This window comes from Coregonus clupeaformis, chromosome 4 (genome assembly GCF_020615455.1).
Source record: "Coregonus clupeaformis isolate EN_2021a chromosome 4, ASM2061545v1, whole genome shotgun sequence".
NCBI lineage: Eukaryota > Metazoa > Chordata > Actinopteri > Salmoniformes > Salmonidae > Coregonus > Coregonus clupeaformis.
Genome location: NC_059195.1, coordinates 13,122,946 through 13,195,034, shown reverse-complemented (window position 1 = coordinate 13,195,034; position 72,089 = coordinate 13,122,946). Strand labels below are relative to the sequence as shown.

General features: G+C 42.5%; 1 protein-coding gene across 1 annotated transcript; it reads left to right on the top strand.

Annotated features, from left to right (window-relative positions):
• Positions 1 to 14,256: 14,256 nt before the first annotated feature.
• On the top strand, positions 14,257 to 71,232 carry LOC121553141 (FERM and PDZ domain-containing protein 4-like). Its single transcript, XM_041866104.2, is given in 18 exon segments — positions 14,257 to 14,555; positions 40,020 to 40,136; positions 51,520 to 51,680; positions 52,008 to 52,110; positions 52,986 to 53,031; positions 55,828 to 55,932; positions 56,454 to 56,561; positions 59,623 to 59,754; positions 62,362 to 62,481; positions 62,761 to 62,897; positions 65,056 to 65,182; positions 65,262 to 65,351; positions 65,493 to 65,675; positions 65,884 to 66,013; positions 66,134 to 67,177; positions 67,562 to 67,765; positions 67,768 to 68,826; positions 69,292 to 71,232. Coding segments are annotated over 18 exon segments (5,331 nt in total). The 5' UTR covers positions 14,257 to 14,475; the 3' UTR covers positions 70,677 to 71,232.
• Positions 71,233 to 72,089: the final 857 nt, after the last annotated feature.

The following is a 72,089-nucleotide window of genomic DNA, read 5'->3' as shown; positions in this document are numbered from 1 at the left end:
TTTTTGCAGAAATGCCTTCTTGAACATGTCAACTTTCATTTGCATTAATAACAAACTCGTATGTAATCTGTAAACATAAATAGAATGTGAAATCACAAAGCTGTTAAAACACAGAGAAAATACAGAATCTTGCCTAGCCATGATTGGTTGAGATAATGAGAGGGCTGGGACATTCACGAGAAAGAGAGTCCATTCTGTCACTTAAGGCTTCTCTGTCAAATGGCACATTCTGCTCTCTGCTACCGCGAATATTTGAAAGAGCCATTGGATTTACTAATATTTTCATCATGGACTACATGCAATGTGTAGCTACAGCTTTCAATAGAAGTGTTGTCCTGAATACAGCTGCTGGTATCAACACAGCTCTGTCTTCTGTGGATAAAGCAGTCTGGACTTGATGAAGCCGAGTGGGACAGATTATTTTGAAAGCGTTTCAGACAAGTCTACCGTGAATCATCATAATCCATACACCGGTAAGGGTCTACAGTTAAAATGTCAAGATAGCTACATGGACATACAGTTGAAGTCGGAAGTTTCCATACACTTAGGTTGGAGACATTAAAATTTGTTTTTCAACCACTCCACACATTTCTTGTTAACAAACTATAGTTTTGGCAAGTCGGATAGGACATCTACTTTGTGCATGACACAAGTACTTTTTCCAACAATTGTTTACAGACAGATTATTTCACTTATAATTCACTGTATCACAATTCCAGTGGCTCAGAAGTTCACATACACTAAGTTGACTGTGCCTTTAAACAGCTTGGAAAATTCCAGAAAATGATGTCATGGCTTTAGAAGATTCTGATAGGCTAATTGACATAATTTGAGTCAATTGGAGGTGTACCTGTGTATGTATTTCAAGGCCTACCTTTAAACTCAGTGCCTCTTTGCTTGACATCATGGGAAAATCAAAAGAAATCAGTCAAGACCTCAGAAAAGAAAATGTAGACCTCTACAAGTCTGGTTCATCCTTGGGAGCAATTACCAAACGCCTGAAGGTACCACATTCATCTGTACAAACAATAGTACACAAGTATAAACACCATGGGACCACGCAGCCATCATACCGCTCAGGAAGGAGACGCGTTCTGTCTCCTAGAGATGAACGTACTTTGGTGTGAAAAGTGCAAATCAATCCCAGAACAACAGCAAAGGACCTTGTGAAGATGCTGGAGGAAACAGGTACAAAAGTATCTATATCCACAGTAAAACGAGTCCTATATCGACATAACCTGAAAGGCCGCTCAGCAAGTAAGAAGCCACTGCTCCAAAACCGCCATAAAAAAGCCAGACTACGGTTTGCAACTGCACATGGGGACAAAGATCATACTTTTTGGAGAAATGTCCTCTGGTCTGATGAAACAAAAATAGAACTGTTTGGCCATAATGACCATCGTTATGTTTGGAGGAAAAAGGGGGTGCTTGCAAGCTGAAGAACACCATCCCAACCTTGAAGCACGGGGGTGGCAGCATCATGCTGTGGGGGTGCTTTGCTGCAGGAGGGACTGGTGCACTTCACAAAATAGATGGCATCATGAGGAAGAACATTATGTGGATATATTGAAGCAATATCTCAAGACATCAGTCAGGAAGTTTAAAGCTTGGTCGCAAATGGGTCTTCCAAATGGACAATGACCCCAAGCAAGTTGTGCCAAAATGGCTTAAGGACAACAAAGTCAAGGTATTGGAGTGGCCATCACAAAGCCCTGACCTCAAACCTATAGAAAATGTGTGAGCAGAACTGATAAAGCGTGTGCGAGCAAGGAGGCCTACAAACCTGACTCAGTTACACCAGCTCTGTCAGGAGGAATGGGCTAAAATTAATCCAATTTATTGTGGGAAGCTTGTGGAAGGCTACCCGAAACATTTGACCCAAGTTAAACAATTTAAAGGCAATGCTACCAAATACTAATTGAGTGTATGTAAACTTCTGACCCACTGGGAATGTGATGAAATAAATAAAAGCTGAAATAAATCATTCTCTCTACTATTATTATGACATTTCACATTCTTAAAATAAAGTGGTGATCCTAACTCACCTAAAAGGTCATTTGTACTAGGATTAAATGTCAGGAATTGTGAAAAACTGAGTTTAAATGTATTTGGCTAAGGTGCATGTAAACTTCCGACTTCAACTGTACGTTGTGTCAACAGTATCAAAAAGTCGTTTTCATTGTTAGCTATATAACTAGCTAGCTAGACAGTTGCGTACAGGTACCGTTATAGCTTGCTTCGTCCCGCAACAAGCCATTGTTTACAGTGGGCTCGTTGCGAGATGAAGCAATGTTAAGATAGCTATCTGAGCTGGCCATTTGCATTCTGCTGTTAATGTGATTGCTGATGTGCTAAGGCATGCATGACATAATGATAATATTTTTCATGTTTGCCAGTTTGTCATGTTTAACTAGCTAGCTGCCGGAAATTGTCACTGTGGTGCGAATGCTAATTGATTAGCAAACAAATAAAACCCCATGTTATGTTATAGGGACACATGCTAAATTGGCAAGCTAGCTAGCCATGGTGAAATTATAGCTAAATAGCTAGCTAGCTATTGGATTATAGATTTCGAGGTTGGTTTTGTTGCATGTTCAACTAGCTGGCTAGTTAGATAAATACTATTTACATCTAGCCAGCTGGTAATTATGAAGCTAAATGTTTGCCAAATCTTGCTAGTTATATTGTGTCTCCATTGCCATTGTTGGTCTGGAAACAGCTGTGTATAGGTCATTTTAATACAGCTGTAGCAGTCAATAACAAGCTATAGGACATGAATTAATTTATGTTTTAACCTATTCTTCTGCAATTTGTCTTTCAGCATAAACCTGCTCTCTGCCACCAGTACAAGGAGATGAGCGAGGGTGAACAAGCAACACTTCAGGTATTTTGTACTTTGAGCTTATTGCTTGGACTTGGGGGTCAATTAATGTTATTGCTGGTATGCAAGGTTTTAATGTCTTGTCTATTTTTGTCTGCTTTCCTCTTTACAGCTTTAATTGTCTGGAGCCTGGTGTTATTGTAGACAAGGAGCTTTCACTCAGATGGAACCAGATTTCAGCTGCTGTGCAATGTTGACGTCATTCCTCCCAGAGATGTAAAAGCATCCCCCGGACTGGACACAACCCGGCAAACATAGATTTTTGAGAAGATCAGAACTTTTGCAATGAAAAGGTAATGGACATTACATGTCCTGCTCCAAAGGCTAGATTCCTTTCTTCATATCATAACATGACCTGAACCAAAGTTACTCAAATGATCTTATGATATACTGTAGGCCCAGGTCTAGATATTGTTTTTACCTTTAGTATACAACAATAGGCAATTTAATGCTGTTAATGGTTTGCCTAATGTAGTAACTTGGTGAGTTAATGTTCAGAGAATCCATTTTGGCAATTTGGTGAAAGTATTATTTTTCTAAATATACTGTATGTTCCCGAAGGATTAATGTAGATCAAGTGTGAAAATCACAGCAAAATGTTCAAATGCCTTTTTCTCCTAAATTGGATATTAGATTTATCAACTGTTAAAGCAGCATTACTTCCCCATGTTTCCTCCAACTACAGTGTATGATATGCCCTTTTGAAGCTCTGAGTCTGTACCTTTATCCAATTAATCAACAAATAAGCTTTGCAAAATACAAAAAAATTATGTGGCAAAAATAACAAAAAAAATACAAACAATAAGAGAAGGCTACATGACAATGCAGTGCCCCCATGTTGAGGCGGATCCGCACCGGGTTGAGACGGCTGGGGAGATGCGTCACACAGAGCGAGGGAAAGTGCTCACTGCTCCACAGAAGTAGGGAGCGAGCCAAGGAAAAGATGGGGTGAGACAGCACCCTCCCTGTCTGTTGATGTATGCCACCTTGTGGGATATAACTTGACCCATGGGGGTCCCCAGCGACAACGGCTGTGGGTCCCTCCACCGAGTTAGAGCCCGTAGAATGACGGGGACAGGTGGCGCGATGTGTCCAAGCGAGTGTCTATCCCCCACTGCCTTTAAAGGTCGCATCAACAACAGCCCGAAGGGATCCACAGCTATCATAAAAGCCATCATCCCAAGTATGCGCAGGCAGCCAAAATTGGGCCAAGCAAAGCCGGAAACCGGCCTCCCTCTGCTGGGACAAGAATGCACAATTCTCGACCGAGTCTAACTCATGACCCAGAAACGGAATGCGCTGAGATGGACTCAAACAACTCTTCTATTGATTCACTATGAAACCCAGAAACTGAACATGGGAAACCAGCATGGATGTGTGTAACACCACCTGCTCCCTAGACTCTGCTACCACCAGCCAATTGTACAGGTAGTCCAATATCCTGAGCCCCAGACACAGCATAGGTGCCAAACCCGCCTCCACAACTTTTGTGAAAGTGCGAGGCAAGAGGGACAGCCTGAAAGGTAGGAGCAGAAACTCGTAGGCTACAGCCTCGAAATGGAACCTCAGGAACTTTCTGTGAGGGGGCTTCGGCTACCAGTGACGTATCCCAATTGAACGTGCCACTTAGGGGTACTGTTGTCACAGCAAACATCTGGGGAGGGGACCATACCCCCTCCCCTCTCATCGCACCAGGTGCACAGGGGCTGCTGCCTACCCGCCCCGCCCCCTCCATCCTCTCCACATCCATGAAGTGGGAATACCCTTGCAACATCAGTTTGGCTCAGGTTGTCTTAAGCTCACTTCACGAAACTAGTTACCAATTAACACACAACGTGCAGAACGATGAGCACGCCCTCCTTAAGTGGGACAGTTAAGTTAGAGTAATGTTCCAATGTTAGTTTTTTAAGAAATGCATGAATTGTTCGGCTCAGCTCGAGGTGAAGAGCGGAAGAATTGAAGGAATGAATCCGTGCCTTGGGTTTACCACCTGTGGAAGGCGGGGCTTGCGATAAGGCATAGTGTTCATTGGCCTTGTCAGGCGTGATTCAAATGTTCTTCAGTAGAGGGCACTGGTGCGCAAACTCTCCATAGCTGTGTTGTACCGATTTGACCGACTGAAAGCGAACTATCGTTGAGGACTATGACCCTCCAATGAGCTCCACAACTAGTCATTCATATACCCTGGTTGCTTGTTGTTTGATTTGAAACCCCACAGCTGTTAAGGTTTTTCCTCCAGAGAGAGATTAAAAATATATATATAATAATTTACCGGAGGCTCCCATAATGCCAGGGAGCTGGGACTCGAGCACACAGTGTAGTCTGTGCCTGGCAGAGGGTTCGTAATGCAGCCTGAGTTGTTGTTGTCTCACCGGAGCGCGCTGCTTCGTGCCTGCAAGACTTCTGGGGCTGCTGAATGTGGGAGTTATTTCCTTCAATGATTTATTAGGTTATCTCTACACCGTTGCCCAGGGATTTCAAGTGGGCTGCAGAGTGAAAAGATGAGAGGAGGCCTAAGCTTTATCATCCCAACTCTCCTGTTCTGTCTCGCTCACTTTGCAAGAATGCATATTCACATCACTAGCCTAAAACACACATCAAATCATTACATTATTTGTATGACTGTGCATAAGTGTCATGGAGGTGACACATTTGAGGTGTAGGTTATTAATTTAACAAATGATTGCCTTTTGTTTTTCCATAACGCTGTTAGACTGTAGCAAACAAATTACACATACCGAAGGTGTTAATTGGTCGGTTTCAAAGTGCAGTTCCCTCATTGGTCACTTGTCTGTGCTGTTGTTTGGTCTAGACAGGCAGTGAATGCCATCTGAACATTTACAATGTCTGAGTGTCAACATATTGTTCCCACATTTCTGTTGATTTGTGAGGGTTTTTCTTGTCAGATTTTATTGAAAATGTTTTGCTCATGGGTCAAAGTCTCATATTTTGCATGATAGTAACATTACTCCATGTATTTTGTAAGGATACCTTTCTAGTCGCCCTATGTTTTTCAATTGACAATAAACAACGTAGCCTACCTTGACTGAACAGCATTTCAGATGCTTTCCCTAATTAGCCTTAATCCATGTGGAAGAAAGTAGGGCCACTTTCCACATCAGTTCAGTTTATGCTTATGCTGTTTTATCATGTAATACACTTTATTTTCTATTCCCTTGTTAGCCTACTGTAGTGGTGAAATGTTACTTTCCTTTTTCAAATGGGTCAACCCCTTTAGCTGATCAGTGAATTGGATTCCTCGGAACAAATGCTTTTTGGTTTCCTTGAATTTATTGAAGAGCTCTGTTATTACTCCGTTTTCTATGTAGCCTAATACTTCTGAACATCTTGCATCAGTACACAGTCATCTGTGTCCTGGCATAGGATGCAAATGTAGTCATGGGAGACTATTTTACCACTGATAAAGATGTGCTTTGGAATTTGATTGCATCGTGTCTCTTGATAACATTTGTGTCTGTCTCCACATGAATGATTTCATTGCCTGGGTGTGGGCCATTGTTTTATTTACAGATACCAAAATACAAAATGTGTCACTGCTTGACACCACCGGAAGTGATGTATTTTTCATGCCACTTCACCCATGCACTTAAACTGAGTCATCAGCCAATTATATGGTAGTACTGAATCATCTCTCTAAGTAGATGGCTTTGGAACACTGACCTGCAATTACTTTAATAGGTTAATATAATTAAACTATATTTTACGGTCATTCAGATGGTTTCAGCCATATTGTGTATGGAAAATCAATGTATCATTGGATAAGATAATAAGAACGTCCAAAGTACATCAATATGCTGCACACTATTTTGGATTACTCTGGAGCTTTTTGACTATACAGTGTCCAGGTGCCCGACTCACTGCTGAAAAATATGTTACTATTGAAATACAATTGCTATCAACATTATCACTTTTATTGTAATCATAATTATATAGTAGCCAAAAGCCTTTGTATCTGTTACATGTTTTTCAAGTATGAGATCTTTGCTAAACCTATGAGAGGCATTTTAATGTCTTTATAGGGCTGTGAATTTTGAGAAAGCTGTCAGGTCTGAGTGCTCTGATTATCAGTCCTCACACTTGATAGTGCATCTCCTCTACAATGAAGGGGGAAATGGCAGTAATGGTGAGAGCAAAATGTGATTTAGATGTCAGACAAGCTCTTGATAAACCACTTCCACTTGATAAACCACTTACAAAAGCCATACAGTTTCACATTTCCACTTAGACTGAACATTGAAACATAACTGGCCCCCCATCTATTGATTTCCTCGTTCTTCTCAATATCTTCTGGCTGTCGATAGGACTTACACCAGAAGACAGTCAAGGAAGACTGTCAGAGAAGGCTGGAAGAGAAGCCCTCTCCAGGATAGAGGGGGCATATGGTAGATCTCAGGTTTTCTTTCTATTTGTCCCATTAGTTAGAGCCTACCTTGGAGGGAGAACATGGAGATAGAACACTGTGGTGTACCTGCAGTAGAGCAAGTCTGTGATGCCAGTATTGCCACGGACGAGCACCAATTAGATCAACAGAAGTGAGTTTGTTTTTTAAAACTTTATTTTATTTTATATTAATCTTCTCCAACGTGCTGATATAACTGAAGATACTGTACAGTACAATGATGTGATACTGCAATACTGTGTATGTAGTGCTACACATGAAATATGCATGTGTTATTGCTCTGTGTCTGTAGGTTCTTTTTAAAGCACATTTCTAGTGTTAGTATTTTCACAATCTTTTTAATTTGCTAAGTTATCACAGTTAACAGATGGATGTATTTTATTTAAGTGTCTTCACAGCTGTAGCAATATTCAAATAGGACAATGCAACACCTTTGTGTGTAAGCTAAGAACACATTGTTTACATCTGCATTAGAATATATTTGGCATGTAGACAAAAACAAAAACTTTGAAAAATAAAAGGAGAGCCGCACACTAGGAACTCAGATGCAATCATTTTATAGCCAACGTTTCCACAGCCAAGCTGTCTTCATCAGGGTATAATGACAAACACTGCGGGTCACTAGTTTATATAGTTTGAAAGGAGACACACAGGTATCTGTAATCATGGCTGGCTGTGGCTTGATTTCATTGGTCGATTTACAGATATAAATGGAACATATAAAAAAGCATGGAATGGATTATATACGATCATAGATACAATTTGGCTACTTAGGCCTACAAACACTGTTTACATTGGATAGCAAAAAAAACACAATAATCACAAGAAGAATCACAAAAACAAGGACCTACCATATGATTTCTAGCTTTGACAATTGAGCCAGTTATGCTTTATAAAAAGGTTCCGCCAGCCCAGCAGCCAGTCTGTGCTGCATTCTAAGTGACACCCTGGGCTTTGTGACCTTACTGGCTTTCCATGGCCACATTGATTTTCCTCCCACATTACAGAAAATTGCTGGGTGCTGTGAATCCTATCCTCCCAGAGCTTTAACAGGGAGGTGCTGTAGTGTGTAGATAGATGCTATCTGATATTGGGAAGATGATACACCCTAATCTCATTGACTGTTGGGTTTCACTTCTGAGTTTCACTGGAAAAACTCCATTCTCTGCTTGTAGAGAAACAGTTATACACACTATAGAGTATCTCCCGAGTGGCGCAGTGGTCTAAGCCGTGCCACTAGAGATCCTGGTTCGAATCCAGGCTCTGTCGTAGCCGGCCCAGCGTCGTCCAGGGTAGGGTAGGGAATGGCCGGCAGGGATGTAGCTCAGTTGGTAGAGCATGGCATTTGCAACGCCAGGGTTGTGGGTTCGTTTCCAGTATGAAAATAAATAATGTATGCACTAACTGTAAGTCGCTCTGGATAAGAGCGTCTGCTAAATTACTAAAATGTAAATGTAGAGTGGTGTTGATGCAGTTATTATAGAGTTTGTTATGAAGTTAAATTATATTAAATTAATTATGAACCTTGTTTTCATAGAGATTACTGTATCATGAAAATGAGATACCAATAAATGGTAATAGACTACATGAAATGTTTATGTTTAGATTCAGAACCGAGAGGGAGTATTTTACACACTCATAACCATGTTGCCTTTCTCTGACTTCCATGCAATATAGTATTTCCATGTAGCTCATATCATTAATGAGGATAATGTCCAATTTATGAAGATTTCATTCTAATTGGTCAACATATAATAATTCACTTTTCAAATTGTGAAACAAATCACATTATTGGTCCAATAAATTGAGTTAATAGGTTTTGCAAATACATTAGTAACCTTTAGAACAGTGTTTAGTGTCTCCCGGAGCTGCAGTTATTATATTAATCATTCTGCTGTTTTGCATGGTGTTACTGTCATCGTTTTATGCAAATCACTGCATCCACTGTTTGTTTTGCTCCATAAACTCTGACATCTTCTGATGAGAAAGCCACTTTCCTCACTCTTAATATGTAACACATACAACTAGTTTGATAAACTAACTCACTGGGAGTGAATCAACTACTTATTTATTGGTTTGTAGACATTTTCAAGTCTGTCATGTACAGAGTAGTCATGTAAGTGTAGTTGGTGACTATTGTATGGTTATTCTGTGGCTACTAGTGTATCATCCTTGTTATTTATTTTATTATGCTATATATGCCTAAGAGGGTGGTTGATAAATCTGCATTTTGGAACCTAGTGTGACAACCATGCCAGTTGGTACAGTATTTTGTAAGTAGGAAGGCAGCTCACATCTAGCATTAGATGATTTAGGCTACTTCCCACACACACTGGCATTTTATCAAACCTAAAAACATGTATTATCATTATTGTGGTGATGACCATTGTGCATATTTACCTTAATCTTAACATTTAGGCTAGTGATGAATTAGATCAAAAAAAAAAAAAAAAAAAGATCAACTCCGTTGACTCACTTGGAGTGGCCCCCATCCTAGCGCTAAATGGTGCGTGCGGTCTGGTCTGGTCTGGTCTGTGTGTCATGGAAAAACAGGCCACTGATGCAGTGCACTGTGGCCCAGGGGCCAGTGGCAGGCCACATGACTGGATGGGTTCATGTCAAGTATTTATGTCACAGGGGGAAATACTTTTTCGACCTCAGCCTAGGCCATATGGTTATCCTCAACTTTCTCCTAATGAGAAAAGGGGAGAGGGTGTGTGTGGAAGTGCTATACAAGGTGTATCTGACGTGTATAATTGAATGTGTTGTTGTGACACTCCCTGTAGCATTTCCCAAAAATAACTGTATTGGGGATTACTAGCCTGTACTTATTCATACAGTAACTGTTCAGTTCTCATAGACCATTGTCCAAAACCTAAATGACAGCATATCTGTTATGTAATGGAATTTAATTCACTTGCAGTGAGGCAAAACACATGTGCTTCACTTCATAACTAACGGAAGACTGAGTATGCCATTCACGCATGAGAGCATCTGCTCAGGGTAATCCAGCATGAACTATCATAATGCTGTAATGCTGCAGCTTTAAGGGAGAATTCTGTCCTAACAATCCCATAATCTGAACACGAGATAATACAACATAAATTATTCATTAATTGAATACCCTGGGGCTATAATTTACTGTAAGATACAGTATATGATAAATGCATGTTATTGGCAAAGCCTTGTTTTGGACAAGTGCTTGAGTGATGGCTAGTAGGACATTTGATTTCATAGTGTGATGTTCAGAGTTGGTGCTAGTATTTTATAGGCCTGAAAATGTATTTTTGTCTCATCTGCTGCTCCAATGGTTGGGGAAAGTTACATGTGTTGTACAGTAGTGTTCCACAAATAGCTCATTGCTCCGATGTTCTGCATCATCATTATCACCATTGAACAGACAGAACAGCGCCGGAGAAGATGGCTGCCGTTTTACAGCCCTCTAACCAATTGTACTATTATGTGTGTTTTTCCGCGTTATTTGTAATTTATTTTGTACATAATGTTTCTTCCATCGTCTCTTATAACCAAAAAGAGCTTCTGGATATCAGGACAGCGATTACTCACCTCGTATTGGACAAAGATTTTTTCTTCAACGAGGCGGCCGCGAAGGATATCCTACAGACACCCGACAAGGCCCAAATCCCCGTCATTCGCATGAGGAAGAGACGGAGATATCGTGGACGTAGGTCGGGGTGCCTTGTAAGGATCCGATGGCGAGCGAGTAAACTGCCGCTCCCATCAATCCTATTAGCCAATCTTCAATTATTGGAGAACAAATTGGATGACCTAAGATTACGATTATCCTACCAACGGGACATTAAAAACTGTAATATCTTATGTTTCACCGAGCCGTGGCTGAACGACGACATGGATAACATACAGCTAGCGGGCTATACGCTACATCGGCAGGATAGAACGGCTGACTCCGGTAAGACAAGGGGTGGCGGTCTGTGTATATTTGTAAACAACAGCTGGTGCACAAAATCAAATACTAAGGAAGTCTCGAGGTTTTGCTCGCTTGAGGTAGAGTATCTTATGATAAGCTGTAGACCACACTATTTACCAAGAGAGTTTTCATCTATATTTTTCATAGCTGTCTATTTACCACCACAAACCAATGCTGGCATTAAGATTGCACTGAATGAGCTGTATAAGGCCATAAGTCAACAGGAAAACGCTCATCCAGAGGCAGCGCTCCTAGTGGCCGGTTACTTTAATGCAGGGAAACTTAAATCCATTCTACCTAATTTCTACCAGCATGTTAAATGTGCAACCAGAGGAAAAAAAAACTCTAGACCACCTTTACTCCACACACAGAGACGCATACAAAGCTCTCCCTCGCCCTCCATTTGGCAAATCTGACCATAACTCAATCCTCCTGATTCCTGCTTATAAGCAAAAACTAAAGCAGGAAGCACCAGTGACTCGGTTAATAAAAAAGTGGTCAGATGACGCAGATGCTAAGCTACAGGACTGTTTTGCTAGCACAGACTGGAACATGTTCCGGGATTCTTCAGATAGCATTGAGGAGTACACCACATCAGTCACTGGCCTCATCAATAAGTGCATCGATGATGTCGTCCCCACAGTGACCGTACGTACATACCCCAACCAGAAGCCATGGATTACAGGAAACATCCGCACTGAGCTAAAGGGTAAAGCTGCCGCTTTCAAGGAGCGGGACTCTAACCCGGACGCTTATAAGAAATCCCGCTATGCCTTCCGACGAACCATCAAACAGGCAAAGAGTCAATACCGGACTAAGATTGAATCGTACTACACTGGCTCTGATGATCTTCGGATGTAGCAGGGCTTGAAAACTATTACAGACTACAAAGGGAAGCACAGCCGCGAGCTGCCCAGTGACACAAGACTTCCAGACGAGCTAAACCACTTCTATGCTCGCTTCGAGGCAAGCAACACTGAAGCATGCATGAGAGCACCAGCTGTTCCGGATGACTATGTGATCACGCTCTCCATAGCCGATGTGAGTAAGACTTTCAAGCAGGTCAACATTCACAAGGCCGCAGGGCCAGACGGATTACCAGGACGTGTACTCCGAGCATGTGCTGACCAACTGGCAAGTGTCTTCACTGACATTTTCAACATGTCCCTGACTGAGTCTGTAATACCAACATGTTTCAAGCAGACCACCATAGTCCCCGTGCCCAAGGACTCTAAGATAACCTGCCTAAATGACTACCGACCCGTAGCACTGACGTCTGTAGCCATGAAGTGCTTTGAAAGGCTGGTCATGGCTCACATCACCAGCATTATCCCAGAAACCCTAGACCCACTCCAATTTGCATACCGCCCCAACAGATCCACAGATGATGCAATCTCTATTGCACTCCACACTGCCCTTTCCCACCTGGACAAGAGGAACACCTACATGAGAATGCTATTCATTGACTACAGCTCAGCATTCAACACCATAGTGCCCTCAAAGCTCATCACTAAGCTAAGGATCCTGGGACTAAACACCTCCCTCTGCAACTGGATCCTGGACTTCCTGACGGGCCGCCCCCAGGTGGTAAGGGTAGGTAACAACACATCTGCCACACTGATCCTCAACACGGGAGCCCCTCAGGTGTGCGTGCTCAGTCCCCTCCTGTACTCCCTGTTCACCCATAACTGCATGGCCAGGCACGACTCCAACACCATCATTAAGTTTGCCGACGACACAACAGTGGTAGGCCTGATCACCGACAACGATGAGACAGCCTATAGGGAGGAGGTCAGAGACCTGGCCGTGTGGTGCCAGGATAACAACCTCTCCCTCAACGTGACCAAGACAAAGGAGATGATTGTGGACTACAGGAAAAAAAAGAGGACTGAGCACGCCCCCATTCTCATCGACGGGGCTGTAGTGGAACAGGTTGAGAGCTTCAAGTTCCTTGGTGTCCACATCACCAACGAACTATCATGGTCCAAACACACCAAGACAGTCGTGAAGAGGGCACGACAAAGCCTATTCCCCCTCAGGAGACTGAAAAGATTTGGCATGGGTCCTCAGATCCTCAAAAAATTATACAGCTGCACCATCGAGAGCATCCTGACTGGTTGCATCACCGCCTGGTATGGCAACTGCTTGGCCTCCGACCGCAAGGCACTACAGAGGGTAGTGCGTACGGCCCAGTACATCACTGGGGCCAAGCTTCCTGCCATCCAGGACCTCTATACCAGGCGGTGTCAGAGGAAGGCCCTCAAAATTGTCAAAGACTCCAGCCACCCTAGTCATAGACTGTTCTCTCTGCTACCGCATGGCAAGCGGTACCGGAGTTCCAAGTCTAGGTCCAAAAGACTTCTCAACAGCTTCTACCCCCAAGCCATAAGACTCCTGAACAGCTAATCATGGCTACCCGGACTATTTGCACTGCCCCCCCACCCCATCCTTTTACGCTGCTGCTACTCTGTTAATTATTTATGCATAGTCACTTTAACTCTACCCACATGTACATATTACTTCAACTACCTCAACTAGCCGGTGACCCCGCACATTGACTCTGCACTGGTACCCCCCTGTATATATACCCTTCCTACTGTTATTTTATTTTATTTCTGCTCTTTTTTTCTCAACACTTACTTTTTTGTTAAAAAATAAATGCACTGTTGGTTAAGGGCTGTAAGTAAGCATTTCACTGTAATGTCTGCACCTGTTGTATTCGGCGCATGTGGCCAATAAAATTTGATTTGATTGGATTTGAGGTGAAGGGGCAGGAGCAGGGGAAATGCTGACTTCCACTAGGTTTTCCATTTTTTATGCCCATTTTCTTAGTGAAAGCGTCAGTAGTGCACCAGCACAGCCACTCATTGGTTCCTAGCTGTTCACCATTGATCCCTCTTTGCTTTCTGATGCAGTGGCCCGGAATGTGATGTTATTTCATTACTGAGGCAGAAGAGACGAGCTGGGTCCCAGCCCTGGGGGCATCTCTCGCTCCCTGACTTGGACAGGACCACAGTATGTGATAACAACTGAATGGTTCAGACAGATTAGCTCAGTCAGTCGCCTATGGTATCTCCTGCTGGAGCGTGGAACAGACAGAGACTCTGGACTCTGGAGAAAGGAGTGAAGGAGTAAACATCCAGTAGAGCAGGTGAAAGGGTCGGTTTGGAGAGAGGGAAGGAGAGGAGAGGAAAACAAGGGCTGCTTCAAGGCCTGTCATTAGATATGGACCCAGATATGGACCCAGATATGGACCCAGATATGGACCCAGATGACAATGAACTTGGAGTGTTCACGGTCATTCAGTGAGTAGATCATTTCAGTCCTAGTACGCAGTTCTGTATTGTACTTTTGATGCATCCTCAATGGTCAATTCTACGATGATTGCACTGTGTTATCTTAATATTCTCCAAATAAATTAGTGTTGGTTTGATTACATAACATTTTTATTATTTGGAATATTTAAACATCAGTGTTAGTAATCAATGAATGCTGTATAGGATTAATTTCAGGATTCGGGATTGTGGATTCAGGATTGTGGATTAACCATAAATCCACTCCTGGTTGAAGTTATTTGCATAAAACATGTCACATCAAAGTTTTAAGTCTTTTAAGTCTACAAATGCCAACATTTAATATAACGACTGAGGATAAGATGTATATAGTATACATGTAATTTCTCTCGACATGTGATTAGATTAGACTGTGTGTGGATGTGGATGCTGGGTATTGGTTGGCGATGACACAGTAATTGGCCATGTGATGATTGTACTTTCCACTGATGTTATGTAAATAGCTTGTATTGACAGACACGCTTTACCCAACATAGGATGGAATAATATTGGTCTGTGCCTCTCAAAGGTTTTTGGGAATTTTGGTTTATCCCTCTTTGAAGAATTCCACTGTACTGTGCATCATGTTATTGCCATGAGTACTTGTACTATGTGACCTTATCTTGGATTAGCAGGGTGTTAACCACTTTAAACTTCTTAAGGTGTTTTACTAAAACTGATCAACAATCAAAATCAATTTTTACTTTTTCTGTGATCTCAGCCAGGTTTCACTCCACCATTAGTCACACTGGTGAATATTCATGGGACATGTCATTAAAATGTTGAGCTTCCTGCTAACACTGTTTAATTCAGTGAATAAATCACCAGTGGCATGGGCATAATGAGTATGGTGCGACTAGATCACAGACACACAAACAGATTGGCTAGGTTACAGCACTGATGTGGCACACATACATGCAGACAGACAGGCAGGCAGCCAGGCAGGCAGGCAGGTGAACACACACACACACACATACACAGAATGAGATGGAAGATGGACTGGGGGGCAGGGCAGGGTGGTGTTAGTGGTTCATGTCAGAGTGCAGCTTGCTGTGACGGTTGCTGACACATACATCTGGTTGAGGGCCAGGGGCCAGCTGAGCCAGGTGAGGACGAGAGGGCAGTCTACCAGCACTGACAGATTAACCTTGTACTGTATCTCTGCTGTGGGCTCCAACAAACTAACACACTCATCAGCACTGAGAAAATGCCCCATGTACAAACAGCCTATACTGTATGGTTCACAGTCTGATGCAGTATCGGTCTGAAATGTAACATTTTGATATCTTGAATGGGATGATATGAATCTGAGTATGTGCTGCTGTCCTTAAATCATCACTCCGTATGCTACACTCCTGAATGTGATTACTCCATAGCCTTCTGCTTATAGGTCTTATTTCAGCTTTCTTTGCGAGCAACTTGAGTTAAAGGTACAATACAGCCGTTTTTATCTGAATATCAAATAATTTCTGGGTAACAATTAAGTACCTTACTGTGATTATTTTAAATTAAAATGATAAAAAAGAAACTAAAATAGCTTCTTAGCAAAGAACAATTTCTCAAGCAAGAATTTTGCTAGGACTATCTGGGAGTGGTTTGAGTGGGGAGGGGAAAACTGAAAGTGAGCTGTTATTGGCAGAGTAGTTTTGAACTCTCTTTCTTATTGGCCTATTAACTAATTTGGCATGAAAGGCCAAATCTCACTCCCACCAAAACATCTGAAATTTCAGGCGTTCTTTTCAAACAGCTCTTACACTAAAAGGGCATTATCATAATTTTCACAATTTCACAGTATTATTTCAACCTCATAGTGTGGAAATTCATAATATACTCACAGGAAAATCACGTTTTTGACTGCACTGGGCCTTTAAACTCTGGACTTGCAGAATATAGCTAAGCACGGGTGAAATCAGCTGTTTTTCAAACGAGCTCAGGGATAGAGGCAGCTATGTTAGGAATCAGAGGGGGAGCTTTGATTGGTTCAAGGCCCGGGCCACAGTCTCCCTAGATGTCCCTCATGTCTGACCTTAATATCCTCTGCCACTCCCGCTGGCCTCTGGGCAAGGCAGCGGCCCAAATAGACAAACACCCAGAATACGCTGAGTCTCTCCTTCTCCACCACAGCCATGGGACACAGTGTGTGCAGATCAAGCAGACTGTCAGATATTTTCCACTCACTGATCTGATCTGGGTGTACTAGATGACTTGGCTGTTTGGCAGTTAGGCACATTGGGCCACTAACTGAAAGGTTGCTGGATCGAATCCCCTAGCTGACAAGGTAAAATCTGTCGTTCTGCCCTTGAACATGGCATTAACCCTAATTGCTCCAGGGTGGCCGTCAATAATGGCTGATCCCCTGGCTGTTAACCCACTCTCGACGGTGTCTCAGGGGGAGTGAGATATGAAAAAATGCATTTCCATTTCACACCTCACACCTGTACAGGTTACCCACTTACAGTGAAGCAGGACTATGTAAGCACACCCTAATTAAATAATAATACAATTATTAATATACATGATTTGCACCATATATTTCTAAGATGGTTATACCTCTATATTTCAGGCTGTTGTGCCTGTGAGCCTCTTATGTGTGTGATGCTTAGCTTTACATGTTGCCAAGTTCTATTGACCAACCGTATGCAGAATGGGATAATAGTTCCCCATTTCCTTATTGGTTACTGATGATCACCTAGAAGTTACAAAGTCATAGAGAGCCAGCATTCCTGAGGCTCAAGGTCTCTACATGGGCAGTGGGGCATCAGGGATTTCTGAGTCTGACTGATCAACCATGTTTCTGCCTCACCGCCTTAAAGAGAGCAGCCAAATCATGAGTCTGAATAGAGTGGGAATGACAAGTTTCTTTATTGTATGCCTCACCAACAAAGGCACTCTGAGTCACTCTCCAGATGCTAACAAGCTGTGGCATTTTAATATAGAATGATTGCTATGTGTCTGCAGGGAAAGGGCTACAAATCATTGTTTTAAATGCCTTAGCCTGAGTATCCCAATATTATACTAAGAAATGTAAAACGCATTGTGTGTTTGATGGCACATCACAGGAGAGAGAGAGAGTGTCTGAATAGATTGCCTTTATTACCAAGGAGAGGAGACCATTTTATCAGGATGTCGGAGGCAAGATGAGGTAGTATCAAACCCCATGCATCACAGACGCCTTAATGATCTAAATTGCCTCTTGGTGCTTTTTGACAGAGGGGCCTGGTCTGTAGTCTCTGATTAATAAGGGGCGATTCTTCCTAAATTGGATAATAGACATTTGGTGATCCATCATTTGCATGTGAGACTGCAGAGTGGGCTGGCGCTGGGGTAATTTGAGTGTGTTTGCAGGTGGCATTAGTTATGAAATAGGCTACATTCCTTTATATGTTTCCTTTGCTAATATCCTCACATCCATCAACATGATCAATTCCATAGACCATATTGAAAATGGCTTTGAAAAGCAATGCCTTTACATTATATAAAATGTATTTCAGTCTAGGAATATGAAATATAGGAATGTAGAAGATTCTAACTCAGAATGTGAAATAACAGCTTCCTTGCTTGAAGAATGCAGTTGACATGCTTCTGAATAATTCAATGGCTATGAATCATAGGAGCGTCTCAGCCCTTCTCCCCATCCCACCCCCCACCCCCCCCACCCCCCCGATCTTATTTGATCTTAACAAAAAAACAAAAAACAATTGTACATAATGTTTCTTATTACCAAAAACAGTTTCTGGACATCAGAACAGCAATCACTAACCTCAATTTAGATGAAGATTCTACTTCAATGAGTCTTTGACATATTGCTCACTCCGGACCAGGCACTAATCCCTCACACTCAGAAGAGAAGAAGACGACGCTATAGAGGCCGACATGCGGGCACCCTGATGAGACTACGGCGGCAGGTGAATAAACCGTCTCTACCCTCTGTTCTATTGGCGAATCCGCAATCGCTGGAGAATAAACTGGACGAGCTACGTTCGAGACTATCGTATCAACGTGAAATTAAAAACGGTAATATACTATACTTCTCGGAGTCATGGCTGAACAAGGACATGGATAATATACAGTTAGCTGGGTTTTCTATTCATCGGCAAGACAGAACAACAGCGTCCGGTAAGATCGGGGGTGTCTTTGTTAACAACAGCTGGTGCGCAATATTAAGGAAGTATGAAGGTTCTGCTCTCCTGAGTTAGAATACCTCATGACAAGGTGTAGACCATGCTATTTACTAAGAAAGTTTTCATTTATATTTTTCGTAGCTGTCTATTTACCACAACAAACTGATGCTGGCAGTAAGACTGCACTCAACGAGTTGTATAGGGCCATAAGCAAATAGCTTAGTGGTTAAGAGCGTAGTGCCAGTAACCGAAAGGTCGCTGGTTCTAATCCCCGAGCCGACTAGGTGAAAAATCTGTCGATGTGCCCTTGAGCAAGGCACTTAACCCTAATTGCTCCTGTAAGTCGCTCTGGATAAGAGCATCTGCTAAATGACAAAAAGAAAATAAGAAAATGCTCATCCAGAGGCAGCACTCCTAGTGGCCAGTGATTTTAATGCAGGAAAACCTAAATCCGTTTTTACCTAATTTCTAACAACATGACACCTGTGCAACTAGAGGAATAAAACTCTACAAAACTGCAGACTCGCATACAAAGCTCTCCCTCGAAAATCTGACAATAACTCCATCCTCCTGATTCCAGCTTACAAGTAAAAACTCAAACAGGAAGTAGCAGCGATGCGCTCAATATGGAAGTGGTCCGATGAAGCAGATGCTAAGCTACTGCACTGTTTCGTTAGCACAGAGTGGAATATGTTCTGAGATTCATCCGATGCCATTGAGGACTTTACCACATCAGTCACCGGCTTCATTAATAAGTGCATCGACGATGTCGTCCCAAAAATGTGACTGTACATACATATCCCAACCAGAAGCCATGGATTACAGTTAACATTTGCACTGAGCTAAAGGCTAGAGCTGACAATTTCAAGGAGCGGGACACTAATCCGGAAGCTTATAAGAGATCCCTCTATGCCCTCAGAGGAACCATCAAACAGGCAAAGCGTCAATACAGGACTAAGATTGAATCCTACTACATGGGCTCTGATGCTCATCGGATGTGACAGGGCTTGAAAACTATCACGGATTACAAAGGGAAACCCAGCCGAGAGCTGCCCAGTGACGCGAGCCTAACAGATGAGCTAAATGCCTTCTATGCTCGCTTCGAGGCAAGCAACACTGAACCATGCATGAGAGCACCAGCTGTTCCGGACGACTGTGTGATCACGCGTACTCAGGGCATGCACTGACCAGCTGGCAAGTGTCTTCACCGACATTTTCAACATCTCCCTGACCCAGTCTGTAATACCTACATGTTTCAAGCAGACCTCCATAGTCCCTGTGCCCAAGAACGCCAAGGTAACCTGTCTAATTGACAACCGCCCTGTAGCACTCACATCTGTAGCCATGAAATGCTTTGAAAGGCTGGTCATGGCTCACATCAACACTATCGACCCAGAAAATCTGGACCCATTCAATTTGCATACCGCCCCAACAGAGCCACAGATGATGCAATCTCTATTGCACTCCACACTGCCCTTTTACACCTGGACAAAAGGAACACCTAAATGAGAATGCTGTTCATTGACCCCTGTAGCTCAGTTGGTAGAGCATGGCGCTTGCAACACCAGGGTTGTGGGTTCGTTTCCCACGGGGGGCCAGTATGAAAATGTATGCACTCACTAACTGTAAGTCGCTCTGGATAAGAGCATCTGCTAAATGACTAAAATGTTTAAAAAAATTGACTAGAGCTCAGCGTTCAACTCCATAGTGCCCTCCAAGCTCATCACCAAGCTAAGGACCCTGGGATTGAACACCTCCCTCTGGATCCTGGACTTCCTGATGGGCTGCCCCCAGGTGTTGAGGGTAGGCAACAACACATCTTCCACGCTGACCCTCAACACAAGGGACCCTCAGGGGTGCGTACATAGTCCCCTCCAGTACTCCCTGTTCACCCACAACTGCGTGGCAGCACACAACTCCAACACCATCATAAAATTTGCCAACGACACAATGGTGGGACAGCCTATAGGGAGGAGGTCAGATATCTGGCAGTGTGGTGCCAGGACAACAACCTCTCCCTCAATGTGGGCAAGACAAAGGAGCTTATCGTGGACTACAGGAAACGGCGGGCCGAACACGCCCCCACTCATATCGGCTGGTCGAGAGCTTCAAGTTCCTCCGTGTCCACATCACTAAGGACCTATCATGGTCCAAACACACCAACACAGTCGTGAAGAGGGCATAACAATTCCTCTTCCCCTCAGGAGGCTGAAAATATTTGGCAGGGGCCCTCAGATCCTCAAACAGTTATATAACTGCACCATTGAGAGCATCTTGACTGACTGAATCACCGCTTGATATGGCAACTGCTCGGCATCCGACCGCAAGGCACTACAGAGGGTAGTGCGTACAGCCCAGTACATCACTTGGGCTGAACTCCCTGCCATCCAGGACCTCTATACCAGGTGGTGTCAGAGGAAGGCCTTAAAACTTGTCAAAGACTCCAGCCACCCAACTCATAGACTGTTCTCTCTGCTACCGCATGGCAAACGGTACCGGAGCGCCAAGTCTGGGACCAAAAGGCTCCTGAACACCTTCTACCCCCAAGCCATAAGACTGCTGAACAGTTAATCAAATGGCCACCCTGACTAATTACAATGACCCCCTTTATTCTAATTATTTGTATTATTTGTCTTGCACTGGCTCTATGCACACTCACACATACTACACTGACAAACACACACACACTCACACATAGACAAACTTTTACACTCTTTCAGATTCTTCACACACACTGCTGTTCCTCTGTTAATTATCTATCCTGATTGCCTAGTCACTTTTACCCCTACCTAAATGTACATACTGTATTATCTCAATTACTTCAACTACCTCGTACCCCTCAATACTGGTATTCATTGTATGTAGCCTCGTTATTGTTATTTTATGGTTACTATTTCAATGTTTTTTTATATTTTTAAATTGTTATTACTTCTTAACTCTGCATTCTTGGGAATGGGCTCGTGAGAAAGCGTTTCACGGTAAAGTCTACACCTTTTGTATTCGGCGCATGTGACCAATAAAACATTGATTTGATTTGATTTGAATAGGTTAGCTGCCATGCATACCAACACTTAACATAGCATTAAAGCTCTGAGGTCTGTACGAAAAAATACGATTTCAGTGTGTTTACAATAAAGGAATAATGTCCTAGGTGGTTTGACTGAAAAATGCAGTCAGTGTGTGTCCTCTAAAATGGCCATGTCAAGGTGTTTGGAGATGTGGTTATGTGAGCTGGTGTCGAGGGTGGAGGGTGGAGACCTTGGCTATCCAGCCACTAAAGAGAATGACAGGGTCTTTTTCCCTTCTCTGCCTGCAGCTAGTCCCTCTGCTCCTCTATGGCCTTGGTGTTCATGTATTGTACAGATCACCCCCCCCCCCAGATCATCTCTCTCTCTCTCTCTCTCTCTCTCTCTCTCTCCCCTTCCCCTCATCACCCTGCCACACCTCCTCTCTCCCTGTTGAGCAACACCCACGCTGCTGCTGTGATTTCTCCTCCTTCCTCCATTCTTTCATTCTCAAAACACAACACGTGATGCTGGGAATTGATGAGATTGCCCTTTGCAGAGGAGAGGAGGAATTCAAGGAGCCGGCTGCATCCATCAGCAGTGATTTGTGTGCCCTACAACCCCAGCTTCCCCCTATGTCCCACCCTCTCTCTCTCTCTCGCTCTCTCCCTCTCTCTCTCACGCTCTCTCTCTCCCTGCCCCCCTCTCACTCAGCCCCTCGCTCTCTCTCTCTCTCTCTCTCTCTCTCTCTGCCTTGCTCTATCTCTGCCTCTCTCTCTCTCTCTCTGTGCCTCCCCTCGCTCTCGCTCTCCCTCTCGCTGTGTCTCTTCAAAGCTGTTTTTACTGCACGGCCCCTGCACATCATTCCACTGCGATGGAAATTAAATGAAGGTGGCTTAACGCAGCTGAACGGAGGCATGCTTTGAAGGATGTAGCCGGGGGAAGCGCCACTGCCAGATTCTTTTCCAGGGGCGGTGGATTTGTGCTGCTGAGGCGAGGACACAGCAATCACTCAGCCATGCAGAAGCCCTGACAAGATAACTAATCTCCCCACCTGACTTGTGGAAGCTCCAGCTTTTTTCTCCCTGCATTATTTATCCCCACTGCTAAAGACAGTGGCACAATGGAGCCAGCAACGTGAAGTAGATGGTCGATTTGTAGCCTCGGACGGACTGACCATAGTCTGCTGCACACATGGATGTGTTTAGCTTTGTGAAGATGCCAAAGCTCTCAGGGTGAGTCAGATGGATGCTGTTGAATTTGCCTGTCTGCTTCCATGCCACTTGTGTAATAGGCGGTGGTGCATCCTTTACCCACAGGCATGATTTACAGAGAAACATGGGATTTAACAAGCCCCATTTAGAATGGAATCTGGTGTAATGATTCTAGAAACGGCACATACTGTTAAAGGATTATTATAATGACTTAGTCTGAGTGCTGTCACATGCAATTCATAAGAGAGATAGCGAGAGAGATAGCAAGAGAGAGAGAGAGAGGAGTTAGCAACAGAGGCTGAAGTGGTGTGGTCCATGTGTCTAAACTTAATGAGGTGCTTTGCTCAGAATGTGAATATATGGTCAGGTTCTAATCTTGCATTACACTGACTGTTGCATATGTACTGGAGTGTTTTATGGTGGGGTTTATGGCATACGTACATACCCATGAATAAGTTGGTGGCAGCGACACTCAACTGAAAATCATATTTTGGTTGATGTTTAATTGGATGAATCATATAGTTGTCTTTTTTTCAATGGAATATTAGATATTCATACAGGAGTGTTTAAAAAGTTGTATTTTGTAATAAATCAAACGTAAAATAATGACAAAGAGATATGATGATAGTAATATGACATGAGTGTATACTTTATTAGTGTATATTTAGCTAGAGCTTATTGTGTTTAGTCAATCGATATAACTGGGGAAACTTTTGTTAATGATTGCAATGACTATACAGTTGTGTGCTGTGAGGCAGAAATCTTTCCATGTGGTGTTATTTTAAGCCTACTATTTACATAGAGTCAGCATCTAGCAGACAACAATTCAATATGATATGAAGTGTGTTCTGCCCCAAGGGTGAGTTGCCAATCTCTATTGTCAATGGTCATTAACTGAATGACAGGCCTGTCTCACAACTGTTGCATCTGATTAGGTTGCAACTTGATCATGTCAACACATTACTTGCACATACAAGTAATTTACAAAACTTGACTACAGTGCCATGCAGTTATAACTAGGCTATACAGCATAAAATGAGAGGAAAGGTGACTGGAATCTGTATGTCTGTCTGTATATTGTAAGATAAAAGGTTTCCCAGACAGACAGTCACCTTTTGCCCCTGTTGAATCTAGATAATCTTCCTAAAGGATTTGGTTCGATCTGCAACACTGCATGTCTGTGGCTGTGATATCAGTTTATCATCTAACCTCATATCACATTAAATGTCACATTCAAGTATTTTCCTGTTAAACAAACACTTGTGAGGTCAAGTGTCTCAATTAAACACTTATAGGATGATTCACAGAAATATGTCCATACCTTTTGAATGACAAATGAAAAGGAAATGATTAAATAAATGGCATTGATTTCTGAATATTTCCTATCTTTGTACAAGGGGTGACTAATGATTATCTCAAGTAATTTTAGTGCAAGTCAGTTGATTCACCAAATCACTGAATATCTAAATCTGTATCTATTTTATGCTGAATATAACTATAAACAAAGCATTGCTGTGTGTTTTGGGGAACAACATGTAAATGTCTTATTTGGAACGAAGGAGGACAGGCCTGTTACTTTAAATTATGTCACTGTTTCTCCACACTGTTGTCTTTCCATGGCAGTGAATGTTTATGATGTTGCTTCTGTTGGGGCACTAACATCAGTGCACCGCTGTCACTGTTAATAATGGAGCCTATGATTATGTGCTCTTACTGTAGTGCTACCCAGGCTTCCTCTACTGCCAGCCTGCATAGCAGACTAGCAGTCCACCCTATAGTTATCTTATAATGACAAATGGAATGTTTTAGAATGTAATAGATAGACTGTATGTGTTTCAGAGATCCAGGAGAATACAGATCTCTTTTATATTTGGCTCTGCCTCATGCCTACCGATGCCCTGTCATCTCAGCTGTCACACAGAAGATCTTGTTCTAGCCTTGTTTTTCTCTCACTGCAGCAATGGCACCTTTCTTGTGCAAATGCTCTAAAACACATGGCTAACATGTGTTAATGTTTTGTGTGAGGGAAAGGTTTGTTTAACATTTCTATCAATATGTGAAGGAAACTGAAACACAAATAATATCCCTTTTGACCGTTTTTTTATTATTCGATAACTACAGATGTAGGATCTTGTTGGTGCACAATAATCTTGCACCAACAGGAAATGTGAATTATTATGTGGATTATAATTAATGGACATTTTTGTATGTGTTGATACATTTTTCGTAAGGGAAAATCAAGTCTGAAATTTCAAAGTGGAAATGACAAACTTCAGAAGACTTTTTAAACCTCAAATACACTACATGTTTGGAATGTCCTGCACTGCAGGAAAGTTATCCTGCAACAGGGTGATCAAATTAAGAACCTACATCTGTACCTGTAATAATAGGTCAGTCTGACGTGTTACATCATGGGTGTAAGTGTTGATTTACCACAGTATGAGGGTCAAGTAGGAAGGCCAATCTGTATAGCAGGACCAGCAATTATTACTCTTCTGGGGGGTTCACAAGCCCAGCTAAGTAAAGTAGAGAAAGGTAAGGAGGATATAAAAAGTGAGAGTTATGGTATGTCTATCCATTGCTGTACTATGAACGTGGTAAAATACACACTTTTTGGCAGTTGAAGTTTCACCAGGTTTCTACAGCCTCAGATATTTAGCATTTACAAATAAACACTCCTCAAAGCTTAAAAACTCTGTTCAACATAAACATATATTTTTTAACAAAATGACCCCCAAAGTTTCTCACTTATAGATGGGTATATGCAAAACTGGTTGGAGCCAGCCAGCTTGTCTTTATGGTAAAAGCTCTAACATTTGGTTTATGAAAAGTCATATAAAAAGAAGCACTTGGGCAGAAGTATGGAACAGGGACGGCCTGTTCAATAGGGCGATATGGGCGACGCACTGCCAAACGGGAAAAGGAAGGGATTTTTTTTCTAATCAATTATATCACGGCAACAGTAGTTATCAGTGTTGTAATCTATACGTCTGATCTGCCACAGTGCCACACTGCCACTAAATGTCGAATCAGGCTAAAGTCATGCTTCAAATGGCTCCACCCCCTTTTGGGGCGATTTCAGTCAGATTGAAAATCGCCCAGAACTTCTGTCATAGACTCCCATGTAAAATCTATTTTTTTCAAATTTCAGAGCCTTCAATACAATCTCAATGGGTGTCTGTGGGCTTGCACTTACGCGCTTTCGTCACATGAACGTAACTAAGAAAAGAGAGGGTAGCAGCGTCAATCAATTCACTACTACTATCAACATGGCTAGGCTTCAGTGCAACTCGATTGTGTCTTTGAAAGAATTTCCTTTTTGTCGGCGAACAAATGAAGATAAATTGGCAACGAAACAATTAGGACCTCCCAGACCAAATTTAATAATTCAACAGGTTTCTACTAAAGGGGGGAAGTCCTACACCCGAGGATTTTCCAAAAAATGGTACGAACGAAAAAATAACATTGCCACTCAACTGGATGAGGGATACAGGCTAGCTGTCCGCCGCCACAACGATGAGGTTAGTGTTGATAATCACAAGTTTACTGGAGAACTGAGACCAAGTAGAGACTTTGGACAGGGTGGATATGGTTATATTGCGATATTGTCAATACAGTATATCGTAAAGTATCACTATGTAACTCGATTTCTTTCACCCCAATCCCTCAAATTAACGGTAAATAACTGAATTGTTTGCCCCACATTTAGCTAAGATGATTAGCTAGCCAGCTAAAATGTTTTATTTAGTTAGCAGTCGCATCTACAATAGTTTACTGTCAATAACATGTCTCCAAAAATGACGTGGTGTCTCCAATTGTGTTGACATTTTACAATTGCGATGCGCATCCATGAGTATCCACTTTCTGTAGCTCAGCTGGTAGAGCACGGCGCTTGTAACGCCAAGGTAGTGGGTTCGATCCCCGGGACCACCCATACACAAAAATGTATGCACGCATGACTGTAAGTCGCTTTGGATAAAAGCGTCTGCTAAATGGCATATTATTATTATTATTATTATTATTCCAGCCTTGTGTAGGTCTCCAATTTTGTCCCTGACATCCTTGGAGAGCTCTTTGGTCTTGGCCATGGTGGAGAGTTTGGAATCTGATTGATTGATTGCTTCTGTGGACAGGTGTCTTTTATACAGGTAACAAGCTGAGATTAGGAGCACTCCCTGAGATCAGTCAATAAATGATTCTGGTATTGACTTATATGCTGCCCCTGTCTTCATGTTGTTGCTGGACATATCTTTTTAAAAATGTGTGTAGGTCACCTAAATCATCAGAAAAATTGCCCCTCCTGAGAATTTTTTCAGGAGCCGCCACTGGTATGGAATGGCATGTTTAATGCACGATTCCCCCATGCCTGTATTTTCTTTAAACGCTCTGTCTAAAATAGAAGTTGTGTGTATACTGTAAAGAGATTGCAATTCAGAACCAGTGGTTGTTTGGCGTAAGGCACATTTACTCTTTAGAAGCATGAAGCCAAAGCCTACTTAAAAGCAAAGCTACTGTATGTTGAATATTTAGACAACTAGACATGAAGGCTTACAGCACTTGAGTACTTTCTGCTGTTTACTACATTTTATTCTAGGCCTTAACCATTAAAGCTTGAGATAATTTGTCTAGGTCAAGCCTATTTTACCTATCAAGTTTCCACATACATAACTCCCTGGACTGGAAACAATTTGATTAACCTAAATATTCATTAGAGTACAAGAAGACAGACATTTTTTTGCTGTTTTAGAAACTGGAGCCTCTTGGGTACAAGTATGGCGGAGATGGCATGGTAGAGGACCCAGCTGGCTTGTGAAAAGAGAGAGAAAGAAAGAAAGAAAGAAAGAAAGAAAGAAAGAAAGAAAGAAAGAAAGAAAGAAAGAAAGAAAGAAAGAAAGAAAGTGAGAGAAAGAGAAAGAAGGAAAAGAGAGGATTCATTTGTTTTGTTCTCTTGCTTTAAAGCTTGTTCATGAAAGTAGCACCACAATAATGTACTGTAGAATTCAAAGGCAACCCTGAGGCCAAGGGGCAATTGGGTTTGTTTAAGACTTGACATGAGCACTGGGGGGTGAAAGGGTCTGGGCAGGGTTTATACTGTACAATATGAAAGGGTCTGGGCAGGGTTTACACTGTACAGTATGAAAGGGTCTGGGCAGGGTTTACACTGTACAGTATGAAAGGGTCTGGGCAGGGTTTATACAGTACAGAATGAAAGGGTCTGGGGAGGGTTTATACAGTACAGTATGAAAGGGTCTGGGCAGGGTTTATACAGTACAGAATGAAAGGGACTGGGCAGGGTTTACACTGTACAGTATGAAAGGGACTGGGCAGGGTTTATACTGTACAGTATGAAAGGAAGTGAACTATGGAAATATACATAGTGTCGTTATAGTATCTTTGTAGTGTATTTCAATATTTTCTTTATTATAGCATAATAGCATACGACGTGTGTGTGCCTGGGCAATAGTATAATACATTTATGTGTAGAAACCCTGTGTGTATATATGTGTGTGTGTGTGTGTGTGCACGAGTGTGTGTGTGTGTGTGTGTGTGTGTGTGTGTGTGTGTGTGTGTGTGTGTGTGTGTGTGTGTGTGTGTGTGTGTGTGTGTGTGTGTGTGTGTGTGTGTGTGTGTGTGTGTGTGTGTGTGTGTGTGTGTGTGTGTGCGTGCGTGCGTGTGCACGTGCGTGTCTGTCTGTCTACAACTGATTTCCAATAATATTCCACAGTATTTCTCCTCAGGAAACATTCAGAAACTCCAAGTCATCTGTGTAGCTTCCCACTACCAGTTGCAATGGCATAGTGCATTTTATTAGTTGTACAGTACAGTGGCTGGTGCAATGAGAAAAATTGATTGTTTTGTTGGGGGATGTTCTAACATTATAATTGGTGCAGAGCCCAGTGGTTTCCTGGAACTGGTGCATGAAAGAAAACAAGTAGGCTGCCAGTACGATGCAGAAAACGTTAGTGAACTATTTACAGATAATATTTATAAAGAATACATATAAGATCAGCTTATGGTTTACATAACATAGGATGCACAATCGCACTGGAACTGGTGCAGACAGACACAGTTCCTCTCAGGCTAAAGGAGGAAGAACATCTCTATTTGATTATGTTCTGGCTTTCCCTGAATAACATGTTCAGACAAAGAGCCAGCAGGATTACAACCACACTCACAACAACAATACTCAGTTAGATCTTGGCGGGTGGGTTAATTCCCAGATGTCGTTTTTTCTCAACACAGAGGAGATTAGCTACGAAGTTAAATATCTTATAGAGAAATGGTAGAGAGAGAGACATAGCTGCCTGCCATAACGTAGTAGTTTCCCATGGCAACAATATCAGCACTTACAAATAGGGGAATGTAAGATTCAGCTCTTTTTAAATAATGGTAATATATGGATAGACGGTCTTGCCCAGGAGCAGAATCCAATGCATAGCGCTAGATACCAATACCTTCCTTCCTTACTGAATGGATGACAACTGTGAAATATTCACACCACTTTGGGGTCTGGATTTGGCTCCATTTGCTGTGTTAATTATTCTCTCCTCCTGCTGATCACTTTGCACGTGTGATGTAGGTGGTTTACACCATTTCGTTACCTTTACAATGCCAAATAAACTGTGAGAGCTGTGGCCTTGCTTGGCACACAACATGGACCTGTTAAATGGCTCACCATGACAGAGTGGTTCTACGTTTCTGCTGCATGACAAGAATTCAAGTGTAGCATTCATACTTTTAGCTTGAAATGACGCAAGGTTTTCATTGGTTCTCTATCAAATAGTCGTTTCGATATCTCACTATGGGGATTCGCTCCAGGCAGATCACCACACGAGGAACCAATCACACAACATATTTTGGAGACAGACAGGTCGATTGGTGAATGAGGTGAGCCCCTCCCTCTTTATAAGGTGCCACTCGTCCGTCCTATGGTCATTCTTGCCTCTCTTCCCTGCAGAAGATCACTACGGCTCCTGAAGCTCTCTTCAGTATGACTAGATCCCTGTCTTCCTACTTAACTGTTTTCAGGCGAAGCACAAGGTTAACGTTGCCCAATGTAGGAACTCAGCTTCTGTCAATAGTGTTGAGTATTGGTATTGGTATTTATTCAGATCCCCATCCTCCCAGCGGTCCCAGCTTGCGTGACCGAAGCCAAACGCAACTGGGACAAACATTTGTCCAGCATAGTCCAAACCAGACATTTTGCTAACATGGACATGGAGGAGCTAGGGTTCGGCAAGCTGTCACTGACCAACCACCTCAACCCCAGAGCCTAGTCACTGACCGGCACTTCTCTCCCTGGGAAGACGGAGCACTTTTCCACATTCATCTTCCAGAAGGTCTGCGTGTCAGTACGGGCGTTAAACATAATGTCCCTACTGTTGGCTTACCAGGCCCATTTGTTGCAGGAGATGGGCAATCTCTTAGACATTGACACACAGTTCGGGTCTCCTAACAGAGGCTGGCAGTAGGGAAAGCGGCCCTTTGCTGAAGCCGCATGTAAGTCCCGCCCAATTGATTCCCCTGAAAGGAAGAAGGGGCACTCGACTTAGTGGTACTTCCCCAGCGGCAGAGAGGGGCAGCCAACAGTTCACATCGTGTCCTGGAACACAGACTTCCCCCCAATCTAAAACCCTACCCCTTGTGCAGCAGCTAATTCAGCTGTATCTGTTCAAAGGGAAGACGGAGGGGGCTCACTCTACTCCCAAGTGCCCAGTTTACCCCTCCGTGCCACAGCTCTCCCCTTGGCTCTCGTTCAAGTCATCAGTCTCCACCAAGCACTGTCTCCAAACCCCATTGTTTTGACACTATCCCTTTAAATCAAATAAGTAATTCATCCATTTGCTCTGTTCTGGATATTATTATGAGCTGTTCTCCCCTCAGCAGCCTCCACTGCTATGAAGCCACCTATTTTCAAAGGGATTTTAGCTTCAAGTGCTAGAATCCCATGGCGACTCAGCTTGCATACCAGAGAAGCAAATCTCTCTATTGAGCAACAGAACACTCAGAGCAATACCAGCGAAGGAGAGCCATTCCGGCATCTACTCCCGGTACTTCCTGGTTCCCAAAACAAGGAGGGGATACGCCCCATTCTGGACCTACGGGTCCTTAGAAGCTATCTGAGAAAGTTCACGCTCCGTACGCGTTATTCGCTGAGGCGACTGGTTTACTTCAATTGACCTACAGGACGCTTATTTTCACATAAGTATTTTGCCAGCACACAGGAGGTTTCTCAGTTTTGCCTTTCAGGGCACAGTCTACGAATACCTCGCTGTCCCCTTCGGATTAGCGCTAACTCCCCGGACGTTCAGCAAGTGTGTGGAGGCGGCTCTAGCATCCCTGGGATTTAGGGGACTGAGAGCCTCTGCCTACATAGACGATTCCCTGCTTTGCTCTAAGACACAGGAGCAAGCAGTGTGAGATACGGCTTCCCTTTTTACCCACCTCACAACCATCTCAGTTGTTGTACCACTAGGTCTACTGAGAATGAGACACTTAAAATGTCTCGCGGCTCTCTGTCACTAGACAAGCCCCTCGATCTTCGTTTCTGGCACTCCCCTAGCGGTAGTATCAACGAGGAAGGTGTGACGACAGAGGCAGTCCACAAGGGAAGATCAGGAAACGGTCCCTGCAACTCCTCTTTGCTCATATAAATTACCTTGAACTGCTGACAGTGTTCCTTTCACAAAGACACTTTCTGCCCTTCCTCCGGAATTGTCACATCCTGTTCAGGACAGACAATACGGCTGTGGTGGCATACATCTAGCGCCAGGGTGGCACTTGCTCTCTGCATCTACAAAGACTAGCTGGCAAGATTATTCCGTGGAGCAGAACACACCTACTCTCACTAAGCATGATTCATGTCCCAGGCGTACTTCATGTGGGAACAGACCTGTTTTCCAGAGGGAATACCCTATACAGGAATTGGAGACTCCATACCCATGTGGTGAACCAGATATGGGAAAGATATGGTCGAGCCGTGTTAACTAACCCCGCCTTTATGCCTAAGGTCAGCGATAACTATAATTGTCTCGCCTTAGAGCTTGTGCTTTACTTCTACGGAAGAAGAGCGTTTCCACCATTTATGTCCAGTATACACTTTGCACATTTACTTGGATAGAATGAGAGCCTTACGCAAGAGCTAACACCTCTTCGTTTCTTGGGCGCCTCCCTGCAAGGGTAGCCCCCTCTCTCATCAACGGCTATCCCATTGGATAGTGGCTACTTCTTGGGCACTGTTCAAAGGCATCTCTTTACTAGAGATCTGCAGTTGTACCAACTGTACCCACACTGCACCTTCGTTGGCGCATACTGTCCTCAGTGTTGGAGCCTCTGAAGGGTGATATTGTAGGGACTACCCTGGCTTCGAAGAGCATGTCTGCGATACGAGAGTTGGCCATATCCACATAGTGATATATTGAAACTAGTATATATATATATATATATTTTTTTTATTATATATATTTTTTCTTTTGGGGGGGGATGGATCAGCTTAATATTGCAGATAGATTGTATCTTCTATCAATGTAATTGTCTGCATCACTTCCAATCCCCCATGTTTTATTTTATTTTTTATATATATATATTCCCCTTTATTACTTTTCAACCCCACCATCCTTTCCCTACTTGGAGTAAATTAGTGAACAACAACGCCCAGGCCTCTACTTCCGGTCTATAATTACTATCTACACCTTATAGACAGAGTTAATTTTACAATAATTCTATATCCATATATATATATATATATATATATATATATATATATATATATATATATATATATATATATATATATATATATATATATATATTTATTTATTTTTTGCTCCTGAACTTCTTCTACTCTAAACCTCTCCGATCATTTTCATGATGTCCATCCGGTTTGCTTCTAAATGCCATATCTTTCTAACTGTGCTCTTTCCCAAAAGCTCCCAACATACAACCTATATACTTATTATGGACACAGTATGCTTACATTATTAGCTATCTTTGTTATTATTTGTTGTTATTTGTTATTAGTCCCATCCTTCAACTCTATTCAATACCTCCCATCTATCTCTTAACACCATCCATATAGGATTTCTATTTGCCATATATATTTCAACCATACTGTGATGTTTTACAAAAGTTCTGAACCTTTCTATTCTCATTGCTTCTACAGATTGTGAATTAAAAATAAACATTTTTGCTAAAAGTATTATTATATTATTGATTGATTGACTATGACTTTTCAGATCACCCAGTAATGCTATCTGCAATGTTAGTTCCAGGTAAATATTGCAATCCTTTAGCCATTCCTGGACCTGTGTCCAAAAACAAGCTACAAATGGACAGAACCAAAACAAATGATCTAATGATTCTATCTCTTCACAGCAAAATCTGCAGAGCTGGGAAGATTGTATCCCCCCATATAAATAACATTCTATTGGTAGCAAGAATTTTATATAATAATTTAAATTGAAAGATTCTAATTTTTGAATCCGGTGTCGTTTTGCGTGTCAGTTCATAAACACTATGCCATGGGATCGGTACGTCAAAGATCTCTTCCCAACTATTTTGCAATCTATATGGGACGGCTGTCAATCCTTTGGTCCTTAAGTGAAACTGATATACTTTTTTATGTATCACAGTTTTCCTTAACCAATTATGTTCTTTAATGCAAGGCCGACAGACAAGTTCCTTACTTTCTCCCCCTTCAACTTTCCTCTTCCACTTTTGCGGTAAGGCTGCAATTATTTGGTTGTAATTTTGGGTAGAGCAGACATTTCCATATGTTTTTGTTAGCTGCATGTGCGACATAACTCCACCAGTCCTACCGATGATATCATTTACGAAGATTATACCTTTTTTAAACATTCTGTCAAAAAATAAAGGTTTTTTGTCAATTAGTATATTTGAATTCAACCACAATATTTGTTGCATTATTTGTTCTGTCGTTTCTGGAGGATTAAATTGAAATTGCAACCAACTTTCTATGGCTTGTTTTAGAAATAGTGACATTTGGGAGATTATTTCCTTTTCAAATAACTGAAAGTGAGAGGTTGTAATCTGAATAAAGGGAAAAAGGCCTTTCTTGAACAGTGGGTGAGACAATCTTACTAATTTGCTTGAGAACCAGTTCGGATTTAAGTATAACTTTTGTATGACTGAAGCTTTTAGTGATAGGTCTAATGCTTTAATATTTAATAATTTCTGTCCTCCGAATTCATATTCATTATATAAATATGCTCTTTTAATTTTGTCTGGCTTGCCATTCCAAATAAAATTGAATATTTTTTTCTCATATAATTTAAAAAACTGTTTACTAGGCGTAGGCAAGACCATAAGCAAATAGGTAAACTGGGATAATACTAAAGAGTTAATCAGGGTGATTTTTCCACAAATTGACAGGTATTTTCCTTTCCATGGTAGTAAGATCTTATCTATTTTTGCTAACTTTCTATTAAAATTTATTGAAACAAGTATTTGAAAGAGAACTCAAGTTTACTTTTGTAACCCCGGTTCTCTGATAGTACGAGTGAATTATCTAACCGCATTTCCCTGGTCTCAAGAATGCAAGAAATAGAGGCATGCTTGAGAATGACCAGAGGACCAGCGAGTGGCGCCTTATAAGGAGGGAGGGGTTCTCCTCATTCGCCACTCAACCTGTCTCCGACAGACGCTGTGTGATTGGTTCTTCGTGTAGTGATCCGCCTGGAGCGAATCCCCATAGTGAGGTATCTCACTCATATTATCAGGGAATCGGGGTTCCGAAATTAACCTTGATTTTCAATCAACTGCATTGGTGACTGACTGGAGACAGTTTCTCTACAGTTACAGTTTCGCAGTAATACGGTTTCTGTATTGACCAAATACTGTAGGGACCCTTAGTTGGTTTCTAACTCCTAATTATATGGTAGGAACTCCTTAGTTGGGTCAAACAGAGGTGAGACATTACTTTCACACTCCCCAAAAATGTCAGACACCAAAGTAGGTGCCTTTCCACCCCAGGAGGCATCTTGTCTGAGAGCTTTGGGCTGTGTCTCAAATGTCACTCTACTCCCTATTTAGTGCACTACTTTCAACCAGGGCACATAGGGAACAGTGTGCCATTTGGGATGCAGCCATGGAGTGTGTGTGTGTGTGTGTGTGCGTGTGTGCGTGTGTCAACAGAGTGACAGATGATAAACCAGTTACGCAACATTTTCACTGCGCAGCTGAAAATAATTTCCAACACACCTGAAAACACTAGCAATATAGCTGTAGCTAAGGTATTTTAATGCTAATAGTACAGTAGTGAGGGGCAAATATATTGAAATCTCCGACAGGGTCAATCTGCAGTTGCTACATCCAATTTTAGACATATAAATAATGATATGTCCCCATTGATTTTTTAAGAATATAACTTATTAATGCCTCATGAGCTCAGTCGTACCCCATAAAAACCTGTCACGGATTCGGCCGAGGCTGCCCCTCCTCCTTGCTCGGGCAGGCTTCGGCGTTCGTCGTCACCGGAATACTAGCTGCTGCCGATCTATGTTCTATGTTTCTATGTTGCACCTGTTGCCTATTGTCACACACTTGTTGCCCATTATTGTAATCACGCCTTCCCTATTTAACCCAGTGGCTCCCAATGTGTTTTGTGCGTGGTTGTTTTTCGTTTCGTGTGTCGTTGGTGTGCGGGTTAGTTCCTCCCTGTGTGGAGGTATTCTGTGTTATATTCTTTACTTAATTCAGTAAAGTACGTTTCTGAGCGTTCTGTGTCCTGCGCCTGACTTCGATCCACCGCATTACACCGACACTCGTGACATAACCCAAAATATAAGCTTATTTTACTCCAATGTTTGTAAAGAAAGTAAATGTAAACAAACACTGTATAGCCTCAAAATATGGTTAAAACTATAACTTTGATCATCCATAGCACTATCTATGAATTTGAGAGTAGTTACATTTCTCCAGCCCCATCCCTCAGCTTTTTACCAAAACAGTGGTGGGGATTGTTATTGTTTAAACTGCAGATTGACCCTTTAAGGATAATAAAACTGCGTATTTCCCCACAAGCACAATAAACATCAGGAGTTATACCCATTTCCTGTTTATAATGATGTGTGTCTTGTTATAGCCGTAATGGCCGACAGCCACTTAAATCCTTAATGGTGAAACAGCCACGTCCATTTGCGATTTTACAAAAACAAAGAAGGTACTGCAAACACCGAACACTGTTATTTTCCCTCAGACATCATTGCACGTTGGATAGAGCAGCAGCATATGTACTGACATAATTTTTTACCATGATATGCAATGCTCCCCTAGCATTCCCCACCTCTGCTTTGTCAACAAAACAAAAACAATAACAACGGCTGTGGGGTGGACAGTGGCACTGTTTCCCACTATTGTGGATCCCATCTTTAACCCTCAATATGGGTAATGGGAGTGATGTCGATGCCAGTGTCTGGCTTTAGTTTCACTCATGGAGATTATCCCTGTGAATTATTCAAGCAGAGTGGAGCGGTCTTGTGTTCCAATGGCCATGCTAGGTGTAGTCTCTGCCACCTATCAAGCAAAGGAAGATAATTCATTAACACCAAGTCTTCAGGGGATAAACTATGACATGTTCTCACCTAAATCTGGTTGATAGAGACAAAGAGAGAGAAAGAAAGAGAGGGAGAGGAGAGAGAAAGTGAAACGTAGTGAGTAGAGTGATAAAGAAAGGATGAGATTAGTTTAGTCATGTAATGTTTATTATCGACTGAAAAGGGATAGCGCCTCTGACTGCATACAGACTTCTTATGGTTGATTTTTGGTTTGATGTTGGTTTCAACTTAATAAACTATGCACAGAAATCCGACACCTTTTGAGGCAAAGATATAGCTTCCTCCTCCCCAACATACAAAGATATTGACATTTAGCAGATGTAAAATCAAATACCTTTAATAAATACGGTGGGGTTGTGATCTTTGTGTTTAAACTTGGAGTAGAAAGTAGAGCCTGAACTACGCCTCACCTTCATTGTCATGGCAACAGAGGCTGTGAGACTCCCAGGAGTGCAATACTTTTATTGGTTATTATTCACCATCCGTAATGTTTCCAGAAGGTTGACTGCTGGTGGAAAATTATAGCCTACCTACCAGTACTCTGAGGAGGATCATTTACAATTCTTGATCTTATTATTGTCTGTGGTTTATGGACTTAGGTTGCTCTGTTTCAGTTTTATACAACATTGTAGAAGGTAATGTTGGTATTTAGAATAGATTGATAATTCATTAGAATTGAAGAGTTCATCAGGAAACATATCTAGTACTATACTTATTAACAAAATACACTTTCTGTGGTGTTCTTTATTCCAAGGGAAGTCTCAAGGAACCCCTTATTCTCAGAACACAACATTGAACAAGGGAATCCCAGTCCATCTATTAACAGCATTGTTGAGCGTCAGAGACAAACAATGTCCAGAGGCCCAGTTTCTCTGACTCCTGGCTAACCTGGTAATGAATTGTGCAGCGCGGATTACCCGCCTGGGCCCGGCCTGGCGCTCTACTAATGCGTCCTATGTGACAGATAGAGTAGTCATCATTTATTAAAGCCTACCTAGGCTTAGTTTCACTGTCCACCACTGGAGCGAACTTCCTCAACTCATCTACTGGCTATTATTCTTCCTCCAGAACACCCAGGCTCAATGGCATAATGTATCCCGGAACTACAGAGAAAAGAAAGCAAAGATCAAAATATCAATGACTGTGCCATTAGGGGAGAGAAGGATAGGGCAGTGTGGCTGAAAAGAAAGAGAATGGATATTATACAGCTTCTGGTCGATTCAAAAAGGCATTTTGAAGGCACATCTTCGGAATCTGTGAGTTGAACCATGCTCCATTTGTATAGCAAAGATTTCCTGAGAATTGTCATAGTCACCGTAGCGGTGTGGTGCCCTGCTTGCTGTTCTGAATGTGGAGAATTGAAGATTATGGGTGTCATTATAGTTCAAGGACTTCTCTCAATTGAGAGGACAGGCTCAACTCTCCACAGTCACATTTCAGTGATGGTGCTATGCTATTCAGTACACCACTTAGAGAGTTCAAATTTGGAATTTAACTTTATTACCAATGCATATTGTAGGATACCACAAAATCCCCACTGCTCTGAAAGAATGTACAGTATTTACCAAATAAATACAACATGGTATTTGGTGATGTTGATAATGTAAAATATTTTTTAAAATAAACAATTAAGAAAGAGACAATACAATGCTAACTAATTTCCCAAATGTGGAAAAAGATAATGAAATTATGTGGGCAGAATCAACGTGATGATGACCTCTGGCCAGGGGAACCTGCTGCTTTCTGTTAATGCACTGTGGCTCCCATAAATCCATAGCATGTGGAAACGCTAGTACCTCTCAAACACACGATTGCATTGGAGGACATCAGATCGCATGGCCCTGTTTGGAGCCCAGCCTATCCCACTGCTCTGCTGTTCTATGGGTTATAGAGTAGGCTACAGATGCTATTTCCAACAGACTCCCCTATGATTTAATATGAACACATACAGAATCAATGCATCCAGTAGCACGTAAGTGCTTTTCTAACGAGGTTAAGTAATATCAGAACTACCGTAGACCTACTGGCTGTTGCTTTATTTAATTGTTGCTAGAAGAAGGTAACATAATCCTTGTTATCAAGGTCATGCAGGTCATATTCATGGCAGAAGTATACAGTCTAGCTGCTCCGTTGTTTATTGTTTTCTCCTCTTGCTTTTGAATCTGCTTTACATGTTGTGTTTTCATGCATAGAGCATGCTATGTAATATGACACACACACACACACACACACACACACACACACACACACACACACACGCCACACACACAGACATAGACATGAAGTTGGTTGGTAACTGGGGAGAAATAAAGACGGAAAGAAAGAGAGGCTTTGAATAATGAATGCGAAGAGGCCTGTTACACAGCAGACAAGCCTTTGAAGTGACATAACTTACTGCCACAGCTTTCATATCATCACCCATTGCTCACATAGAGAGAGACCAAAAGATAGTAAGAGAAGGGGAGGGAAGGGGCGGGGGAGAGAGAGAGAGAGAGAGAGAGAGAGAGAGAGAGAGAGAGAGAGAGAGAGAGAGAGAGAGAGAGAGAGAGAGAGGGAGGGAGAGTGAGACTGAGTCATAGACAGAGTGAGAGAGAGAGAGAGAGAGAGAGAAGTGTGGGGGCATCCATCGTGCTCTTAGGCTACTCATGGACCTATTCTGAGTGCCTATCACTCTGTTAGGTGACAACTGTGACATGTTACATAGTGTGGTACAAGAGGAGATAGTGTTACTTGAATATTGAAGACACAGGAAGGGATCTGTTTAATGACTTGATTTAAGTGTTGTGGCAAAGTAAGGATTAGAGCCTTTGATGATTTCGCTATTCAGCTTTAGACTATTTGATTTACATAATTTTCAGCTGGAAGACAAATTACAGGACAGATTCTAGAGGAAAGACGGGTTCTTCTTTGCTCATTCAGTACTATCCATTATTTCCTGAAAAGGGATATAACACATTGGTTTCTGTTTGCTCACCGATAAACTCTGAACTCTTCCTGGCATTGCCCTTATCACAGAATTCCTCCGGGTTCCCTGCTTTCTGAGGAATCTGCTGACTCTCGGAATAAAACCGATTTCATGCGTGAGTGAGACATGACAATTACGCCTATGTGTCTCAATTACATTATTAATGTGATTTACATTCATTGACTGAACACTGGTTAAGGAACATTGTTTGTGACATTCAAATGAGACATCCACTTGTTATGAGTTGGGATGCCTCAGACTGTGCCGTGAGGACTCACCTAGTGTCAAAAGTAGTGCACTATATGGGGAATGGGGTGGGTTTTAAGATGCAGCCTATAGGACTTTTATAATAATAATAAGCCATTTAGCAGACGCTTTTATCCAAAGCGACTTACAGTCATGCGTGCATACATTTTTGTGTATGGGTGGTCCCGGGGATCAAACCCACTACCTTGGCGTTACAAGCGCCGTGCTCTACCAGCTGAGCTACAGAGGACCACCTTTGACATTACTGTAAGTATATTATGTCTGACCTCCTCCCCCTGTCCTCCTCTCCAGCCACAGGACCAAGTCATCAGGCTGGCCACCTCCTTCTGGCACCTGGAGCGCCGCTCATGGACCCCCCAATGGATGGGACATGGCCACCAATAGAGACGGACGAGACTGCTACATCAAGTAAGTTGAGCCAAGGAGAGAGGAGAGGAGAGGAGAGGAGAGGAGAGGAGAGGAGAGGAGAGGAGAGGAGAGGAGAGGAGAGGAGAGGAGAGGAGAGGAGAGGAGAGGAGAGGAGAGGAGAGGAGAGGAGAGGAGAGAGTGGTTCTCTCTCAGTCCCAGATGTTTGGGAGGCTTTGGCAACCTGTGATTATTTCAGCCACGTCACTGCCTAGTGCCTCCACACTCTCTCTCTCCCTCCATCTGTGCCTTCAGAATACTGATTCTCCTTTTCTTTCCACTGCTGCGCACAGACACATACCCTGTCTGCACACAGACTCTCTCTCTCTCTCTCTCTCTCTCTCTCCCTCTCCTTCTCTCTCTCTCTCTCTCTCTCTCTCTCTCTCTCTCTCTCTCTCTCTCTCTCTCTCTCTCTCTCTCTCTCTCTCTCTCTCTCTCTCTCTCTCTCTCTCTCTCTCTCTCTCTCTCTCTCTCTCTCTCTCTCTCTCTCTCTCTCTCTCTCTCTCTCTCTCTCTCTCTCTCTCTCTCTCTCACTCACACACACACACACACACTCACAAACACGCTCCAACCACCTTACTGTAGCTAGCTCTGGAGAAGAGAAGTAAACCCTAATTATGTTCTCTGCCGGCTCCTGATAAAGAATTCACCTGCGTAGCGACTTTCTTTGATCTCTATGAGACTGCATGTAGCTGCAGAGACGCTGGGGTGCAGTGCTATCAGCATAATCGATCCTTAGCCATTCTGGATTTCTGAGGAGGACTACAGGTAAAATAATCCTCTCTGTCTATCTGTCTCTCCTATGATCTGAATGTGGTTTGACAGTACTGTACAGTACAGTACAGCTGGTAGAGCACGGCGCTTGTAACGCCAAGGTAGTGGGTTCGATCCCCGGGACCACCCATACACAAAAAAAATGTATGCACGCATGACTGTAAGTCGCTTTGGATAAAAGCGTCTGCTAAATGGCATATTATTATTATTATTATACTGTCCTGCTCTGTACTGTTCTGTACTGTATGCGGGCAAGAAAGCCCAGAGTAACAAGTAAGTGTTTGGCTGCTTCTTCATGTCTTCTGATGTTTCTGTAGGAGGATGAGGCTTTGCTTCTCTGTTGTTTTCTCCTCTCTCCCAGCAGTGATGTGCAAGCAAGTGCAATCATTGGGATTCCAAAAAAAATTACAGCATGCATAGACATGATTCCCAGGCATACTGTGGCATTCTTACTTATCTCTTTACGCAATACATAGTGCTTCCTTATTTAGACACAGTGTGTACTCATGGAATATGCACCCTGCTGTAATACAGTAATATATATGTGCACATTGTTTGCCTGGTAAACCTAGCTCTCATACAGAGATTTGTGATATGTTATATTATGATATGATGCTGCATTGAGATAGGTACTGTAGGAAATAGGCTAGGGAACTTGTCATACATATGTTAGAGCTTGAACAGTGTGATGTCAGACAGGTTACATAAGAGCTCCAGAGGAGGACGGAGTGTATTGGATGTACATAGTCTGTCTGGATGGGGCACCTCTCTGAGGCTGATTTGGCTCTAACCTAGCCTTGCTAAATTGGAAGAAGACTCATAAATAATGTGGCGTGTGTGTGTCAGTAGTGATCTATCAGTTTTTCAAGGTTCTAGTCGTTTGACATTAAGGTGTGGTGTTGCTTAATGAAACAGGTATAGTATGCATGACATGAAGGCATGAATAAACCAGTGACAGTGATTAAGCATACTGTATCACACCATATACACTGAGCATACAAAACATTAAGAACTCTTTCCATGAAATAGACTGACCAGGTGAATCCAGGTGAAAGCTATGATCCCTTAAATATGGATTTTTAAGCCTAGAAACAATTGAGACATGGATTGTGTGTGTGCCATTCATAGGGTGAATGGGCAAGAGAAAAGATTGAAGTGCCTTTGAACGGGGTATGGTAGTAGGTGCCAGGCGCACCCGTTTGGGTCAAGAACTGCAACGCTGCTGGGTGTTTCACACTCAACAGTTGCCCATGTGTATCAAGAATGGTCACCACCCAAAGGACATCCAGCCAACTTGACACAACTGTGGGAAGCATTGGAGTCAACATGGGCCAGCATTCCTGTGGAACTCTTTCGACACTTTGTAGAGTCCATGCCCCGACGAATTGAGGCTGTTCCGAGGGCAAAAGTGGGGAGGGGGGCGGTGCAACTCAATATTAGGAAGGAGTTCCTAACGTTTGGTATACTCAGTGTATAACAGAGTTAGCTAGCTATTTGACTTTGGAAAGAGGTGTATATTTACAATCCAAAGGGGTTAAAAGGTTGGATTACATCAGTAGCATTATGGTGATATGGTCAAGAGCTAGTTTCATGAAGACTGATCATAGAAGAGGATAATTCCATAAGATATCTAAGACTATAATGTACTGTCTCTCTCTCTCGCTCTCTCTCTCTCTCTCTCTCTCTCTCTCTCTCTCTCTCTCTCTCTCTCTCTCTCTCTCTCTCTCTCTCTCTCTCTCTCTCTCTCTCTCTTCTCTCTCTCTCTCTCTCTCTCTCTCTTGTCTGTCTCTCTGTCTCCCCCTCTCTCTCTCTGTCTCTCTCTCTCTCTCTCTCTCACTCTCTCTCTCTCTCTCTCTCTCTCTCGCTCTCTGTCTCCCTCTCTCTCTCTCTCTCTCTCTCTGTCTCCCTCTCTCTCTCTCTCGTCTCTCTGTCTCCCTCCCTCTCTCTCTCTCTCTCTCTCTCTCTCTCTCTCTCTCTCTCTCTCTCTCTCTCTCTCTCTCTCTCTCTCTCTCTCACTCTCTCACTCACTCTCTCTCTCTCTCTCTCTCTCTCTCTCTCCATTCCTCTCCCTCCCTACTTGTAAGAGAGGAAATATATTTTAATCTAAGAGTACAGTTAAGGTGAAAAGGTGGGGTAAGCAGAGCTGCGAGTCAGCATCATTTCCCAAAGTTGACTTTATCAAAGCTTTATTTCATACATTAGGCATTATATTGTTAGTCAATGGTAATTCAAAGTGCTTAGAACATTGCTACCCCAGAAGGGAGTGCACGGCCAAAAAAACAGAACAAAGTTACTTCAAGAGAAATGGTTTGTTGCAACCCTTCAGACATTCTTCACTTAAGAAGATTTGGTCCAGGTGGAGACTCATTAAGGACTATAGTTTGTGTTGCTTATGTTTATATATCTTGTGTTGCTTATGGTCAGTTACTCAGCTGCTTTGAGATCAGTCACTATGGGTTATGAGGAACGTGTAGATCATAGAAATAAAAGTCCTAGAACTATTATATTTCTATGTTGTAGAATGGGGCAAGCTGCAGTACATTAGTAACTAATGGTGCTGATTAGTGTCCATTACACACAGCCCAGCTAGCACAAAACGTTCTGAGAACCATATGTTTCTTAGAGCTTGGTGAGAGCGTGGTTGTCCTATGGTTATTTTGAATACAACCTTTCCACAACTTTCTTGGAATGCTGCAAGATAGTTGCATGGCCTTGGAACATTCTCAGCACATTTAAGGAGCTTGACAAAAAAACTATGTTTTCTTGGTATTTCTTTACTTTAACAAAAAGTTTCCTAAAAGTTCAAACATGATTTAATTTCATTTAAAATGTTCTCAAATAGTTCAGAGAACGTTAAGAAACAACGTTCCTCTGTGGGAACTCAGCCCTTTTAAAAATGCAGGGCTTATGCAACATAATTTGTTGTCTTACATTTTTTTTTAAATCTTACAACAGGACTGATATACATATGAGGAGAATCCATTGATGTAAATATATCCCCTGTCTGATTCCCAGTTTGTCCACTAAATAGCAGTAGGAGATCACATGAAGTCTCTTGGCCTCTGGTTTGGGTAGTGAGTCACTGAACTGATTTTCAAGCCTGACATCTTAAAATTACCCTAGAAATCAGGGTTTTTCAAGTTATCCATTTTTTTGTTGTTGAAATAAGAAGAAGAAAGGTGAGAACTTATTTTCCCATTCACTTTTCCTATTTTAAACGAGTGAGATAGATCACGGAGCATGTGGAGGATGCATACAAGGTAATGTGGATGGAGAAGGAAATGCATTGCTTTACAATGACCATCAGGGTGTACCTTTCCATGCATACTAAATGTCCGACATTGCATACTCTATGAATATGACTATAGCGCATTATTTATGGCCTTGGGAGAGGAGAGGAGAGCAGAGGAAACTTATGGCTTCGTTCCCACAACCAATATGAAACCAAAAACATACATTTACACAACTTCCAAGGAACCAAATGTGCTAGCTGGGAGGGCTGTCAGTACGTTGGGAGGCTGGCCATCTCTAGCAGGTGGCCATGGTTGGAGACGAGACAGCACACTTCCTGGTTGCAGATGCCCATATGTTTTCCACTGCACACAATCTGTTGTGGTTGCCTCCCAGCTAGCTGAAACCAACATCACAAATCCAAAAGTGAATTTGTCTCAGTGGCACCTTAGTAATACGATATGTTTTATTGTAAACCAAAACCAAGGGAAACAACCGTATAACGACTCACAATGTGGTTCAAATGTCAGTAAGAAGACATCTGTGTGTCTGTTGCCATAGGCCTCCGTGTAAATGTCGAGAAGCCCCTGCCTGCACCTTCCCTTCCCTCGCTCAGTGCCTTGAAAGATTAATTGTGGGTATTCAGTGGCGAATGGAACATGTGTCAAGAATGACTGTGAATTACACACTGGCTCCCCAGCCAGCCCACAGGCCTAATTACCCAACATAGTGGCTTCCATGGGGAGAGCTGCTACTGCTGCCTCTGATGCTACAGTTCTGCTGCTGGAGAAGGGAGAAATAGTGGATAAGGAAAAACTGGAGTAAAATACAGAAAGATGCAAAGCTACGAATTGGCACATAAACAGTTTTGTCGTCAGTTTATGTTGTATAAAAAATGCAGCTGGCGATGTAAATTATGTTATAGTTTGATTAATTTATGTACTGTATATGATCTACAAATAAACGTATTAACACAGTTAACATGATAGTCTAATTGAATTGCAGTCTATTTACATAAATCCATCTAGAGGGAATATCCCAAACTAAAATCAATGTTGACTAGTTCAAATGAGAGGGGTGATCAGGGTTCAGACTGAGGAGTGTTGGGTAACAGACTAACAGGTATCAGTGACAGGTTGGCCAGCCACAGTAGTTCCACAGGTCCAACATGAAGCCAGTCTGTCTCTATTTGAACCTCAGGACTTGGCCCTTCCCTAATCATCAGCATACTGCACCACCTCACACAGGTCAAAGGCTCGTTGGCCAATGGCCACACTTTCTTTTTATGGTTTCCAATATGGCTGTATAATCACATGCAAGTAAGATGCTGCCAAATACTTTTTTTTGTGCTGAATCTTGAAAAGGCACCGAGTACACTCCCACAGACGCTGCACTTGATGAATGTATGAAATTGCTTCTTCCAATTATTGATAAACATGCACCTGTTAGGAAACTGACTGTTAGATCTGTTAAGGCTCCATGGATTGATGACGAATTGAAAAACTGTATGGTTGAAAGAGACAAAAGGAGTGGCTAATAAATCTGGCTGGTTGACTTACTGCAAATTGAGAAATTATGTGACTAAACTCAACGAAAAAGAAGAAGAAACTGTATTATGAAGCCTAGATCAATGCTATAAAGAATGATGGAAAAAAACTTTAAATGAAATGATGGGCAGAAAGACAACTTCAACTCCATCTTTAATTGAATCAGATGGCTTATTCATCACAAAACCATTTGATGTTGCCAATTATTTTAAAATAATTGGCAAAGTGGGCAAACTTAGGCAGGAAATGCCAACAATGAACTGTGAGCCATTGTATTCATGTATAAAAAAAACAAATAATGAAAGAAAAGCATTGCAAGTTTGAATTTTGTAAAGTTAGTGTCAGAGAGGTGGAAAAATTATTGTTATCGATCAATAATGACAAACCTCCTGGCATTGACAACTTAGATGGAAAGCTACTGAGGATGGAAACTGACTCTATAGCTACTCCTATTTGTCATATCTTTAATCTGAGCCTAGAGGAAAGTCATTGTCCTCAGGCCTGGAGGGATGCCAAAGAAATTCCGCTACCCAATAATGGTAAAGCGGCCATTACTGGTTCTAACAGCAGACCTGTTGGATGTTTACATACACCTTAGCCAAATATATTTAAAGTCAGATTTTCACATTTCCTGACATTTAATCCTACTAAAAATTCCCTGTCTTAGGTCAGTTAGGATCACCACTTTATTTTAAGAATGTGAAATGTCAGAATAACAGTAGAGAGAATGATTTATTTCAGCTTTAATTTCTTTCATCACATTCCCAGTGGGTCAGAAGTTTACATACACTCAATTAGTATTTGGTAACATTGCCTTTAAATTGTTTAACTTGGGTGAAATGCTTCGGGTAGCCTTCCACAAGCTTCTCACAATAAGTTGGGTGAATTGTGGCCCATTCCTCCTGACAGAGCTGGTGTAACTGAGTCTGCAATACCTTGACTTTGTTGTCCTTAAGCCATTTTGGCACAACTTTGGAAGTATGCTCGGGGTCATTGTCCATTTGGAAGACCCATTTGTTACCAAGCTTTAACTTCCTGACTGATGTCTTGATGTTGCTTCAATATATCCACATAATTTTCCTTCCTCATGATGCCATCTATTTTGTGAAGTGCACCAGTCCCTCCTGCAGCAAAGCACCCCCACAGCATGATGCTGCCAACCCCGTGCTTCATGGTTGGGATGGTGTTCTTCGGCTTGCAAGCCTTCCCCTTTTCCTCCAAACATAACGATGGTCATTATGGCCAAACAGTTCTATTTTTGTTTCATCAGACCTGAGGACATTTCTCCAAAAAGTACGATCTTTGTCCCCATGTGCAGTTGCAAACCGTAGTCTGGCTTTTCTATGGCGGATTTGGAGCTGTGGCTTCTTCCTTGCTGAGCGGCCTTTCAGGTTATGTCGATATTGGTCTTGTTTTACTGTGGATATAGATACTTTTGTACCTGTTTCCTCCAGCATCTTCACAAGGTCCTTTGCTGTTGTTCTGGGATTGATTTGCACTTTTCGCACCAAAGTACATTCATCTCTAGGAGACAGAATGCATCTCCTTCCTGAGCAGTATGACGGCTGCATGATCCCATGGTGTTTATACTTGCGTACTATTGTTAGTGCAGATGAACGTGGTACCTTCAGGCATTTGGAAATTTCTCCCAAGGATGAACCAGACTTGTGGAGGTCTACAATTTTTTTTCTGCGGTCTTGGCTGATTTCTTTTGATTTTCCCATGATGTCAAGCAAAGATGCACTGAGTTTCAAGGTAGGCCTTGAAATACTTCCACAGGTACACCTCCAATTGACTCAAATGATGTCAATTAGCCTATCAGAAGCTTCTAAAGCCATGACATAATTTTCTGGAATTTTACAAGCTGTTTAAAGAGCTGTACTGTTAGATTTCAGTGCAGCCTTTGATATAATTGACCATAACCTTTTGTTGAAAAAACGTATTTGTTATGGCTTTTCAACCTCTGCCATATCGTGGATTCAGAGCTATCTATCTAACAGAATTCAAAGGGTTTTCTTTAATGGAAGCTTCTCTAATGTCAAACATGTAAAGTGTGGTGTACCACAGGGCAGCTCTCTAGGCCCTCTACTTTTCTATTTTTACCAATGACCTGCCACTGGCATTAAACAAAGCATGTGTGTCCATGTATGCTGATGATTCAACCATATACGCATCAGCAACCACAGCTAATGAAGTCACTGAAACCCTTAACAAATAGTTTTAGTCTGTTTTGGAATGGGTGGCCACTAATAAACTGGTCCTGAACATCTCTAAAACTAAGAGCAGTGTATTTGGTGCAAATCATTCCCTAAGTTCTAGACCTCAGCTGGATCTGGTAATGAATGGTGTGGCTGTTGAACAAGTTGAGGAGACTAAATTACTTGGCGTTACCTTAGATTTTAAACTATCATGTTCAAAACATATAGATTCAATAGTTGTAAAGATGGGGAGAGGTCTGTCTGTAATAAAGAGATGCTCTGCTTTTTTGACACCACACTCAAAAAGCAAGTTCTGCAGGGTCTAGTTTTGTCTAATCTTGATTATTGTCCAGTCGTTTGGTCCAGTGCTGCATGGAAAGACCTAGTGAAGCTGCAGCTGGCCCAAAACAGAGCAGCACATCCTGCTCTTCATTGTAATCAGAGGGCTGATATAAATACAATGCATGCCAGTCTCTCTTGGCTAAAAGTTGAGGAGAGACTGACTGCATCACTTCTTCTTTTTGTAAGAAACATTCATGTTAAATTGTTTGCATAGTCAACTTACACACAGGTATGACACACACACACTTACCCCACCAGACATGCCACCAGGGGTCTTTTCACAGTCCCCAAATCCAGAAAAAAAATCAAAAAAGCGTACAGTATTATATAGAGCCATTATTGCATGGAACTCCGTTCCATCTCATATTGCTCAAATAAACAACAAACCTGGTTTCAAAAAACAGATGAAGCAACAACTCACGGCACCACGCCTCTCCCCTATTTGACCTAGATAGTTTGTGTGTATGTGTTGATATGTAGGCTGCTTGTGCCGTTTCAAAAAATGTATGTTGTTCTAACTTTGAGCTGTTCTTGTCTATTAATGTTCAGTATTATGTCATGTTTCATGTTTTGTGTGGACCCCAGGAAGAGTAGCTGCTGCTTTTGCAACAGCTAATGGGGATCCTAATAAAATAACCAATACCCACTGGGCACACCATGTCATTTCAATGTGGATAATTGGGTAATATTTGGTGGAGAAGTTGATAAATGATATTACAACCTATGTTCACCCACTCAAAATGCCAAAAGTTAGTTGAACTTCCAATGTGTTATGCTTTAAAACATCTAAAAGCACAACCAAATTCCAATGAAAAAACGATGTCTTATTTTTGGTTTAGTTGTCATCCAAATGTTTATCACTGCGCTTTCAACCATTTAAACAGCAAAAATCAAATTGAAATACAATGTCAGATTAATGTGTTATTTCTGTGCTTCATCTAATAGCAGAAACAAATTACCTGGATTGCAGTTGAGATTACATTAAAAGTACATGGCGAACGTGATCAATGCCTTTCGAGATTCTGCATAGATTATTACAGCAATTATGAAGATCTTCACAGATCTGCAACCTATGCATGCTATTTTGAACATGCAGGCTTTGATTACATAAGAAGAAATGTATAGTTACAGTAACCTTGAAATGTGGCCATGGATGTGTTACTCATTTTAAGGTTGAATGTTACATTAGTTTGTAAGATAGCCTTAACTTTAGGCTATTTACTGTATTAAAAAAGTAATATTGAATTGTTTTTGGTTGACAATGCAAACAAATATCAACATTCAAAGGAGATGCATTTACTGCTTTGCTTGGATAGTTCCATCTGAGCCACTGGCTTAATCCCATTCTTTAACTTGTATTTTTGGTTTTATTTGTGGTTGAGTTTTCTTTTTGGTTGAGGAGACGTGAATCCAACATATAATTTGTTAACTTGTCAACAAGTTAATAGGCTGTTTATTGTACTGTTTATTGGCTCTATTCAATCTGCATCGTGGAAATTCAGCTTTACAGCGTGATTGAAATTAAAAGGCACTGTTCCTGCTTTAGTCGAGACTGCATTCACGGTAAACGTTGCATGTCGGCTCAATCAGAAATTACCTTTAAAATTATATTACGGAATCTGTAACGCTTCAGCTTTACAGATTGAATACAGCCCTAAATCTGGCTTTAATTCCAGTTAGTCTACAAATTAATAATTGATATGTTGGATTCACGTCTCCATCTCAACCAAAAGTCAAAGTTTTAGAATGTGACTAAATCAAATCAAATCAAAATTCAAATCAAACCTATTTTTCAACTTTGATTATTGTTTGAGATTGTCATTCCAACATATACATTATTAATTTGTAGACAAACTGGAATTAAAGCCATGCTAAATCAGAGCACAGTTGGAACTATCCAAGCAGAAGATCCATCTCCTTCAAATGTTGATATTTGGCCTATTGTATTGTCTATTTTAGTTGAATTCTGGGTTGAATTGAAACAATAGCCTTTGATGACTTTGCAAATGCTATATAGGCCTAAATATCATCATTGATGATATACGAGTGATAAAGTATGGTCACATTTCATTTGCTCTGTTAAACCTACCCTTTGGAAGGACATCAATAGCAACAGTAAATCTGTTTAGTTTTTAAGTGGAGAGCTCTAAGAAATCATTCTCACAATAGCACATTGGTAATAGTCAGTGACAAATATCATAGCTAAGTTGGGCTTGGTTAAAATCCTGGATGGGATAGATCAATTCTACAGTAGGAGGTGCTGCCCATCCTGTTGTTTTTTCTTTCTGATAGTGGATATAACGTTGAAGATCTGACTTTGTTTCAAAGGTAGAAATTCAACATATTTTATTCAAGGTTTGTCTATGTTGAAATTTGGTTGCCATGATGACATAATCCTGTGTTTACAATTTAACCCTCAAAACAACAGTTTAGGTTGATTACTTTTTTCAAATTCCATGTATTTTCCACATAGATTCCACGTCACAATACGTCGACAAATTACGTTGAAACAATGTTGATTCAACCAGTTTTTGCCTAGTGGGTTATATGCATTAGTATGTGTGTATGTTTTGTTCGAAATTTTCTTGATAAGAGTGAAAGTGAGGGTTGGCTGCATGAAGATACAATCACAGCTTGATTGTCATCGCCCACGTGTTCTATTTTGAGGCATGGCAGTAGTTTGTAATTTCAGACTAAATGCTACTTTTCAGCTTGGAACGTTTAAGGAACTTAATAGACTGGGAAACATCCAGTTGGCTCATACCTAAGAGCATGACATTTACTGCTGTACTCCTACTGTATGTTTCAGATTTATGGAAGAATCTAGCCAAAGTTACAGTAGTATTTCATAGAATGGAATGCTGGTTCATATATATTTATTTGTAATGTTATTATTATTATTATTTTAAATTTTTTGTTAAATGGATTTTTAACACCCTTTGGCCCATTTTGGATATAATGAATCACACCTCCATTTTAAAGATGAAAGGTCAAATCAAATCAAAGTTTATTTGTCACGTACACAGGATACAGCAGTTGTAAACAGTACAGTGAAATGCTTGCTTGCAAGCTCTTACTCAACAATGCAATAATACTAAGTCATATAAAGAAAATACACACAATAAATAAAATACAATAAAACAAGTACACATGAAAATATACACTATATACAAGGTCAATACCAGTACCAATGGTAAAAATAGATTTGTTGGTGGTCAGTCTTTTAGTGACACAATCACCTGTTTAGTCACCTGTTGGACCTGTGGTTGTCCCCTTCCCTCTTCACTCTCCCAGCCACGTGTCCCAAAGCAGCTCCCTGGAGGAGGTTCGTCTGGACGGGGACAAGTTTGTACCTCCAGCCCCCCGCAAGGTGGAGATGAGACGAGATCCAGTCCTGGGCTTTGGCTTTGTGGCAGGCAGTGAGAAACCAGTGGTGGTCCGGTCAGTCACACCAGGTAAACACACCAGCCCACCTGTAAACCAATCATGTCACCATTAATAACCACAGCTTCACACATAGCCATTATCTTCAGGAAGTAAGATGTAGTGCTGTACTGTATATCCAATGGTGACCAGATGACAAAAGATGGCGACAAATAGGTGATGACAACCAATGAAAGGCCACATTTTATTTATGAACCAGGCACTTCAGGGTACTTTATAAATTAACCAACCTTTCGCCTAAAGACCAGAGTACAATGAATCCAGAAAACAAAAAAGAATTACTAGCTAGAAACTTTGTAATTGGTACCACTGCCCTGTGGTTCCCTGTGTCTTGGTAGGAGGTCCCTCTGAGGGCAGACTGACCCCAGGAGACGAGATCATCATGATTAACGATGAGCCGGTTAGCTCTGCGCCCAGGGAGAGGGTCATCGACCTCGTCAGGTACAGGAACTCAACGTCTCTAACATACATACAGTATCCCTGCTGAGTTTAGATGGGATTTATGTATGCACTGTAAGTCAGTTGGACATTTCTTTCCTGAAACATTGTAATGTCAAGCTGTGTGGGCCTTGCCTTGCAAAGTCATTTTCATGGCTCGTGAGTCATGACAATAGACAGTAAATGTCTATATGAATGGTTGAATTGGTTAACTAACTAAAAGAAACAAACCTGCAGTGAAAGTCATACTTTTAGGATTATGCCCTCTTTACAGATTCAATGTCAATACCAGCAATACCCAGATAATGTGTTGGTAGTGGGTATAGTATTTTGCCCACGTCTGCACCATGCGGGTCCAACTATATACCAGTGTGAATTATTTCCATGTGTCTTATTATATGCTTGACTCAGGTGAGTGAGTGAGTGAGTGAGTGAATGAGTGAGTGAGTGAGTGAGTGCGTGAGTGAATGGCTGAACGGCCATATGACCTACATATGATGTACATGTTTTGGACTGTGGAGTGAGTCTGTACAGTAGATTAGTGCAGTGAAATATGGCCATAAGGTGTCCAGTCCGTCACTGTTCCCCTGGCCTTGACTCAGTGTGCTGGGGCTCCATCTCAGCAGTAAACTACTGTTCCATTACAGGAGTAACAGCCAGGCTTGAGGCATCGCTAGAACAGATTGGTCATCTTGTTAGCCCTTCTTCATGGGTTTATTTCAACAGTCATAATCTGCTCAATGTATTGGAGAAACAATGCCTGACTCAGGCCTGATTAATCGATTTCCGCTGCACATGAATTTGACATATTTTCCTTTTCAATCTACAGTATAATTATGTTTTGTTTGATTTGTTTGTGTTGTGTTCCTTCTCTGTAGGAGCTGCAAGGAATCCATTGTTTTGACAGTGGTTCAACCGTACCCAGTAAGTATCAATCATTCTGTCTTTAAAGGTTTCCATTGATAAAATTCAGAGCAAACTTTTTGGGAATAGAGTTCAATAGACTGTGTGTCTGTGACGCTGATTAGTTTGTTGACTCTGTGAATCCAAGACAATCTGAGACATTAAAAGGTGGCCATATGTCTGTGCTGGCGTCAAAACAGGGAGGTAACTGCTGAGTGTTCACCTGGCTAACTCACAGAGATTTCAGTCCAAACACTGAATAAGTGGTCCAATGGTAGCATCAAGTCCTCTCATGGTAGCATCAACCCCTAGCATGAGACCCCAGATGAAACTGAACCTGCCACTTCAACAGTTGTTAGCACCCGCAAGGACAATATGGGGATGGATACAACGCCACAATAACAGCTACTGTGAATGTCGGTGAAATAGGTCAATGAGATGGATTTGTGCCTTCACCACCAAATAGGCAATGACTTGAATATCAAATAATAGGAATATCACTATGTCTATTGTGCTGTAAGTTCGAACTCTGGCAGAAATCATACTGTGTTGTTACCTGGTTTTTGGGAAGCAGATTTCAGACATCAACTCTAAAGAAAACAATAATGGTTTATATATGACAAAAGTAGCAATTACATCCAGAAAGACCTCACAGAACTTGTAAAACATATACAATTTAACATTTTCACACACAGCTCTGAAAATTATATAATTTGAGCATTAAGTTCTTCTAATTATATTTTCCTCTATGAAGACTGTCTCAAGGGAAAAAGCATGATGTTTTATTCCACTGGAAAGGGCCTCAATTTAAGAAGAAGCTCATCTTGAAAATGTCTTCTGTTTGCAGAAAAAAACAGAGAGAGAGAGCTCGAGAATCCCATAAGACGCATGCAGAACCAGCTCTTCTAATTCAACCTTTAATTGTTCTCATTTATCAGACATACAGTTGAAATCTGAAGTTTACATACACCTTAGCCAAATATATTTCAACTCAGTTTCACAATTCCTGACATTTAATCATAGTAAAACTTCCCTGTCTTAGGTCAGTTAGGATCACCACTTTATTTTAAGAATGTGAAATGTCAGAATAATAGTAGAGAGAATGATTTATTTCAGCTTTTATTTATTTCATCACATTCCCAGTGGGTCAGAAGTTTACATACACTCAATTAGTATTTGGTAGCATTGCCTTTAAATTTTTTAACTTGGGTCAAACGTTTCGGGTAGCCTTCCACAAGCTTCCCACAATAAGTTGGGTGAATTTTGGCCCATTCCTCCTGACAGAGCTAGTGTAACTGAGTCAGGTTTGTAGGCCTCCTTGCTCGCACATGCTTTTTCAGTTCTGCCCACAAATGTTCTATAGGATTGAGATCAGGGTTTTGTGATGGCCACTCCAATACCTTGACTTTGTTGTCCTTAAGCCATTTTGCCACAACTTTGGAAGTATGCTTGGGGTTATTGTCCATTTGGAAGACCCATTTGTGACCAAGCTTAACTTCCTGACTGATGTCTTGAGATGTGCTTCAAATTATCTACATAATTTTCCTTCCTCATGATGCCATCTATTTTGTGAAGTGCACCAGTCCCTCCTGCAGCAAAGCACCCCCACAGCATGATGCTGCCACCCCCGTTCTTCACGGCTGGGATGGTGTTCTTCGACTGGCAAGCTCCTCCTTTTCCTCCAAACATAACAATGGTCATTATGGCCAAACAGTTCTATTTTTGTTTCATCAGACCAGAGGACATTTCTCCAAAAAGTACGATCTTTGTCCCAATGTGCAGTTGCAAACCATAGTCTGGCTTTTTTATGGCGGTTTTGGAGCAGTGCCTTCTTCCTTGCTGAGCGGCCTTTCAGGTTCTGTGGATATAGGACTCGTTTTACTGTGGATATAGATACTTTTGTACCTGTTTCCTCCAGCATCTTCACACGGTCCTTTACTGTTGTACTGGGATTGATTTGCACTTTTCGCACCAAAGTACGTTCATCTCTAGGAGACAGAACGTGTCTCCTTCCTGAGCGGTATGACGGCTGCGTGGTCCCATGGTGTTTATACTTGCGTACTATTGTTTGTACAGATTAACGTGGTACCTTCAGGCATTTGGAAATTGCTCCCAAGGATGTGGAGGTTTACAAATTTTTTCTGAGGTCTTGGCTGATTTATTTTGATTTTCCCATGATGTCAACCAAAGAGGCACTGAGTTTGAAGGTAGGCCTTGAAATACATCCACAGGTACACCTCCAATTGACTCAAATGATGTCAATTAGCCTATCAGAAGCTTCTAAAGCCATGACATCATTTTCTGGAATTTTCCAAGCTGTTTAAAGGCACAGTCAACTTAGTGTATGTAAACTTCTGACCCACTGGAATTGTGATACAGTGAATTATAAGTGAAATAATCTGTATGTAAATAATTGTTGGAAAATCTACTTGTTTCATGCACAAAGTAGATGTCCTAACCGACTTGCCAAAACTATAGTTTGTTAACAAGAAATGTGTGGAGTGGTTGAAAAAATACTTTTAATGATTCCAACCTAAGTGTATGTAAACTTCCGACTTCAACTGTAGCTGTGCTGTGGCTCAATGACACAGACACTAGTTGTGGCGTCCTTCCACTACACGCCCTTATAGCATCTCTAATCATATTACTGTATTACAATACGGGGAATGGAATGAAAAAACTAGTGTTATGTCCTTAGGATGAGATAGTGTAAATGGAACATTCCTCTTCACCCGCCACGGGGGAATGGCTGATTGGTTGTGGTTTCTCTGAAGGGGTGGACCTGTTGCCAACTGTGTTTTTTATTCAACCCCCCAGTCGCCCAAATCTGCGTTCATCAGTGCAGCCAAAAAGGCCAAGTTAAAGTCTAATCCAGTGAAAGTCCGCTTCGCAGAGGAGGTCATCATTAATGGACAGGTCCCAGTAAGTACTACAGTACTGTCCTACAACACTACATCACTCTCTGTCTCATATTATTGTATACCAATGTTTTTCGAAAGCTAAAATTATGCACCTATGATATTGACCTTGAATCTTCTAATATTGCTAAATATGTTGGACTGTTAAACTGTATTGGATGCCATTCGTGTTCTTCTTTCCATTACCATTACTTGCCATTACACATTGTTTTGTCATTATATAAAAAATATGTTTAGGTGCAGTGAAATGTGTTGTTTTGCAGGGTCAGCCATAGTAGTACGGCACCCCTGGAGCAAATTGGGGCTAAGTACCTTGCTCAAAAGCACATTGACAGATTTTTCATCTTATCAGCTTGGGTATTTGAACCGTCATTCTGTCGGTTACTGGTCCAACCCGTTAACCACTAGGCTACCTGCCGCTATCTAACCCCCCAAACACCTACTGTGAACATTTCACAGTGTAGCGTAGCCTACTGATCAATATGGAAAATATTGTAATTTTCCACATTTTCTTCTAATTTACAGGAATCTGTGAAGGACAACTCTCTGCTCTTCATGCCAAATGTTCTGAAGGTGTACCTGGAGAACGGACAGACCAAATCCTTCAAGTTTGACAGTAACACATCCATTAAGGTACAGCAGTACACCCTGCCCTTCACTAAGACATCTTAATGGGGACATTGGTTAATTAAAAATGATTTTTCAATTTAACCTTACATCACTCATAGGCCACTTATAGAAGAGTTAATTTATTTGATCACTGTAGCATACCATATTATCTTTACTTATGTGCATTATACAAAGCACTCCCACAAAGGCAAGTCAGCTGTAACTTAATTTAAGTGTGATGCATGAAGAAGTAGGCCAGGACTTTTTTCTCATGGTGTTCATACACAAAACATCTCCGAAGTATACCGTTTTAATCTGTGTCATTTTATGTAATGCAGCTGACATTTAACGTCAATTTATGCACTGTATATTTGTGATTATGAATGTGAAACATCCTCCATTTTGAATAGGTTTTATTGAGAGAAAACTGATATTCTAGGATATGCAGTATTCCATAATTAAATTCCATTTTTAGCTACACCTACAGTATCTGTAATGCAAATGGCGCCGGAGAAGATGGCTGCCGTTTTACAGCCCTCTAACCAATTGTACTATTATGTGTGTTTTTCCGCGTTATTTGTAATTTATTTTGTACATAATGTTTCTGCCATCGTCTCTTATAACCAAAAATAGCTTCTGGATATCAGGACAGCGATTACTCACCTCGTATTGGACTAATAATTTTTCTTCAACGAGGCGGCCGCGAAGGATATCCTACAGACATGGCCCAAATCCCCGTCATTCGCATGAGGAAGAGACGGAGATATCGTGGACGTAGGTCAGGGTGCCTTGTAAGGATCCGACGGCGAGCGAGTAAACTGCCGCTCCCATCAATCCTATTAGCCAATCTTCAATCATTGGAAAATAAATTGGATGACCTAAGATTATGGTTATCCTACCAACAGGACATTAAAAACTGTAATATCTTATGTTTCACCGAGTCGTGGCTGAACGACGACATGGATAACATACAGCTAGCGGGCTATACGCTACATCGGCAGGATAGAACGGCTGACTCCGGTAAGACAAGGGGTGGCTGTCTGTGTATATTTGTAAACAACAGCTGGTGCACAAAATCAAATACTAAGGAAGTCTCGAGGTTTTGCTCGCCTGAGGTAGAGTATCTTATGATAAGCTGTAGACCACACTATTTACCAAGAGAGTTTTCATCTATATTTTTCATTGCTGTCTATTTACCACCACAAACCTATGCTGGCATTAAGATTACACTGAATGAGCTGTATAAGGCCATAAGTCAACAGGAAAACGCTGATCCAGAGGCAGCGCTCCTAGTGGCCGGGGACTTTAATGCAGGGAAACTTAAATCCGTACTGCCTAATTTCTACCAGCATGTTAAATGTGCAACCAGAGGAAAAAAAACTCTAGACCACCTTTACTCCACACACAGAGACGCATACCTCTCCCTCGCCCTCCATTTGGCAAATCTGACCATAACTCTATCCTCCTGATTCCTGCTTATAAGCAAAAACTAAAGCAGGAAGCACCAGTGACTCGGTTAATAAAAAAGTGGTCAGATGACGCAGATGCTAAGCTACAGGACTGTTTTGCTAGCACAGACTGGAACATGTTCCGGGATTCTTCAGATAGCATTGAGGAGTACACCACATCAGTCACTGGCTTCATCAATAAGTGCATCGATGATGTCGTCCCCACAGTGACCATACGTACATACCCCAACCAGAAGCCATGGATTACAGGAAACATCCGCACTGAGCTAAAGGTAGAGCTGCCGCTTTCAAGGAGCGGGACTCTAACCCGGACGCTTATAAGAAATCCCGCTATGCCCTCCGACGAACCATCAAACAGGCAAAGAGTCAATACAGGACTAAGATTGAATCGTACTACACCGGCTCTGACGCTCGTCGGATGTGGCAGGGCTTGAAAACTATTACAGACTACAAAGGGAAGCACAGCCACGAGCTGCCCAGTGACACAAGCCTACCAGACGAGCTAAACCACTTCTATGCTCGCTTCGAGGCAAGCAACACTGAAGCATGCATGAGAGCACCAGCTGTTCCGGATGACTATGTGATCACGCTCTCCGTAGCCGATGTGAGTAAGACTTTCAAGCAGGTCAACATTCACAAGGCCGCAGGGCCAGACGGATTACCAGGACGTGTACTCCGAGCATGTGCTGACCAACTGGCAAGTGTCTTCACTGACATTTTCAACATGTCCCTGACTGAGTCTGTAATACCAACATGTTTCAAGCAGACCACCATAGTCCCCGTGCCCAAGGACTCTAAGATAACCTGCCTAAATGACTACCGACCCGTAGTAGGTAACAACACATCTGCCACACTGATCCTCAACACGGGGGCCCCTCAGGTAGTGCGTACGGCCCAGTACATCACTGGGGCCAAGCTTCCTGCCATCCAGGACCTCTATACCAGGCGGTGTCAGAGGAAGGCCCTCAAAATTGTCAAAGACTCCAGCCACCCTAGTCATAGACTGTTCTCTCTGCTACCGCACGGCAAGCGGTACCAGAGTGCCAAGTCTAGGTCCAAAAGACTTCTCAACAGCTTCTACCCCCAAGCCATAAGACTCCTGAACAGCTAATCATGGCTACCCGGACTATTTGCACTGCCCCCCCACTCCATCTTTTTACGCTGCTGCTACTCTGTTAATTATTTATGCATAGTCACTTTAACTCTACCCACATGTACATATTACTTCAACTACCTCAACTAGCCGGTGCCCCCGCACATTGACTCTGCACCGGTACCCCCCTGTATATATAGCCTCCCTACTGTTATTTTATTTTACTTCTGCTCTTTTTTCTCAACACTTCTTTGTTGTTGTTTTATTTTACTTTTTATAAAAAATAAATGCACTGTTGGTTAAGGGCTGTAAGTAAGCATTTCACTGTAATGTCTGCACCTGTTGTATTCGGCGCATGTGGCCAATAACATTTGATTTGATTTGATTTGAAATGAGTGCTTTACACAGCTTTTCTCCTCTCTTCTCTTCACACCTCACTCACTCACGTGGTGGTCCCATACGCTGTGCACGTTCCTGGCACATGTCGTATTAATAATGAATGTCTCTTCTGTCTGTGTGAAAGGATGTCATCTTGACCCTGCAAGAGAAGCTCTCCATTAAGAGTATTGAGCACTTCTCGCTGATGCTGGAGCACAGAAACGAGGGCTCGGCCAGCAAACTCATGCTCCTCCACGAGCAGGAGATGTTAACTCAGGTGAGACATCGTGGGGGTAACCACAGTGGGATGAGCAGCCTCACACCCTGATACAGTGGGGGAAAAAAGTATTTAGTCAGCCACCAATTGTGCAAGTTCTCCCACTTAAAAAGATGAGAGAGGCCTGTAATTTTCATCATAGGTACACGTCAACTATGACAGACAAAATGAGGAAAAGAAATCCAGAAAATCACATTGTAGGATTTTTAATGAATTTATTTGCAAATTATGGTGGAAAATAAGTATTTGGTCAATAACAAAAGTTTCTCAATACTTTGTTATATACCCTTTGTTGGCAATGACACAGGTCAAACATTTTCTGTAAGTCTTCACAAGGTTTTCACTCACTGTTGCTGGTATTTTTGGACCATTCCTCCATGCAGATCTCCTCTAGAGCAGTGATGTTTTGGGGCTGTCGCTGGGCAACACGTTCTTTCAACTCCCTCCAAAGATTTTCTATGGGGTTGAGATCTGGAGACTGGCTAGGCCACTCCAGGACCTTGAAATGCTTCTTACGAAGCCACTCCTTCGTTGCCCGGGCGGTGTGTTTGGGATCATTGTCATGCTGAAAGACCCAGCCACGTTTCATCTTCAATGCCCTTGCTGATGAAAGGAGGTTTTCACTCAAAATCTCACGATACATGGCCCCATTCATTCTTTCCTTTACACGGATCAGTCGTCCTGGTCCCTTTGCAGAAAAACAGCCCCAAAGCATGATGTTTCCACCCCCCATGCTTCACAGTAGGTATGGTGTTCTTTGGATGCAACTCAGCATTCTTTGTCCTCCAAACACGACGAGTTGAGTTTTTACCAAAAAGTTATATTTTGGTTTCATCTGACCATATGACATTCTCCCAATCCTCTTCTGGATCATCCAAATGCACTCTAGAAAACTTCAGACGGGCCTGGACATGTACTGGCTTAAGCAGGGGGGACACGTCTGGCACTACAGGATTTGAGTCCCTGGCGGCGTAGTGTGTTACTGATGGTAGGCTTTGTTACTTTGGTCCCAGCTCTCTGCAGGTCATTCACTAGGTCCCCCCGTGTGGTTCTGGGATTTTTGCTCACCATTCTTGTGATCATTTTGACCCCACGGGGGTGAGATCTTGCGTGGAGCCCCAGATCGAGGGAGATTATCAGTGGTCTTGTATGTCTTCCATTTCCTAATAATTGCTCCCACAGTTGATTTCTTCAAACCAAGCTGCTTACCTATTGCAGATTCAGTCTTCCCAGCCTGGTGCAGGTCTACAATTTTGTTTCTGGTGTCCTTTGACAGCTCTTTGGTCTTGGCCATAGTGGAGTTTGGAGTGTGACTGTTTGAGGTTGTGGACAGGTGTCTTTTATACTGATAACAAGTTCAAACAGGTGCCATTAATACAGGTAATGAGTGGAGGACAGAGGAGCCTCTTAAAGAAGAAGTTACAGGTCTGTGAGAGCCAGAAATCTTGCTTGTTTGTAGGTGACCAAATACTTATTTTCCACCATAATTTGCAAATAAATTCATTAAAAATCCTACAATGTGATTTTCTGGAGAAAAAAAATCTCAATTTGTCTGTCATAGTTGACGTGTACCTATGATGAAAATGACAGGCCTCTCTCATCTTTTTAAGTGGGAGAACTTGCACAATTGGTGGCTGACTAAATACTTTTTTTCCCCACTGTAGACGACAGATAGACAATCTTAGGCCCTCATTCAGTTATAGTTACAGTGTAATCAAATATGACCCACGTTTGTTCACAGCTAGTGTGACTTGGTTGGTGGTGGGCATGTGATTAAATTATTGTAAAAGGTGAACAGAATGAGTGTAGAGTGACGGTGAGCACAATGCAGACCCTCCATCAGACAGACTGCAGATAGAAATTATCATGATGGGGCTGGAATATTGTTTTTCACCTTTTGCCCATTGTAAGTGTCTGATCAGACCCTACACCCAAACGAGGGCACTACGTTCATCCACCTCTGGCCTGCTAGCTCCCCTACCTCTACGGAAGCACAGTTCCCGCTCAGCCCAGTCAAAGCTATTCGCTGCTCTGGCACTCCAATGGTGGAACAAGCTCCCCCACGACGCCAGGACAGCGGAGTCACTGACCACCTTCCGGAGACACTTGAAACCCAACCTCTTTAAGGAATACCTGGAGTAGTATAAAGTAATCCTTCTTCCCCCACCCCCCATACCATTTTTTTTTTTAAAGAAGGTGGTTGTCCCACTGGCTATCATAAGTTGAATGCACCAATTTGTAAGTCGTTCTGGATAAGAGCGTCTGCTAAATGATGTAAATGTAAAAATGTAAATGTAAATATTTTTATATACAAAAAAAGACGAATTCATACTGTACATAATATAAAAATCTGCTTATTTTTTAAATGTATTTTATGATGAATCATTCTGCGCTTACATCAGATTGTTGCAAATGTGAGTTATACATTTTTGTAACATTGATGTTGTTTCTGTACGCATACAAATGAGGATATATATTTTAAGAATATTTTGTAAATTTGTGCAAAGTTTTTTTTTCACAGTATCTTTTGGCTTTTTAATCCATTATTCATTATTCATGACATCTCATCACTAAATGTTAATTCATTGTCCTTGCCTGTTGTCCTAGGTGACACAGAGACCAGGGGCACACAAGATGAAATGCTTCTTCCGCATCAGCTTTGTCCCAAAGGACCCCGTTGACCTGCTCAGGAGAGATGCAGTGGCTTTTGAATACCTCTATGTTCAGGTGATTCACAGCACATGGAAGACAACGCTGCATGATTAACAAATGATTATGTTGATTGTGTAATCAAAAGGTTTCTTTTTGTATGATATTCATTGATCAGTATTTGGTAAGATTTCATATAGAAACATTAACTCAAAAAAATGTAAATTATCTAGTGTTGACTTGGAGCCCAACACTAGGGGAGCCAAATGTAACTGCATTATGGTCAGTAACAATAGTCCAACCAGTTTAACCTTCTCTCCTCCTCTCTTCCTCTCCTCTCCTCCTCTCTTTGTTCAGAGCTGTAATGACGTGGTGCTGGAGCGATTTGGGTCAGAGCTGAAATACGACACGGCCCTGCGTCTGGCTGCCCTGCAGATGTACATCCTCACCATCAACACCAAGCAGTCACAGAAAGTCTCCCTCAAATACATTGAGTGAGTGGCTTGTGTTTTCTCTGTAGCTCAGTAAGTACAGTGGGGGAAAAAAAGTATTTAGTCAGCCACCAATTGTGCAAGTTCTCCCACTTAAAAAGATGAGAGAGACCTGTAATTTTCATCATAGGTACACGTCAACTATGAAAGACAAAATGAGATTTTTTTTCTCCAGAAAATCACATTGTAGGATTTTTAATGAATTTATTTGCAAATTATGGTGGAAAATAAGTATTTGGTCAATAACAAAAGTTTCTCAATACTTTGTTATATACCCTTTGTTGGCAATGACACAGGTCAAACGTTTTCTGTAAGTCTTCACAAGGTTTTCACACACTGTTGCTGGTATTTTGGCCCATTCCTCAAAGCAGATCTCCTCTAGATCAGTGATGTTTTGGGGCTGTCGCTGGGCAACACGGACTTTCAACTCCCTCCAAAGATTTTCTATGGGGTTGAGATCTGGAGACTGGCTAGGCCACTCCAGGACCTTGAAATGCTTTTTACGAAGCCACTCCTTCGTTGCCCGGGCGGTGTGTTTGGGATCATTGGCATGCTGAAAGACCCAGCCACGTTTCATCTTCAATGCCCTTGCTGATGGAAGGAGGTTTTCACTCAAAATCTCACAATACATGGCCCCTTTCATTCTTTCCTTTACACGGATCAGTCGTCCTGGTCCCTGTGCAGAAAAACAGCCCCAAAGCATGATGTTTCCACCCCCATGCTTCACAGTAGGTATGGTGTTCTTTGGATGCAACTCAGCATTCTTTGTCCTCCAAACACGACGAGTTGAGTTTTTACCAAAAAGTTATATTTTGGTTTCATCTGACCATATGACATTCTCCCAATCCTCTTCTGGATCATCCAAATGCACTCTAGCAAACTTCAGACGGGCCTGGACATGTACTGGCTTAAGCAGGGGGACACGTCTTGCACTGCAGGATTTGAGTCCCTGGCGGCGTAGTGTGTTACTGATGGTAGGCTTTGTTACTTTGGTCCCAGCTCTCTGCAGGTCATTCACTAGGTCCCCCCGTGTGGTTCTGGGATTTTTGCTCACCGTTCGATCATTTTGACCCCACGGGGTGAGATCTTGCGTGGAGACTAGATCGAGGGAGATTATCAGTGGTCTTGTATGTCTTCCATTTCCTAATAATTGCTCCCACAGTTGATTTCTTCAAACCAAGCTGCTTACCTATTGCAGATTCAGTCTTCCCAGCCTGGTGCAGGTCTACAATTTTGTTTCTGGTGTCCTTTGACAGCTCTTTGGTCTTGGCCATAGTGGAGTTTGGAGTGTGACTGTTTGAGGTTGTGGACAGGTGTCTTTTATACTGATAACAAGTTCAAACAGGTGCCATTAATACAGGTAACGAGTGGAGGACAGAGGAGCCTCTTAAAGAAGAAGTTACAGGTCTGTGAGAGCCAGAAATCTTGCTTGTTTGTAGGTGACCAAATACTTATTTTCCACCATAATTTGCAAATAAATTCATTAAAAATCCTACAATGTGATTTTCTGGATTTTTTTCCCTCAATTTGTCTGTCATAGTTGACGTGTACCTATGATGAAAATGACAGGCCTCTCTCATCTTTTTAAGTGGGAGAACTTGCACAATTGGTGGCTGACTAAATACTTTTTTCCCCACTGTAGAGCATGAATAGTAGGATCGATTCCCGGGTCCACCAATAGGCTACATAACACGTATGTGTACATGACTGTAAAAAGCGTCTGCTTAATGGCTTATAACATAACACTGCTGCACCACCACCAAGTCAGTATGAACCAGGTCCAATGTCTAGTCTGGTCCCCTAAAGTTCACACATGGCCCTGCATCTTCTCACATGTTCAATCTGGCAACACATTGTTATGAGGGCTTTTGACGCCCTTACACCATCAGACTCTCAACACTTACTTGAGAATAATCTGAAAAGAACTCATCGCCTCCACGTCGGATTAACTAATGACAGATACAGTAATGATTTCCCCCCTGATTGTTATGTCGTAAATACCACAGGTATTTCATATGGATATTGATTATAATCGATTAACAGTTGGTTAATCAATGGATCCTCTCTTTATAAAGTGATTGATGTTCGCTGAAGGAATGTATTCTGCTGTTCTATCATGTTGCACATGAAACCCGTGTTACCATGGTTTCTTGCTCTACAGGAAGGAGTGGGGTTTGGCACTGTTTCTCCCTCCTGCAGTACTGTCCAGCATGAAAGAGAAGAACATCAAGAAAGCCCTAACACACATTCTCAAAACCAACCAGAATCTGGTACCTCCTGGAAAAAAGGTGCTTTATTCTCCCTCCCTCTATCTCTCCTGTATCCTCTGTCCCCCCAGTAGCCTTAATTGCTCATGTTCTCTTTCAGCTGTCAGCATTACAGGCCAAGGTCCACTATCTGAAGTATCTCAGTGACCTGAGACTGTACGGAGGACGGGTTTTTAAATCTATACTGCTGGTAATTAACTACCTCTTCTTTTCTGAGCTCAAACTATTTGAATAACTACACACAACATATCAGAATATCATATCTCATTAACGAGTTCATGGAGTCTGTGTATTGTGTTTAAATTGTTTCCCCTCTGCTCAATGCTCACAGCAAGGAGAGAAGCACACAGAGGTAACCCTACTTGTGGGTCCCAGGTATGGCATCAGTCATGTGATCAACACCAAGACTAACCTGGTGGCGCTGCTGGCAGACTTCAGCCACGTCAACCGCATCGAGATGTACACAGAGGATGAGAAGAACGTTAGGGTGGAGCTACATGTTCTGGATGTGAAGGTGAAATCAAACATATCTTCAAAATGGACTGAATGTGATATTAATGATCATGACGATCAATGCAATGAGTTGACATCTAACCTGATTTAAAAAGCAATAATAGCATTTTCAGCAAAACTATTATACAAGGAAATGAATGCTCAATGAGCACATTGTATTCATTTGTTTAATGTGTTCATTGTCGTCCTCTTATCTCTCTATTCTCCAGCCCATTACTCTGCTAATGGAGTCCACCGATGCGATGAATCTGGCCTGTCTGACTGCTGGATACTACAGACTACTGGTGGACTCTCGCCGTTCCATCTTCAACATGGCAAAAACAGGGAATGCAGACACTGGTGAGTCTACACTCTAAACAGTTCAGTTGTTCTGAAAAGCCAACATACTGTAAGTTGATACATTATCATCACTGATATTACAGAAACGTGATTATCAACCGCTGTTTGGTTCCTTCTCAGGCCTAGACTCCAGAGTAAAGCAGAACTATCAGGCCATAGAGTGGGCGTACAGCACCTCCTTTAGAGGGTGTGAGGAGCACCAGCACCACAACAACCAGCGCTGTACGTCCAGGGAGCCCTCCTCTAACAGAGACTCAGACTACATGGACCATGGGAGGAGTGAGAGTGACATCTCCCCCGTCTATATCACTGAAATCCAGCAACCGCCCCAGTACAGCATGCACATGGCAGAGAGGGTAGATACCAGAGGGGGGACCAGAGGCCCAACACACCCGCAGCCCTACCTCTGTGTCCCCAGGCCCAAAGCCCAGGACTCCCCCCGCAGTGCCAAGGTCTCCTTCATCTTCGGGGATCCACCATTAGACAGTGTGAACCCCCAGAACCTTGGCTACCAGAGGCTAATGGACGAAGTCCCAGAGGTTCTACACGACCACAGCCCCATGTATGAGCGACTAGAGGAGGACTACAAGAGCAGGGATCCCATGGGGATGGACGGGGAGGGCTATCCATACGCCGCCAAAATCTTCGGGAACACCGAGTGCATTGAGGAGCCGCTGCTGCACGACATCTGCTACGCCGACACCACGGATGCCGACGAGGACGAGGATGACATCAGCTGCGAGGAGGACATGGGGCTGATGGGGGATCTGGACAAGGCCACGTTCCTCTCGCTCTCGGGGTCTAGTGATGACATCATCGACCTGACCTCCCTGCCCCCGCCGCCAGAGGGTAAAGACGAGGAGGATAACGAGGATGTGTTGCTTCACTCCCTCAACCTGGCCATCGCAGCCCCGCCCCCAGGCTTCAGGGACAGCTCTGATGAGGACGAGCAGCACGGAGGGGCCCATGGGCTTGTCAGGAAGGGCCAGGGGACCCGTGACGATATCCCTGTGTCCCTCATAGACTCAGTCCCCACACAGGGGGAGGAGGGCCCAGAGGGGGAGGGGGCCCTGGACGATGCTGTGGTGTCCACCTTACAGGCCCTGGAGGCCCTTGCGGCTTCAGAGGAGCAGAGCCCACACCCAGAGTCAGAAAATAGCACAGGTTCTTCTTCTTACACTATTGTAACGTTTATTCATTAACAACACGCAGATGTTCCAGCCATTAACTTTCAGATTTGTTGTTGTTGATTTTTCAATAAAAAACCATTTTGTTCTATGTTTCCATTTAGTGTGCGCATTGTTTCATTTATTTTGAACATAAAACATTTCCCGTGTCTCATTCATTTTGGTTCCAGAGATTTTTTGGTTGTTTTGTTGTTTTGTGGATCATCTTGTTTGTTTTATCATTTATGAACAGTGGCACAAATGCATTTCAACTCACAGCTTCCATACTTTTTGTACCAATGAATTGTGTGCTATTTTATAATATCTCTAAGGTGCCTCAGGTAATGTGTTAATAAAATGTCTGTCTCTCTGTGGCACACAGGTGTAGAAATATCACGGGCATTTAGCCCCGAGTCCTCATCGGACTCTGGCAACGAGACTAACTCCTCAGAGATGACGGAGAGTTCAGAGCTGGTCGCTGCCCAGAAACTCTCTGAAACCCATCTGAGACTATATGTGGCCACCGCTGACGGCTACCACACTCTGACTGAGGAGAAAACAGAGTTTCCCATAACACCGTGTGAAGGAAAGGCAGCCCTGGCCATACAGCACAACCCTCAGGAGACCAGGGAGGGGGGGAGGGGGAGGAGGGGGCCAAGTCCTCGGCTGTGTCCTCCACCCAGATCCTCCACTCAGACGGGGGAGAGATGGAGCCAGAGACCATGGAGACCAAGTCCCTTACCAACTACTTCAACAAACTGCACATGGGATCTGTGATGAGCAAGCAGCCAGGGAAGCAGAGTGACACTGAGGGCAGGATTCAGCGAGATACCGATGAATCAACAGAAAAACGACACAGCTACATCCAGAACTCAAATAGAGGGGATCCACCCAAATATAATTCAGACCCACCCAAATATAATGTTATTCTAAGGGAATCTCCATACATGAACCAATTCGAATTGGGGCGAACACCCTATCCGTATCGAGAGAAGCCCCCAAGATATCACCGGCCTCCTGAAAACAAAATGGCGGACAATCTCTCCCTAGACTGTGTGAGTGATTCACAAGCCTCCCACTCTGACAGGGTAACAATTAAGAGAGACAAGCAGGACTCGGATGAGAGAAGCCAGCAGTTAGACGCTCATCCCCGCTCCCCCGCCAAAGACCCCCACAGTACAGAGGAAGCTAATTTACCCAGCAGCGACCCACAGCAGCAGCAGACGAGGGTCCCCTCGGCCGAGCAGGACATCACACGGTTACACGAGTATCACCTGAGTAAGCGCATGTCATTGTTACAGGGCAGCGAGGGCATCCACACCCTCCAGAGCTCCCAATGCTCCTCCATAGACGCTGGCTGCAGTACAGGAAGCAGTAGCTGTGTCACTCCCATGGACTCTCCCCTCTGCACTGGAGAAAACATGCATCTACTCTCAGAATCTTCCCTCAAGGGGCTGGGCTATATTAGTGGGGAGGAGAAGGCCTATGGCACCCAAGGCCAGGGGACACAGCAGGGCAAGGCTAGACATCAGACCATAGACCCCACCCTGCTGAGGAAGATTCATGCAGCCACCAGTGCCGAGCCAGGGTTTGGTACCATACGAGGAGATGGCTGCCACCGGATGCCCAAGATAAAAGAAACCACAGGTACAACTAAATAGAGCAGTATTTTCCTTTGATGTCTGTATGCTTAAATGGTAAACACAATTTCAGGAGCATAGTGAGGCTGTTGATAAATTATTCACTAGCTGGGGATTAGGATATGCATCATGTTGACAGAGTAGTATTATCCATTCAGACAGAAAGACAATAACAAGCATGTCACTAGCTAAGGACATGCATACAGTGCATACATGTGTAGAGGATGTGATTGGTATAAGAAATATTGCTGTGTAATGGTTAATTATGTAACACTTGCTGCATGGAGATTTGATAAAAGTGCACACTTATTCTATTTTACCTCACTCTCTATTGTGAAAGGACAATTAGAGCAACGTTTTACTAAAAAGTCCTCTAATGAAAACCGGAAAGTGTTAGATATCAAAGCAACAGACCATGTTGTCAGGGAGATGCTTAACGATTCTATTTGTTTTTCTGCTCCCCCTAGTGTAGCTTGCACCCAGCTCGAGATGGCTGCAGGGGAAGACTCCTCCTCTGCTCTCTCCAACGAGGTCAACGCCACCGCCACCACCACCTCACCACCATCATTAACCAGTAGCAGCAGCACAGAGTCCAGTGTGCCCAGTGCAACAAAGCAGCAGGGGTGCCACTGCACTGAGCCCATCCCACGCCGCGCCCAGGCTTTTCCTTCAAGCTTACATCCATGCGACCCTATCACAGGCAGCCTCAGGAAGCCACCGCAGCGAAGGGGTCGGATGCTGAGGAGGAGCTGGAGCAGCATCACGCCGGGCTCCGGGAGCCTCGAAGCGCTTCTCGAGAAAACCAAAGCCAAGCTGAGTGGGAGGAGTTCCCAGAGAGTCCAGTCACCCGATGACCCCTCCAAGCCACAGAGGAGATTTGCTTTTTCCAAGACACTTTCCAAAAGCTTGTCTTTGTCCCAGGGATCAGTATGGTCTGTTAGATCAGTTAGCTCTCAGTCTTCTGGCAGGAGGCTTTTCAGAGGCACCTCTATCATGCTGCCAGCGTCATGGGATGCCAAGCAGCTCCGAGCATTGCCACTACCCAGACTGGACAGCAGCACCTGGAGGAGGTGCCACGGGCCCTTCACACACTGCTTCCCCAAGTGGAAGACCAACACTGATGATGACGATGAAGTTGGAGGTGGAGCTGGAGAAAACCCCACCTCCCAGCCGTTTTCTGAGGGTCAGAAGGCACAGTCACTCCCTACCAGCCCCAGTGTTGAGGCAGAGAACACAATCTTTCTGTACCTCTCTGGAACTGAACCCTCTGCTGTGGCTGAACAGCTCAACATGGCCAGTGGTGTGACTATGAGTGGCATGAGTCTGGGAGCGAAGCTGAGCCGTGTGAACTCACTGAAGGGGAAGACCTACACCCTCCCTCAGGGGTTCTCAGATGCACAGAGAGATGCCCTGGATATGATGGGCCTGGTGCGCTCCGGTGTAGGCCAGGGAGGGGGCCAGAGGTCAGAGGTCAATGAGTCCAACCTGTGGAGGTTCAGTCAGCTGCTCTCCATGGAGGCCCTAGAGCTGGGCAGCGCCTGCAGTCACATGGCCCTGGTGCAAGGCAGCCCCCAGGAAACCCTGCTCACCCTGACTCACAGTTTCTACACGGTATGCTGCTTAACACAGGCATGCATGTCACTGGTGGAGGGCTTGAGCCCTGAGAGCCGGCAGCGCGAGGTGGTGGCCAAGGTGGACGAGGTCGTCATGAACTATGTGTGTCTGCTCCAGGCTGCTGAAACAGCTTCAGGCAGTTCCCCCGATGACCAAAGTGTGAATGCATTGACACGTCACTCCACCATCATGTGTGCTATTGTCAACAGACTGAGTCGCTCACTCACAACACTCTACAAGTAAACATAACAACACGGTTGTCTTTCTGATTAGCGATTTCAAAGCCATACATAAGAGACATGGGTTTATTCGACCCAGACCAATGTGAACCGCTGTGACAAACCTTGCCTTGTGTATATTTTGATTGATATGTAAAGTCAAAAAAATTATATTAATCATGATGACACTTTTAAAAGTGATTATATTCAGGCCTCTGAGAAGAAGAATATATAAGGGTATATAAACTGATATTACTTGATAAGTTAACTTTTACAAATTGATAATCACCTTTTGGGGCGTAATGTGTAGATGAACCACTATTAGGTCTGTATTTTATTTGTATGAATTATTATGATACATTATGAACATGATACATATTATATGACAAAGAGCTCTAGACAAATCAACGCGCAAGACAAGAAATTATATTATATGATACAGTCCATTATGACCTCAATCTTTTTCATTTGCTGAATCCAACATAGTTTATGAATCTTTGCACATGTTCACTGAGTACTTTCCTGTTATTTTTGTCAGCACTCCCATAACATATTTAAAGTAAAAAATGTTGCAACCTGAAGTTGATTATTGTCTCCTTTATTATCATCAAAACGATTGTTATACAAAGTAAAGGTCCATTTCAATTTAAATTATCAATTAAAAAACATTATTGTTCTCTAAAGCCAAGTCATTTTCTGCTTACAGTGAGCGGGGCTTTCTCTAAAACCTATTTGTCACTAAAATTGCATAATTTATACCAAAAACTCTCCTGGATCATGTTTGGTTGTATTAAATAGTGTTTGATTATTTAATGTTTTACCATTTACTCAGTCCAGGGTGATGATCATGCATTTTGCACTAATGATGATGGACTGTCTAAGTTTGAAGGCCGGAGAGTGTGTCTGCATGATGTATATTCTGATAGTCTGCGGAGTAACCTTGCTTGAAGGCACAGACTGTACTGTTTATCGTCACAGTTACTAGCTAATGTCCCTGCTGTTTCTCTGAACCGAGGTTTCACTTTTATTTAAAGAAAAGCAGAGGCGTGTATTCATGGAGCCAAGGAAAGCCAGGCTTCCCCCAACATTTTTGCAAGAAAAAAAATTAACAAAATATATTTTCTTTCAGCTATCTGTGTTTCATAAATGTCCTTCAATTCGCAAGAGGCTGAATGTATCTCACCGGAAAAAGCATCAGAGCGAACGAAACAGCGCCCCTCTATCTCAGTATGTGTAGCCCATCTATCTGATGCTGTCTGGTCAAAAAGAGTATGTCATTGTTGCCGCCCGAAGCATTGAACGCAAGGGAAGCCAGCGAGCATTTGGCCTCCCTTGATAATATTAATAAATAATAATAGCCAAACAGCATTGAGCTAAACTGAGTGAGCTCAACTGTGAATGGTCCTGGCGCACCCAAAAAAAAGTGTAAAGGGAAGCT